This window comes from Schistocerca cancellata, chromosome 5, assembly GCF_023864275.1.
Source record: "Schistocerca cancellata isolate TAMUIC-IGC-003103 chromosome 5, iqSchCanc2.1, whole genome shotgun sequence".
Lineage (NCBI taxonomy): Eukaryota > Metazoa > Arthropoda > Insecta > Orthoptera > Acrididae > Schistocerca > Schistocerca cancellata.
In genome coordinates, this window is record NC_064630.1 from 723,423,961 (window position 1) to 723,496,049 (window position 72,089).

At 41.1% G+C, this 72,089-nt stretch overlaps 1 protein-coding gene across 2 annotated transcripts; it reads left to right on the forward strand.

The window, feature by feature from the left end:
* The first annotated feature begins 1,456 nt into the window (after positions 1–1,456).
* Positions 1,457–50,082, forward strand: LOC126187568 (arginine/serine-rich protein PNISR). Of its 2 annotated transcripts, XM_049928727.1 has the most exons (3): positions 1,457–1,584; positions 37,350–37,433; positions 46,701–50,082. In XM_049928727.1, exons 2-3 carry the CDS (start codon positions 37,419–37,421, stop codon positions 49,116–49,118), a joined length of 2,433 nt encoding a protein of 810 aa, XP_049784684.1. In that variant the 5' UTR covers positions 1,457–1,584; positions 37,350–37,418; the 3' UTR covers positions 49,119–50,082. The 2 variants fall into 2 exon arrangements, with proteins under 2 accessions (XP_049784684.1, XP_049784685.1); XM_049928728.1 differs by lacking the exon at positions 37,350–37,433 and having other exon boundaries at positions 1,475–1,584.
* The last annotated feature ends 22,007 nt before the right edge of the window (positions 50,083–72,089 follow it).

Here is a 72,089-nt window from a genome sequence, read left to right on the forward strand (position 1 = left end):
GCTTCGACAGGCAAACCCCTTCAATTGCCTACACCTCCCTTGGAAACAAACATTCTGCAACTGCTACCATGCACGATTTTACGAGTGGTCCCACCGAAAACAGCTTGTCACTCGTCGCAATCATGTGAGCGACCCTGTAGCTTGCTCGCATTGCAGATTCAGTAGTGTTTTCTCCGCTCTAATTCACCTGAAAGTTATAAACGCTTTACAGAACACGAACTATGTTGCATGTTTTGATACCCTTCGTATTACGAAACCGTTTTTAAACTTACGTCTCCCGATATGTCGTTCTTAAGCCTGGCTACCAATTATCAGTGTGCAGCACCTTCTGCCTGATCGTAGTGCGCTGCGTGAAGACGTGTATAATGTCGTTGTATATTGTACCTCTTCGCAGAATTAATTACTTTATGACATACAAGACACTGCAGACGATCATCCCCCTCAATGAATAGAAAGGTATCCTCCAATAGAGGTACAGGGATCCCGCGGCTACTCATAGCTGTCATTGAACACGGATTATTGCTTCAGTTGCGACTGCATGCGGCCAGGGGGCAGTGAGTTCGCTTTCCCCCTCCACGCGGGCTCCGAGCTGCCGCAGTGAGCGCTCCGGAGCGCTCCGGCTCCCTGGAGCTCGGTTGGAACAGCCTGGTCTATTCTCTCTCCCTAGTTGCCCACTGCAATAGCGCGGCGCTCACTAACACTCGTGCGCACACTGCATATCAATGCCTTCAGGAAAGCCAAATGCCTTCAGAAAGCCAAAGTATATATCTGAAAGGTGCACAGCCACAATACCTCTCGTGATGTATGTGTAAATAAAAGCAGTGCACAGCCACAATACCTCTCGTGATGTATGTGTAAATAAAAGCAGTGCACAGCCACAATACCTCTCGTGATGTATGTGTAAATAAAAGCACATACGAACATAAAAATAAATTCTGCTGTGACGCCATCAGTATCTTAGGTGCGAAGATTTTAAACACGAAAATAACATTTTAATTTCAATATAAACGAAATAACCTATTCTAGCAAATGTCAAATGATTCCCAGAACAAGCATGCCGAACATAGTGTACTATGATGAAAATTGATATAATGCGTTTCATTATCTTTCTAGCTACGTTGTAATAATTTCCTGTCTGTTTGAATTTATCAGTGTACATTTTTAAAATTATCTTTATTATTTATTCTTTATTTATTTTAGCTTTTAGGCAACACTGACCCTGAGGTCAATAACAGCTTTTAAAGACTCTCTTTTACATGTGCCTGTTGTATATTACTTGTTCGTAGAAATTGGTGTTTTAATATTTTTGTAAATGTTACAGGCCTAATTTAAGAAAAAAGGTTATTTACCCAATATGTATAACAATAGGTAAATGGAAGAGTCTGAGTAGAAAATATGTTAGTGAACTTCTGGCTGTCGAAATGAAGTACTTTGCATCGATCTACCTGAAGAGATCCTGTGGAGTTCTGTGACATTAGAACACAGACAAAAACAGTACTGTGTGCCTTCAAACAGTGTGTGAAGAATGAGCAACGAGGGATCGGAAAACATTTTTTCAAGTGGTAGTTTCGACTCTTCCGAATGGTGTGTAATATTATGATAAATAAGATCCATCATCTGTGCCACTGGAAGTTATAGATCTCAAATGGAAGCTTTTGCGATCGTGCATGAAGTAGTGTGGAAATTTACCGCATCCCGAACATAACCTATAAACATCAGTATTAAACCAGTGATTAAGTTGCTGTGTTACAGATTCGGGTATTTTTGAATGCTGCTGTTAAAACAGCTTTCAAATTTTTATTTGAACAAAAATGTGACAAAATTAAATAGTGGTATTTAGATGGTAAAGTTCAGTTCGAGTCTCAGGGTTGAACTTAAGCTTTTTCTTCTTTCGGTGCTTGGAAACACCACTTACTAGAAGAGGACGTATGGTATGTTTACTAATAACATTTATTTATTCACATCTGACTTCATACCCGAGAGGAACGCAGAGACTTGAATTTTTGGGTTAGTTTTCCGTGGAAGTTTCATATGCATTGCAGAATTTGTTTACCGCCACCGCCCATACAGAGATATTTTCAGGAGTGGGAAGCGTTAATTATTTAAGGAGACTAATTTGTTACGCTGTGTAAATGGTTCACATGAGTTCTGCGACTGTGTGTTGCAGCAGACGTGATAAATAATGATTTTATATCATGCGAAAGGCAATTCAGTGAAGTACTTGAGTCCTCAGAGTCTTCTTTCGTTTAACAGTTTTCGTAACTGACTCGAAATAGAAATTACACATCGACTGTTAATGACGTCGTTGAAAGTGTAACATACACTGTTCAGCGTGAACATTTGTTTACGAGTATCTACCCTCATCGTGTGTTCATCAACCTGTGGGTATACATTACAGCTGTTGTTTCTGTGTGGTACAAATAGTAAAAGTCCACTGCATATATTTACAGTTTAACAACGGTCATCGTAAATAATGCCAAATGACATTGCATTTCAACACACTTTACAAAATACTGTCACAAACTCATTTCTAAAAATCATAGTCGTTAGCATTGACCTTTATCATGATAGCACAATAATAGAGGATGCTAACTATCAGTAAATTATAAGATACCATAACTGTAATGGAACATAACATGCACACTTATGTACACATATGTAGGGATAGGGATTTATTCATTTAGTGTTTGTTCTTTCTCGATAATGTTTTCTTCTTTTTGGTATTGATGATGTAGGTGACATAGATTTTTTTTTTCCATCATACACCATTGTATTCTGTAGTACAAGTAAGGATCTCTTGGCTTCCAACTCAATAATCCTCAATTCTGTTTATATTTCCATTGGCCCAATTTTATGAAATGGTAAGTTATTTGTGTTCATTGGTTTATGTTTTTACTTTCCATACAATGCTGTGTGTGTTATCAGACTACAGGTAGATTCAGTGTTCCATGTGTTAAGATATTGTGCAAACATTGATAGGGCAGTAACACTGGTAACAAATGTGTTGCACAGTATTTTAGGAATGAATCAGTGCAGTGTGGTCAAGCAATATTTTTTGTGATTGTGCTAGGGATGTACAAGGTTGCTAATGATGCTGGAGCTCTGGCATTTCTATTTGAGATTTTGAAGTTGAAATCCATTCCACACATTTTTGTTAAGTTGGGAAATAGATTTCATTCAGACCCAGTGAGGTAAGTCCTGTACACAAGCAACATTTTTCAATGCCAAGATTCATTTTCTGTCGGTGACTATACTGATAATGAACCCACCATTAAGTGGGTGTTTTGGCAGGCTGTTTAGGTTATAGTTTGCACTTTAATTTGCTGAGGCATATCTGCACATGAACTTGTACAGTTTGTTGGAGTATGCGCAGTTAATACGGTTTTATTAGTAGTAAATATTAACAACAACATTTGATGGAAGAGATGTCAAGTGTCTATCACTGACATAGCTCTGTTCCTAGGTAATGCTGCTGGAGTCTAATAGTTTAGTAGCTTCACTGCCTGCCCATCGACAAAGATAAACAAAATGGGATAGAGAAGTTATGAAATTGTCAAAGCAAATGCTAGACAGTATGATTTGAAATATTTTTTATTCATTTTGGTCATGGAAAATCTAGAACTCAACCATTCAGATTTGTTTTGTTTCTTTGATGTATGTATGCAGACTGAAGCATCAAATGAAAATTTATACCAATGCTGCGTTTTGAACCCGGGTCTCCTGCGCAGTAGGCAGATGCACTAACGGTTATACCACGCTGGCACACTGACTTTGCACAACTGCACTTACTACCCTAGGGTTTTATTAAAAATAATTTCAGCTCTCTAGTATATATTGATGTGACACATTCACTCTTGACTTGTTCACAGTACCATCAGACATGATTAACACACACTCACACTTCTGAAATTTTTTCATTTTTAATTGTGAAAATTAACTGCGAACATTTGCAACTTCTAGCAAACTTCAAAATTGTGTTTTGAGAATATGAATAGTCACAGGATGTTAACTGTCTTGAGAAATTATAGAGTTAAAAGACTGCAAACTGTCATTCATGACATAAATGCCTGAAATTCTTATACTATCAAAATATCTGCACATAAAGATTCGATAACCTGAAATTTTTTTCATTCTTTACAAACTATTTTCTGCAAAACACCTATTCTGAATATTCTAAAAATTGTGTGATATGTTCGTATGCTAGTTGGTGGTTGTATTTGTGGAAGGTTCAGAGTGGGCAATATTTTGAGGGGCAAAATTTGAAAATTTTTTATGTTATACTTGTCTAATCTCCATGTTAATCCTGGATGCTTAAGAATTGAAACTGACTGCTAATTTTGAGAAAAAGTAATGCAAAACTGGTATACTGTAGTCAAAATAATTATTTTACAGCTGTACAAGTGAATGGGGAAAAAATTATTAATTTTGTTCAAGCAATTTTATAAAAGAATTGGGACATATAGGAAACAGATTTGTATATACATTTTTCTGTTTCTGATATTATTTATAAATTTTTATTGTACTCTGTCATAATTTTACTTCTTTATGCTATTCCATGAATTAAAATTGCCAACACTATAACAACCAACACCGCACAGTTAGAAAGAGTTAATGTTTTCAAAATTTCTTTTTCACCTTTTTCCCATTGAACTCGTGTAGCCAAGCTGAATTTGCAGATGTACAAGGATGATCCAACAAGAGTAGTACTTGGGAAATGGGAACTGAACACTGATCTGTTATTGATGACCATTTGAAAGATTTAGACATACCATGAGGTGTCATACAGGAGACGGTTGTATTTTGCACATTATGAGAGACAGTAATTATTTGTCCGACCCACCATAAGCATAAGAAATGAAGTTGCTCTCAATAACATTTTCTAGAGTATTCTGAGATCTCTGCATTTCACACTCAGTAATGGGCTGCTTTTCATGGAGAACTGTTCTTGTAATGTCTGTGGCTCACAAAGATGCAATGCAGCAAAGACTAGACTGAATTCCTACCTTCATAGCAAATCACTCTACATCTACATGGTTACTCTGCAATTCACACTTAAGAGCCTGGCAGAGCGTTCATTGAACCATTTTCATACTACTTCTCTACCATTCCACTCTCAAATGGCGTGTGGGAAAAAGGAACACCTAAATCTTTCCTTTCGGCTCTGATTTCTCGTATTTGATTATGATGATCATTTCTCCCTACATAGGTGGGTGTCAACAAAATATGTTCACATTTGGAAGAGAAAGTTGGCAATTGAAATTTTGTAAATAGATCTCGCCACTAAGAAAACCACTTTTCTTTCAGTGACTGCCACTCTTGTATCGGAAGTCCCCTGATGTACTTTCATTTCGGAGTAAGGGTTTCATGTTTTGTAATAATTTTGATATGATGTGTACAAATTGAGTAGCATCAACAGCTTCCTACTGGAGATTAAATCTTGTTGCAAGATGTTTACCCCATCACATGCACTTTTTTTGCTGAAAATATTCTTTTTTAACTTATTTCCTGTACATGTTTTCCACGCTCATAGAGCTGAAAGCTCATTTTCAAAATGAGATGCTGTACCATCAGTCACATACACATGTTTAGGAAATGTATGGCCTCCAGATGCTATGTCATCAATCATCATCCTGGCAGCATAGCGTGCATGTACACTGTCATGAGGGCCATTCCGTGCCAAGTGGTCTAATATCGAGAAATGTTCCCACATGACCATCATGGATTTTGATGCAATTGTGTATGAACATTCACACATGTTCTCAATGAACACTGGTAAAGTTTCAGTTTCAGAAATTCAATACTTTTGGAGATACAGTAACTTGTTTAAGACCATAGCACAGCTTTCTATAGTGCGTCCTTGAATTTTCAGCGACTTTGAGATATCTCTGTAAGTATTTGCATGAAAGAAACAAAACTTGGCCATCTTATACAACTTTTAGAGCTCTTTAAAGTAAAATATTAAGAAAAGGATATCTGAGAAATTTTCATATAGATAATTTGAAGCAAAGTTGGGCAAAAAATAGCTGTTTGAAAAAAAAAATGCGAACTTTAGTTTTTTATATCTCCAAAAGTAATTGTGGGATGTACATGAAACTTTGCACACCATAACTCACCAACCCAAGGTCTTAGAATATAAAATGTCATTCTCCTATTGCTTTCCATTATTTCGCAGATCTAGGGTAAAGTTGACGATTTTTCAAAAAGTGCTAAAAATGGGCATTTTTAGTCAAATTTTTCAAAAAAGTGTTTTCTCCAAACACTTCTAAACTATGGTCATTAGAAAGAACATATTCTAAACTATCTAGAAAAGTGGATTTGGTTTTGCAATCCGAGCATATAAGGCCCTAAAAAGTAGCATCATCAAAGAGGCGCACTCGAAGTTTGAACACATTTTTCTGGCAAAACCTTTTATTATGCCTAATAAATGTTTATTAGTGCCTTGAATAATTGAAATAAAGATATATGGTAAATAGGCAATGAGACTGTCAGAAAAATTTGAAAACTACGAGAAGTAGCCGTTCTGCTTTTATTGTAAGTGTTTATCTGCATAAAACTCTTCCCATTTGTAGTAAATTTTCGAATCAATATTGCAGAGATTTTAATACCTAGCTGTTGTAACCTGTGAATTTTCGTCGTAAAGTTATTAGGGAAACATGTGAAATTGGTTGGTTAAACATCTAAGTGTTTTATATTTAATCACTCTTAAATGTAGCCTACTACCTTGGTAGATACGTAACCACTAGTTTCACAGAGAAAATTCACAAGATTCACTGTTTATAGAAAGTATAATGGCAACAATTACGTTAACAATCAGATTGTTTCATTATTGTGAGCCTTGTTTGAACAATCAGTATTTCAGTGGTGTGTTTGCAGCATAGTGAGTGGGTTCTCTCAACTGAGTGTGGCTTGTTAAGTGATTCGTAAGACCATCAAAGTTTGTAATCTAATTTACAAAAAATTGGTTTTGATTGTGTCTTTTATAGCATATATCTCTTATTAGATTTTTTTCATTGGTATTATACATTGTGTATATAGAGATGGATGCAGAAGGGAACAGCATACCTTCCTGCTCAATTGGGCAAGGAGATAGTGGAACAAAAGTGTCATTTCACTTTCTTTGCCAAAAAAAGCTGCTTTAAAATGGTTTGCGGATTTTAGTGATGAGGAAAAAGAGTTGTTGGTCCGACGTTCTGAAGCAAAGCTGGACAATACCTCTCAAGTTTGCCTACACCATGAAGCCCTGTTATTGACACAATATGAGAGGTTACAAAAAAAATGCTTCAATCCCTTTGGGAAGGTGAATCATAATGTTAAGGCAGGAATTCTCACTCTTGATACTGAAACAGCTAATAAGGCTTCTTCTATGTTGAAGCAGCAGCTTGTTAATAACATAAAGCCAGGTCAGAAAATTTGTCCGGCTTGCAGGACTACCTTAAATAAACACTTGGACGAAGCTTTATCAGCCTCATCATCACATTCTGATGAGGACTTTACACCAAAAGAAGAATTAAATAGTAGCTTATTGTCTATCGGTATGTCACCCCTGAAGAGAACAGTAAGCTACAGAGATAAGCCCCAATATGTGAAGAAGAAAATTCAAAAGGCTCTAAATGTGATTCAAAACAGAATTGTATATGCAATGGGAGTAAACCAACAAATTGAAGATGCTAGTGAAATTAAGGAATGTGGAAACTGTGCCGACTATGCACATTTGCTGACTGAACTGAAAGCCAAGATGCAGAATGCAATTCATAAAGAACAGAGGTAAATTTTAACCTTGGCACCTGTAAGTTGGACAGTCAAACAGCAGCTCAGTTCGGCATGTCCGAAATAATGGTGAAGAATGCTCGGAAGCTTAAGGCAGAGGAGGGCATTCTGGCACTTTCCGAAAATAGGCAAAGCAGGAAATTACCAGCAGAAGTTGCTAATAGAGTACGAAAGTTTTTTGAAGATGATGAGTATAGTAGTGTGTGCCCTGGAAAAGAAGATAGTATTTCAGTTAGACTTTTAGATAGAAAGACATTCATGCAGAAAAGATTGTTACTTTGCAATTTACGGGGAATGTATGTTATCTATAAGAATATAAATGGTCCAGAAATAGGGTTCTCAAAGTTTTGTGAACTTGGACCCAAATGGTGTGTAACAATAGGGTCAGCTGGAATGCATGCAGTTTGCATCTGTGCAATTCATCAAAATGTTAAGCTTATGCTTAACGGAGCTGGTATACGTGAAAATTATAAGGAGATTCTCAGCAAGGCAGTTTGCAGTTTGAACTCTAAACAGTACGTGCTACATCGCTGTGAAAGGTGTCCTGGGCCCGGATCTATAGCATCTGAAATTGCCAGCTATTTCCTAGGTCATGAGCCACAGGAAGTTATTGTGTTTAAGCAATGGATACATACCGATCGGGCCACACTGGACACGAAGCAAATGGTAGTGGATGAATTTATTGAAGATGTAAAAAATAAAATGTGGAGTCTGTCATGCCATCATTACATTGCCAAGCATCAAAGCTTGCATCTTAAAGGCCTTAAATGTCATCTGAAAGACGAAGACCTTGTTGTCCTAATGGATTTTGCACAAAATTATTCTTTTACCATTCAGGATGCTGTGCAAGGCTTCCACTGGGCGATAGTCAAGCAACAATTCATCCATTGTTATCTACTTTCGTCAAAATTAGAAAGTAGAATCTTTAAGTTTTTGCATTATCAGTGATTGTTTGCGGCATGACACTATTACAGTTCACGTTTTTATCAAGGAGCGCATCAAATATATAAAAGCATGGCTTGCACAGATATCCCAAATTCATTATTTCAGTGATGGGTCCAGTGCTCAATATAAAAATTTCAAGAATTTCCTAAATTTGTGCTATCATAAGACTGATTTTGGAATGACAGCCGAATGAAATTTTTTTGCTACTAGTCACGGGAAATCACCTTGTGATGGGATTGGAGGTACAACAAAGTGGTTAGCACCAAGAGCAAGCTTGCAACGGCCAGTTAATGGGCAAATTCTAACTCTCCTAGTTCTGTTTCACTTCTGCTCTTAAAACATTAATGAAATTAAAATTGTTTTCGTCAGTAAAGAGGAAATTGAAAAAAATATTATGTCACAAGAAGAGAGGTTTAAACTTGGACAAACTGTAGCAGGCACTAGAGAAAATCATCACTTTGTACCTATTGATGAAACAACAATTCAGGTCATCAGAGTTTCAAATGATTGTTCATCTTTTCTAGCTAAAATGGGTTACAGTAATGGAGGAGGCATATTAATGTCTGCTCTCCAGCCAGGACAATATGTTGCATGCATCTATGAAAATGTATGGTGGATTGGGAATATCTGTGAGACCTCCACAGAGCAAAGGGATGCATTAATAAACTTTATGCACCCACATGATCCAGCAAATTCATTTTATTGGCCACCAAGAAGTGATAAGTGCTGGGTTCCGGAACACCACATTATTCAGTTATTCCAGCTCCATCAGTAAATTCGTCTGGCCGGCAATACACCATTCGTCTTGATATTCATCAGAAAATTAATGTAGCATATCAAAAATTGAAATAGGTTAGAGGAAACAATCTAAGGAACCCAAGAGTGCCTTCTAATTTTACACAGGGCACTTAAATAATTTTACTATCAGGCTTGGGATCCTGTGGTAAAGAAACTGACCCGTGGCTGTTGTTGCTAAGCTATCGGGTGTGGCCCCTATGGCAATGGGAATGCTGGTTTTCTCAGGTGAAATAAAACTAGCAGTGGTTAAGCCACCATGGACCATAGCAACTCATTTATACACTTCTTTTCCATCAGTAAGCTGGTGTTGTTCATTAAACAGGCAACTAATAATTAGATGATTATGCAAATAAATTTTACGATTTACATTCATTCTTAATAATACTTGTGTGTGTGTGTGTGTGTGTGTGTGTGTGTGTGTGTGAGAGAGAGAGAGAGAGAGAGAGAGAGAGAGAGAGAGAGATGGTGGGGGAGGTGACAAGAAATAACATTCATCAGGACTTCTTATTTCACGCTACTTTTTAGGGCCTTATATGCTTGCATTGCAAAACCAAATCCACTTTTCTAGATAGTTTAGAATATGTTCTTTCTAATGACCATAGTTTAGAAGAGTTTGGAGAAAACACTTTTTTGAAAAATTTGACTAAAAATACCCATTTTTAGCACTTTTTGAAAAATCGTCAACTTTACCCTAGATTTGCGAAATAATGGAAAGCAATAGGAGAATGACATTTTATATTCTAAGACCTTGGGTTGGTGAGTTATGGTGTGTAAAGTTTCATGTACATCCCACAATTACTTTTGGAGATATAAAAAACTAAAGTTCGCATTTTTTTTTAAACAGCTATTATTTTGCCCAACTTTGCTTCAAATTATCTATATGAAAATTGCTCAGATATCCTTTTCTTAACATTTTACTTTAAAGAGCTCTAAAAGTTGTATAAGATGGGCAAGTTTTGTTTCTTTCATGCAAATACTTACAGAGATATCTCAAAGTTGCTGAAAATTCAAGGAGGCACTATAGAAAGCTGTGCTATGGTCTTAAACAAATGACTGTATCTCTGAAAGTATTGAATTTCTTAAACTGAAACTTTACCAGTGTTCATTGAGAACAAGTGTGAATGTTCATACAAAATTTCATCAAAATCCATGAGGGTCATGTGGGAGCCTCTAGACCACTTGGCATGGAATGACCCATGAATGAGACTGTCACTGACACTAGCAAAATAGTGTGATGTTACAAGGAAGTGAGCAACACATATGAATATTTCCGCTTGTGATATGTGCCCGTGGTAACTTTGAACTTCATTCTGCAAAGCAACAGACCAGTTCTCAGAAAAGTTGAAATGAAGAACTGGTGGGTCAGTACTGTGGGATGTCACTGATTTTACTTCTGCTGTGTGCTGTATCTGAATCCTTTGGATATGAAGATGAGATACTCCTTTCATGAGTCAATGCCTAACCTCTATAATGAACTGTGCTAGCTCCATTCTCTTCTTCACCACCTCTTCTCCCTCCCACAATCACTGTCTGTATCCTGAAGGTTTAATGCTTCAACGGTCATCCCTTCAACACCATGACACACAGCACATTCCTGCAACCAACATTTTTCTTGCAGCTCTTTACACATCTATCTCTGTGCACTTGTTCCCTATAAGTTTCAAATTAGTGCAGTAAATATGTGTCCCTACTTCCTTCACTGGCTGGCATATTATCCATTTTGGTCATAAGGGCTAGAATTTCATGAGACCAATTTTGAAATTTGGGTTCTCATTTTCCATTAGGAGATATGCTTCTCTTACTGATCTTGTTGTATAAATTTTTAATTTTTTCACCATTTTCATTAACAGAGGTAACATTAGCCTGATTAGGACTTTGCCTGCTGCAGTCTTTGTTGTCGCTTAAGAAATATTCCAGAGAAACATTAAGCATATCATCTTGTGACAGATGCCCACAGTAGGAGCCTAGGCATGCCCAAATACCTTTTTCAGTCCTCATTTTACAAGCTTTTGGAATTAAATAATGTGAGAACGTGGGTATGTATTTCCGTATCTGCCACTTGGAGTAGCTATCTGGTATCAATGTCAGCAATTGTACCTTCTCAGTATAGGTGGCTGCAGAGAGAACAGTGTTCAGATTTTGAAACCATACATCACATTGGGTGCACATCTGACTATCTTCAGGTTCTGCACCAAGTGCCTCTGCATTATACACTTCACAAAGTTTTGAAGATATTGCTTGTTTAAAACTTGTTTAAAGTTCTTCCACTTGTATTTGTATGTACCATTTTTTATTTATGCTTCTTATATAGTCTGGATGTTTAAGTGGGGATACATTAGGGTCTACAACAGAAATGCCAACATTCAATGCATCAATAACTTTACACCCAGGAGTATAAGCATCTGCACTGTAGTCTTCAGTTTCACATTCAGGTGAAGGCAATTGTTCGGGTGGGCTGTCACTAAATTCCTATTTGTGATGAGTACAGCAATTGCTGCACAATGCATGTCATGGTGACACATTTACTTGAGGACCAACATATTTCAGGAATACCTCTGACAGATTTCCAACAATTGTGAAGTGCTTTTCACTTTTCTTAAACACCAACTTCTTGTCTTTTTTTCATGGCCTTTGCACCTCACCCATTCACTGCTATATTTCCTCACTGACATTGTATCTAAGAAAATGTCCAAACCAAACACAAATCTGTATACAGAATGATTCATGTGCAGATTCTCACTCGTTATAAACAGAAGAGCACTAGAAACAGTGTTGCCTACTCGTAGATTTTACACTAGAAATTCTATGGATGCAAAATATGCAGAATGTTGGAAAATTTGTAACACTTTACACAGAAAAATATTGCTCACATTGTTTGCAGTAACTACTAAGGCATTAACAAGACAATGTATTGTGCAATATTCATAAGTTTTGTGATAGGGGTTTATAGGTCCCCCAGGGGGCCCACAGTTCTTTTGTGGGTACATGTGTGGCGCGCACAGGGCCCCGAGCTATTGCAGCCTCCTTTCCTTTCCTTTGAAGGCTGCATTACCATCCCTGTTCCTCTTCCTCCCTCTCCTTGCTCTTTTGTCCCTGCCCCTTCTTTTCCCTCTTAGTGGACTTCTTTATGTTGACTTGGCTATCCTCCTGGCTTTGTTTTGGTCTATGCTATTGTTTAGTTTGCTGTTTCCATCTCCTTTTCGTCATTTTTGGTCCCCTTGGGGCTTGACCTCCATTTCCAAAAAAATTCCGTTCAGTGGGAGCCATTTGGGGATGAACTCCCTACCTAGCTTCCATGGTGCAGGTTCCTCTCCCCCTCCCCTTTCCCTTTGCACCCTGGCCTCCCTCCTGCTAGGTCACCAGCACGGTAACCAGTCCATGTGGTGGGGCTGTTAAGTACCCACTTGGCTGAGCCCCCTGAAACCACAGGGATCACACTGCTAGTACCTGAGTTGTTAACGTCTCGTGTATTCCCAGGAGTCGATGCTCATCGTTTTGGGGCACCAGAACTCCTGGCAGTGGCTGCTGTGCCAGACGGCCCTTGCTGTGGCTGGGTGGCGCCCACAGGGCGAGCCCCTGATCGGAGTGGGTGGTACTAGGGGGGACTCTGTACAGGGCATTATTTTCCACCAAGATCTTCTTCTGCAAACTGACGAGGAGCTCCGTGCTAACCTCGAGCAGCGAGAGGTTCGTTTTATATGTCGTGTGCAGTGAGGCCCTCCAAACAATCGCATCGCTACGGGCGCCTTTATCATGGCCTTCGAGGGAGATGTCCTCCCAGAGAAGGTCAAGGTAATGGTGTATCTGTGTGATGTCAAACCTTATATTCCACCACCGATGAGATGTTTTAAATGCTTAAGGTTTGGTCAAATGTCTTCCCGCTGCACCAGTGATCCCCTCTGTGGTGACTGTGGGCGCCCCCTCTATCGGGAGTGCCTGTGCTCCCCCGCCAATGTGTGTAAATTGTAATGGACAGCATTCTCCATGCTTGCCTACGTGCCCAGTGTTTGTGCAAGAAAGGATTCAAGAGTACAAAACCTTACATCGGCTTACCTACACTGAGACTCGTCAAAAATATGACCAGCTCATCCCATGTCTATGACCTCTACTTTTGCTTCAGTTATGTCCATTCCCCCTCCAACCCCCTCCTCTTCCGAGCCCCACCCCATTCGCCCCATGCTTTCAGCCTCCTCCCCCCGCTCCCATTCCCCTTCCCCCTCAGTATTCATACCCACCTCTTCGGGTGCTGCTCCCCCTCCCCCGCCGGAGAAGTGCTCCCCTCCTTCGGCAGCTGGCGGTACTGGAGCTCCCTCCCAGGACTCCTCTTCCCGGCACCCTCCTGAAGGGCGATCTACTGCTCCACATCGGCAGCGTGACTCGCGGCCAGTGGGCGCCAAGATTGCCCAGTGTAATTCCGTGCCTGCCCTTGCTGAAGTCTGCCCTTCTCTTCCTTCCCAAGAGAAGAAGCAGAAACGCTGGAAGAAGGGAAAGGCCTCTCTGGTTCCCCCTGAGGTGTGGCCTTCCCCTCCGACAGTCAATGAACCAACAGTGTCTGACCCCACCTATATGAATATCACTCCTTATCGGTGACAGATAGCGACTCAGTGGTGTGACTGACTCCAGTCCCATCACTTCCACTTCAGCTTGAGAATCCTCCAGTGGAATTGTAATGGATATTTGCGTCACCTTCCAGAGTTGCAGCCCCTTCTTTCCTTCTACTCTGCCACTTGTATTGCACTCCAGGAGGCCCATTTTGTCAATTGTTACTCACCGACCCTTCGTGGGTTCCACACTTCCTGTCGGAACTGAATTGGCCCTTGGCCCCTTGCGGGCTTCTGGTGATGTTTGCACCTTGGTCCGCAAGGATATTGTTAGTAAATGGGTTCCCCTCCATACCACTCTGGAAGCCATTGCTGTCAGGGTCCATCTGGCCACTCCAATCGCAATTTGTAATCTTTACCTCCCACCTAACAGGCCGCCCACATCCCATGCCCTCACCACCCTTCTTCAACAACTCCCTTCTCCCTTCCTGTTATTAGGGAACTACAATGCCCCTCTTTGGGGTAGTCGTACGACTATTTCCCTGGGCAGGACAGTTGAAGCTGTTCTGGCAGGGATTGACCTCTGTTTACTAAACACAGGCGCTCCCACACACTTAAGTGTGGCGCACGGCACTTTCTCAACCATTGATCTCTCCATCTGCAGTCTCGGCCTTCTTCTCTCCATTGAGTTGGGTGTCCATGATGACTTATGTGACAGCGACCATTTCACGATTGTTTTGACTTTCCTTCAGTGTCTCTTGCTCCGTCACCCTCCCAGGTGGGCCCTATCTTAAGGCGGATTGGGGTGTCTTCTCCTCTGCTCCCCCCCCTTCCCCCTCCCTGTATTGCCACACGACAGTGTTGATGAATCTACTCAGACCTTGACTGTCTCCATCCTTTCAGCAGCTGTTTCAGCAATCCCGTCTTCTTCAGGTTTCCTCCGCCAGAAGATGGTCCCTTGGTGGACTCTGGAAATTGCTGCAGCCATAAAAGACTGCTGCCATGCACTTCAACACTTCAAGCGGCACCCTTCTACTGCTCTTCTTCTGGTCTTCAAATGATTTCACTCCCAGGCCCGCTACCTAATCAAATTTCAGAAACGGATTTGCTGGGAACAATTTGTAGTTCTCTTAGGACCCCACACCCCCTCTTCACAAGTCTGGGCGAAACTCCGGAAAATTTTTGGCCACTGTCCTCCCACCAGGCTTGCGGAAATATCTGTACATGGTGTTGTCGTTACCAATCCAGACTTTGTAGCAGAAAATTTCGCTCAACACTTTGCTCAAGCTTCGGCGTCAGCTCAGTATCCGCCCATGTTACCTCTCCTGAAAGAGCGTTCAGAATGACTGCCTTTGTCTTTTGTTACTCGCTGCTCAGAACCGTATAATACCCCATTTAGCGAGTGGGAATTTGCCAGCGCCCTCGCCCTTTGTCCTGACACAGCTCCTGAACCAGATCGGATACATAACCAAATGCTCCAACACTTATCGGTGGCTGGCCACTGTCGTATATTGACACTCTTCAACCGTCTGTGGGATGAGGGAGTATTTCCTACCCAGTGGCAGGAAAGTATTGTTGTTCTGATGTTGAAGCCAGGAAAGCCACCTCTTCAGTTGGATAGCTACTGTCCAGTTAGCCTTACTAACACCCTCTGCAAGCTCCTTGAGCACATGGTGAGTCAGCGGCTGTTTTGGATCCTTGAATCCTGCAACCTTTTGTCATCGACTCAAAGTGGCTGTGGCCGCTCTACGGTAGATAACTTGGTGCACCTAGAGTCTGCTATCTGGTCGGCCTTTGCCCATCGACAACACCTCCTTGCAGTCTTCTTTGATCTGCATAAAGCCTATGACACCGCCCTTCAGGAATGGGGCCTTCATGGCGCTCTGCGAATGTTTACCCGTAATTTTCTTTCTTATCACTCTTTTTGGGTCCTGGTTGGCTCCTCTTACAGCTGTCCCCATCGACAAGAAAATGGGGTTCCACAGGGTTTCGTGCTGAGCGTCCCTCTTTCTCATAGCCATTAATGGTCTAGTGACAGTGTCCCCCTCTTTGTATGCTGACGATTTTTGTATCTACCTCTCCTCCTCCGTAATGGGCGCTGCAGAATGCCGTCTACAGGGAGTAATCTGTTGGGCCCACTCATGGGCTCTTTCCCATGGCTTTCAGTTTTCGGCAGCCAAGACTTGTCATGCATTTCTGCCATCGCCGTACAGTCCATCCCAATCCGGAACTGTTCCCCGATGGCCAGCCCCTCACAGTGGTGGACACCCATCGCTTCTTGGGTCTGGTCTTCGATGCCCGGTTGACATGGCTCCCTCACCATCGCCACCTGAAGGAGACATACTGGTCCCATCTCAATGTTCTTAGGTGTCTGTGCAATACCACATGTGGTGCAGATCACTCTGTTCTCCTGTGATAGTATCAAGTATTGGTCCAGTCTCGTTTAGACTATGGAAGTTCTGTCTATGGTTCTGCGTCTTCTTCAACACTGTAGATCCTAGACCCCATCCACAACTGTGGGGTCCGACGTGCGACTGGTGCCTTCTGGACTAACCTTGTACTTAGCCTTCTTGCAGAGGCGGGGATTCCGCCACTGCGAGTTTTGCGCCAGCAACAGCTGATATCTTACGCACTCCACATTCGCTGCACCCCAAAGCATCCTAATTATGGTCTCCTTTATCCAGACACGGAGATCACCCTGCCACAACGGTGGCCACGATGTGGGCTTGCGATGGCTGTCCACATTCAGTCGCGCTTTTCTGAGCTCCAGCACTTGTCTTTACCACCTCTTTTCTCCATTCATGCATGTACCCCTCCATGGTGCGCCCCTCGGCTGCAACTCTGTTTTGATCTCTCAATCGATTCAAAGGATTCTGTCCTTCCGATGGCTCTTTGCCACCAGTTCTCCTGTCTCCTCAGTTCCTTTCAGGGTTCAGAAGTGATCTTACTGATGGCTCCATGGTCGCCGGCCGCACCTATGTGTGACGCACGGAACTTCGCTCTTTGCCAGATGGCTGTAGTGTTTTTACTGCAGAATTGGTAGCCATCTTGCGTGCACTGGACCATATCTCCTCCTGCTCAGGACTATCCTTCACTATCTGTAGTGACTCACTGAGCGGTTTGCACACTATCGGCCAGTGCTTCCCTCGCCACCTGTTGGTCATCGCTATCCGGGACTCCCTTTCTCTCTTCGTTCAAAGTGGATGCTCGGTGGTTTTCATTTGGACCCCAGGCCATGTTGGGATTCCTGGCAATGAACTTGCGATCGACTGGCTAAATTAACTGCTACCAGGTCATCTCTCGCTATTGGCATTCCATAAATAGACCTCCACTCGGCATTACGTTGTCAGGTTTTGGGCCTTTAGGATGCAGAATGGAGCACTCTTTCTTCTCCGAACAAGCTCAGGGCAATAAAGGATGTTACAACTCCATGGCGGTCCTTCTTACGGGCCTCTCATAAGGCCTCTGCCGGCTCTGCATCGGCCATAATTTTTTGACTCGTGGTTATCTCCTCCACCATGAGGACCCCCCTCTCTGTCATTGTGGATCTTTAGCTTTAGGGAGCTTTAAAGCAAAACATATGCCAGGTAGGACTTTACCATTTACAAAAACAAAGGTAAAATGAAAATATTTTATTTCTTAACATGTATGATATACAGGTCTAACATAAATTTCCACAGAGAAATATATGATCATGAATTGACATGTCCTGTATGATTTGAGAGGAAATTGACCCCTAGAACAACTCCCTCCTTTATCCAAATTCCCGCTCGCACCTCAACCCACTTGGTATTCCCCCTAAATCACTCAAATTTTCATTTGTTGCTTCATTCTCCATGTATACATCATAGGTGTTTGAGATTTGAAAATGTCACTGGATTTATTTATTTATTTATTTGATTTGATTTGATTTATTTGTTCATCCATAGACCTCTTAGTACAGTAGTATTAGACATGTCATAAAGTCTTCAGTAATTTCCCTGTCTAGGCAAATCATTAATGATTTCTTCAGCAGGACTGATATATTAATCTATAAGTAAATTTAGATAAACTAGTGTATGTTGCAATACCCTATAGCTTCCATTAAAGTGCGAAGATTTTGTATAAGAAATTCCATCTTTGCTACCAAGCCATAACAATTTACCAGGTTGTTTTTTTTAAAATCAGTTGCCATTGCCGAAGCTCACCAAGATTTCAAATATGTAAGTGATAATTAGCACTACCTAGACATAAAATTTTTGGTGATTTTTCATTTTAATCAAAAGTGAATTTTGAAGTAGCAAATTCAGCAGTTTTAATTAATACATTTTAGACACATTTTACTTCGGTACGATTAGGGCTAATTTTATTATTTACTGATATTGTCATATGGTAATTTTAACTACTTTCTTGTATAAACTATCCACTGAAAATATTTTATTTGCAGATCAACGTCATTTCTTGTACAAAGTGTTGTAATGCAGATTATATTTTTCTGCACTTGATTCTGAGTCTAAATGGTCTAGGAGTTATCACATTAAAGGATCCTCACGCTTTTAATACATACAACATTTTGTATACATGTTTTCTCAAGGTAAGAGGGGATGGGAGAGAATGTGTTAAACATTGCCTCCCTCTCTTACCTTCTCCTCACCCCCCCCCCCCCCCCCCCCCCCCATTAGGTAACTGTCCGATTCCACCCATCTGTTTAGACACAGGACGTTGTCAGTATGGCGGAAATGTCTACTTCCGGAGTATACAGTTTGGCAATGAACCGTGGACCTTGCCGTTGGTGGGGAGGCTTGCGTGCCTCAGCGATTCAGATAGCCGTGCCGTAGGTGCAACCACAACGGAGGGGTATCTGTTGAGAGGCCAGACAAACGTGTGGTTCCTGAAGAGGGGCAGCCTTTTCAGTAGTTGCAGGGGCAACAGTCTGGGTGATTGCCTGATCTCGCCTTGTAACACCAGCCAAAACGGCCTTGCTGTGCTGGTACTGCGAACAGCTGAAAGCAAGGGGAAACTACAGCCATACTTTTTCCTGAAGTCATGCAGCTTTACTGTATGGTTAAATGATGACGGCATCCTCTTGGGTAAAATATTCCGGAGGTAAAATAGTCTCCCATTCAGATCTCCGGGCGAGTACATGTCTACTTCCGGTGTATACAGTATGGCAATGAACCGTAGACCTTGCCGTTGGTGGGGAGGCTTGCGTGCCTCAGTGATTCAGATAGCCGTGCCGTAGGTGCAACCACAACGGAGGGGTATCTGTTGAGAGGCCAGACAAATGTGTGGTTCCTGAAGAGGGGCAGCCTTTTCAGTAGTTGCAGGGGCAACAGTCTGGGTGATTGCCTGATCTCGCCTTGTAACACTAGCCAAAACGGCCTTGCTGTGCTGGTACTGCGAACAGCTGAAAGCAAGGGGAAACTACAGCCATAATTTTTCCTGAAGGCATGCAGCTTTACTGTATGGTTAAATGATGACGGCATCCTCTTGGGTAAAATATTCCGGAGGTAAAATAGTCTCCCATTCAGATCTCCGGGCGAGTACTACTCAGGAGGACATGGTTAAAACTGGTATTCTATGGATCGGAGCATGGAATGTCAGATCCCTTTATCGGGCAGGAACATTAGAAAATTTAAAAAGGGAAATGGATAGGTTAAAGTTAGATATAGTGGGAATTAGTGAAGTTTGGTGGCAGGAGGAACAAGACTTGTGGTCAGGTGAATACAGGATTATAAATACAAAAGCAAATAGGGGTCATGCAGGGGTAGGTTTAATAATGAAAAGGAAAATAGGAATACGGGTAAGCTACTACAAGCAGCATAGTGAACGCATTATTGTGGCCAAGATAGATACGAAGCCCACGCCTACCACAGTAGTACAAGTTTATATGCCAACTAGCTATGCAGACGACGAAGAGATTGATGAAATGTATGATGAGATAAAAGAAATTATTCAGATGGTGAAGGGAGACGAAAATTTAATAGTCGTGGGTAACTGGAATTTGAGAGTAGGAAAAGGGAGAGAAGGAAACATAGTGGGTGAATATGGATTGGGGGAGAGAAATGAAGGAGGAAGCCGTCTGGTAGAATTTTACACCGAGCATAACTTAATCATAGCTAACACTTGGTTCAAAAATCATAAAAGGAGGTTGTATACCTGGAAGAATCCTGGAGATACTAGAAGGTATCAGATAGATTATATAATGGTAAGACAGGGATTTATGAACCAGGTTTTAAATTGTAAGACATTTCCAGGGGAAGATGTGGAGTCTGACCACAATCTATTGGTTATGAACTGTAGATTAAAACTGAAGAAACTGCAAAAAGGTGGGAATTTAAGGAGATGGGACCTGGATAAACTGACTAAACCAGAGGTTGTACAGAGTTTCAGGGAGAGCATAAGGGAACAATTGACAGGAATGGGGGAAAGAAATACAGTAGAAGAAGAATGGGTAGCTCAGAGGGATGAAGCAGTGAAGGCAGCAGAGGATCAAGTAGGTAAAAAGATGAGGGCTAGTAGAAATCCTTGGGTAACAGAAGAAATATTGATTTTAATTGATGAAAGGAGAAAATATAAAAATGCAGTAAATGAAGCAGGCAAAAGGGAATACAAATATCTCAAAAATGAGATCGACAGGAAGTGCAGAATGGCTAAGCAGGGGTGGCTAGAGGACAAATGTAAGGATGTAGAGGCTTATCTCACTATGGGTAAGATAGATACTGCCTATAGGAAAATTAAAGAGACCTTTGGAGAAAAGAGAGCCACTTGTATGAATATCAAGAGCTCAGATGGAAACCCAGTTCTAAGCAAAGAAGGGAAAGCAGAAAGGTGGAAGGAGTATATAGACGGTCTATACAAGGCGATGTACTTGAGGACAATATTATGGAAATGGAAGAGGATGTAGATGAAGATGAAATGCGAGATACAATACTGCGTGAAGAGTTTGACAGAGCACTGGAAGACCTGAGTCGAAACAAGGCCCCCGGAGTAGACAACATTCCATTGGAACTACTGACGGCCTTGGGTGAGCCAGTCCTGACAAAACTCTACCATCTGGTGAGCAAGTTGTATGAGACAGGCTAAATACCCTCAGACTTCAAGAAGAATATAATAATGCCAATCCCAAAGAAAGCAGGTGTTGACAGCTGTGAAAATTACCGAACTATTAGTTTAATAAGCCACAGCTGCAAAATAATAACGTGAGTTCTATACAGACGAATGGAAATTGTGGTAGAAGCCGACCTTGGGGAAGATCAGTTTGAATTCTGTAGAAATGTTGGAACACGTGAGGCAATACTCACCCTACGACTCATGTTAGAAGCTAGATTAAGGAAGGGCGAACCTACGTTTCTAGCATTTGTAGACTTAAAGAAAGCTTTTGACAATGTTGACTGGAATACTCCCTTTCAAATTCTGAAGGTGGCAGGGGAAAAATACAGGGAGTGAAAGGCTGTTTACAATTTGTACTGAAACCAGATGTCAGTTATAAGAGTCGAGGGGCATGAAAGGGAAGCAGTGGTTGGGAAGGGAGTGAGACAGTGTTGTAGCCTATCCCCGATGTTATTCAGTCTGTATATTGAGCAAGCAGTAAAGGAAACAAAAGAAAAATTCGGAGTTAGTATTAAAATCCATGGAGAAGAAATAAAAACTTTAAGGTTCGCCGATGACATTGTAATTCTGTCAGAGACAGCAAAGGACCTGGAAGAGCAGCTGAACGGAATGGACAATGTCTTGAAGGAGGATATAAGATGAACATCAACAAAAGCAAAACCAGGATAATGGAATGTAGTCGAATTAAATCGGGTGATGCTGTGGGAATTAGATTAGGAAATGATATGCTTAAAGTAGTAAATGAGTTTTCCTATTTCAGGAGCAAAATAACTGATGATGGTCGAAGTAGAGAGGATATAAAATGTAGACTGGCAATGGCGTGTAAAGCATTTTTGAATAAGAGAAATTTGTTAACATTGAGTATTGATTTAAGTGTCAGGAAGTCGTTTCTGAAAGTATTTGTATGGAGTGTAGCCATATATGAAAGTGGACGTGGATGATAAATAGTTTAGAAAAGAAGAGAATAGAAGCTTTCGAAATGTGGTGCTACAGAAGAATGCTGAAGATTAGATGGGTAGATCACATAACTAATGAGGAAGTATTGAATAGAATAGAAGAGAAGAGAAATTTGTGGCACAACTTGACCAGAAGAAGGGATCAGTTGGTAGGGCAGATTCTGAGGCATCAAGGGATCACCAATTTAGTATTGGAGGGTAGCGTGGAGGGCAAAAGTCGTAGAGGGAGACCAAGAGATGAATACACTAAACAGATTCAGAGGGATGTACTTTGCAGTGGGTATTGGGAGATGATGAAGCTTGCAGAGGATAGAGTAGCATGGAGAGTTGCATCAAACCAGTCTCTGGGCTGAAGACAACAACAACAACAATGATGTCACTACAAACACATTGCAACAAACATCAACAAAATAGTCATATGAAGGTTTCACTCCAGCATTAGAATTAAGCTAATGGGGACAACTGTGGGAAGTAGGGCGCATAGGATGGTGTCAAGCTAAAAGTACATCAGTACAAAACTCTGCACCATCGCACATATATTATCCACAAAATTTAAGGAAAAACTCAGTTTATGAGATAGCACTACAGCCACTAAACTGACAGAAATTGTACACTTCACTTAGCCTAAATAGCTCAAGCGCTTGATACCCGCAAGTAGATCACAAATTTAAAAAAAACACGACCACAAAATTCACCTACATAACTCACAAAAAACCACCGATGCCAAAATTCCAACAACTCGAAAACCTAAATACCCTCATATTCAGTTAATTGTTAAAAATAATAATAATAAAAAAACAAAACAGACAAAATATGAAAATTTTTATAGAATGAAACCCAAACAAACATTACCTACCAGCAAAAGCCTCCAATAAAATCGCCTAGATCCCCCCCCCCCCCCCCCCATACTCACACATATATACAAAAGCAACCCAGCTCCCACAACTTCCCACCAATACACCAACCGCAACCCACATGATACCACTAAAATTTACAAAACCCACAAAAAAAGTAACGATCAAAAACCAAAACCAACCACTCCTTAAAAAATTCAACAACATAACCGGTCCTCTCCACACGAAACAAAGTAACATCTAAACACATCCTTCCCTCACTTGTAACTGGTTGGTTCCATCAACCTCACAAACAGTACCTACAACCTTATCTTCCACACCCACTGAAACCCAACACTCTCACACCCTCGGCATATACACCCTCCCCACAGCTCTTAATAGAAAGGGAAAAAAAAAAAAAAAAAAAAAAAAAATTCTCAGGGATGCTCTTCCATCAGCAATACTCATCTAAATGGGATTGAAGGTTGGAAGAGCACCTCTTCCCCCTTCCTGTTTCATTGCCCCCCCCCCCTTCCCCCACAAACCCCTCTATGTTATTAGTGCAAGCCTGAGAGTCATAATCTTTAAACTGAATACCATTGTTAACCACTAAGTTTTCATAACTTCTCTTCCACAAACCCCTCTACGACAAAAATGCATCTGACGTAGCAATACTACCTTCCTCCAACTTCAGGTACTGCCCATAAGCATGGCACCTAACATTATCTGCAGATAATCTAAAAACCTGCAGAACCTTTATAGTCGACAACATATCATCTCTAAAGCAACGTGTGGTGAAAAGATAGTCAGTTGTATCCATCCTTTAATATATACACAAATCACTAAAAACAAAACACACTTTTCCAAATTCACATTACCTAGACCCAAGTAAACCCATGTTATCACACGGACAATGAAGACACACACACACACACACACACACACACACACACACACACACACATACACACACACACACCATTGATAGGCAGTACTGGGATGTCAGTAAAGTACGTTGAATATCCCTCTACCATGTTTTATATTGTCAAACTAAGGGGACATGATGCAGGATAGTGGTAGATAATGTGTAAAATAACTACTAAATAAGTCAACTCTTAATGTTGAGAAGTTACAACCAGAAACTAAATTACTCTCAATTTTAGTGGAGAAACAAATATTTGATATTGATCGTATCTCAACAGTGTCAGTAATATTTGTGTTACAGTTAATTGTGTGACACTCATAATGAGAGGATGTAGCCTGCAAAATTCAATTTAGGATTAGTCTTTGTCTGTTAGTATGACTTTTCTGCTCAATAGATGTGTCCAATACAGAAAATATGTAATTTGTAATGGATTTGTGCTATCCACAACTTTTGGAGAACAGACAGAAACGTTACAGAAAATTGTAACTTACGAGGTACGACAATAAAGTAATGAGACTGATTTTCTTTGCAAGATGTGGCAACCCTGCGGGCTTGAGAACTTGATGCAATATGCTTTATTAACTAACAAGTAAATAAATACAGTGTGTGCAAAATACAACACAGTTACAGACTGTGTTGTCAAAATGTATGTACAGAGCATATGTTAAAATATAGACACGTGTCTTCAATGGATATCCAGGCTTGCTTGCATATGTTGAGCAGACGACAGCTATGATTACAGAACCAAATTTAGCAAACGTGTAGCTTACAAAAATGTGATACGAACTTTCTCACATCCAAAACAAAAAGTAGATTGACTACATGAAATATGGTGGCTAATAGGTAGTGTAGTATGACACTACAGAGGGTAGCAAATAACATGTCTGAGCCCCTGTGTATCTCTTATCTTTTCCTTTTTGCCCCTCAGACACCTCACACACTACTTAACAGGGATGAGACATTCTGTCCACTAGCAGTTCCTGTGAGACAACAATAAAAATTGTATTTGTGTGTCATTGGTTGCTAAAAATGCTCTGTATGACTTGAATACTGACACGATGAAAACATAATTTCACTGTGGCCTGTTTGGAATTACTGATTCAAACCTAAGGGCTGTGTAATGCAACCCTTTTCCCCTCCCTCTTATCCTCTACATCATCATTTATTCCTGTTAATTGAGTTTTATTACAACAATAATACGCTCTTCTGGAGATTCGATCTGCCTGACATAGAAAACAGTTTTCTTTCCATCATCACCAAAACCAGTTTTACCAGAGCCTGTTATTGACAGTGGATTTAAGGAATGATTTATTCAATAATGAACTTCAACATCTGTATTACGTTTTACCTGTTTTTTTAAAGGTTGTTCATATGTATCTTTTCCAGAGAATTACATTTTCTGTGTCTAATTAGACACTGCAATAGATATATTTTCCTGAGCCTCTTGAACATTTCCAATCTGTTTCTGGAACTTAACAATTGCAGTAAAACTGATAGGGGAAAAAAGATACATCAAATCTTAAGCTTTAGGAGTTTTAAAGCATCTTCTTTGTAAGGAAGAAGAGGCAAACAGAAAAATATAAGAGAGATGTGTGTAATTAAAAGAAGGGAGGAAAAAAAAATACTGTGACGATAGATGTAGGGTTCAGCTTAGGAGTATTAAGTAATAGAGGACATAGAAGTTGGTATTTAAATTATGGGGAGGGGAGTGGTCCTAATAATGGATTGCCATTAACTCTCTGTTCAAATCTAAGGTCTAAAATAATACACTGAGGTGACAAAAGTCATGAGATAGTGATATTCACATATACATATGGCAATAGCATTAAGTAAACGAGGTATAAAAGGGCAGTGCGTGGTGCAGCTGTAATTTGTACTTAACCAATTCACATGAAAAGGTTTCGAGTGTGATTTTGTCCGAACGACAGCAATTAATTGAGTTTGAATGTGAAATAGTACTTGGAGCTAGAGGCATGGGACATTCTATTTCGGAAATTGTTAGGGAATTCAAGATCTATAGTGTCAAGAGAGGGCCGAGAATACCAAATTTCAGGCATTACCTCTCACCAAGGGCAACGCAGTGTCTAATAGCCTGAGAGCAGCAGTGTTTGCCTATAATTGTCAGTGCTAACAGACAAGCAACACTTTGTGAAATAACTGCAAAAATGAAGAAAAAGGGGGGGGGGGCAGATGTACAACAACGAACATATCCATTAGGATGGTGGCAACATTTGTCAGTAATGGATTATGGCAGCAGATGACCAATGTGAGTGCCTTTACTAACACTATATCGGTTGGACCTAGACAACTGGAAAACCATGGCCTGGTCAGATGTGTCCTGATTCCCTTTGGTACGAGCTGATGGTAGGGTTTCGAGTGTGGCGCAGATCCCATGAAGCCTTGGTCCCAAGTTGTCCTCAAGGCACTGTGCAAACTGGTGGTGGCTCCTCAATGGTTTAGGCTGTGTTTACATGGAGTGGACTCCCCCTGCGGGTCCGGGGTAAGAATAGGCCCGAGGTATTCCTGCCTGTCGTACGAGGCGACTAAAAGGAGTTTCAACCGTTTCGGCCTTCCATGTGATGGTCCCCCTTGGGGTTTGACCTCCATTTTTCTAAATTTCTACAGAAGTACGAGCCTTTTGGGGAAGGACACCTTACGTGGTGTACCACTGGTCCTAAGTGCACTCAGATCTTGGCACTCAGCATTGCACCGGCGTTGTAACCATACCCACTATTACTCAAATTGGGCCTAAACGCCTTTTGGGTTGTCCCAGTTACGCCCATAGTGCGTCTCCATCTGCACCAGCGATCATGATGGACTTTCCATGGCACCAGAAATCCAGCACGGTAGCCAGCCCGTTGTGGTGGGGTCGTCATGTACCCTCTAGGTTGTAGCCCCCTGACAACACAGGGATCGTACTGCCGATACCTGAGCTGCACCCTCCCCACGTCGGCCAAGGAGTAGATGCCCGTCTCCTTGGGGCATCAGGACTCCCGGCAATGGTCATCCTGCCAGGTGGCCCTTGCTGCGGCTGGGTGGCGCCCGTGGGGAGAGCCCCTGGTCGGAGTGGGTGGTATCGGGGCGGACGTTTCGCAGATGAAATGTCACCACGTATCGGGTCGCTCTGCGGCCGAGTCTTTCAAAAGAAAAGGTACCGTTTCTAGTTCTGGTTCTCCTGCCCCTTCCCCCTTGGCCACTCCATGGGAGGAGGGACAGGCCCGCCGGCTTGGAGCGAAGTACTTCCCCCGCTATTTGGTCTGTTCTCGAACCGATGGGGGGACACTCGCCACCTCCAAGCCCCTGTTCTTTGTTCAGCACATTGAGGACATCTTCGGGGAAATCGAGGCTCTCAGCAAGATGCGTTCAGGGTCCGTTCTTATCAAGACCACGTCCGCCACACAGTCGGCGGCGCTCCAGGCGTGCGACCGCCTAGGGGACATCCCAGTCTCCATTGTCCCACATCTGGCACTCAATAGGACGCAGGGGGTTATTTTTCATCGTGACCTCCTGCTACAATCTGATGAGGAGCTCAGGGCCAACCTGGAGCGCCGAGGCGTGCATTTCGTCCGGCGAGTCCAGCGCGGCCCCAAAGACCGTCGCATCGACACTGGGGCCTTTATCCTCGCCTTCGAGGGGGACGTTCTCCCGGAGAAGGTAAAGGTAATGTGCTACCGGTGTGACGTGCGACCCTACGTTCCGCCTCCTATGCGCTGTTTTAGGTGTTTGCGCTTTGGGCACATGTCGTCACGGTGTGAGGCTGAGCCCCTCTGTGGCGATTGTGGACGTCCTCTTCGTGAGGAACATACATGCACCCCACCACCTCGGTGCGTTAATTGTCCTGGCGTCCACTCGCCTAGATCCTCAGACTGCCCCGCATATCAGAAGGAGAAGAAGATACAAGAAATCAAAACTTTGGATCGGCTGTCTTATTCTGAGGCCAGGAAGAAGTACGACCGCCTCCATCCCGTGCCATTGACCACTTCGTTTGCCTCAGTTGTGTCCACTCCTTCCGCGGTCTCCTCACCCCTCTCCTGTCCCCCCTCCGCCTCCTCCGCCCATCAGGGGGCTCTGCCTCCGCCTCCCAAATCCCTCCCTTCCAAATCCTCCTCCCCCGTGGCCCCCACCCCCTCTGCCCCAGGGGCCACCCTTCCTCCTCCTTCTCCCCACACGCCACCTGAGAAGCGATCCTCTTCTCAGGCGTCCATCGGGGAAACGTTCCGGACCCCGGCTTCCGAGGTCCGGCGTTCCAAAACGGACCCCGCGCGTGAGGACCTTCTTCGGGTCCAGCCCACCATCCCTGTGCCTCCTCGGCCTTCCAAGAAGGCCTCCAAGAAGAAGTCTCTATCCCCCTCTCCACCCCGGCGCGTTTCGACTGACGCTCCATCCGTGAATCGCCGCTCCCGGCCGTCCTCAGTTTCGCCGGGACGCTCTGCTGCCAGGCGCTCAGCTGGCCTTTCGTCGGCAACTGATGCTGCCCCTCCTACACAACCAGGGACAGCGGCCGCAGCTGGCGACCAGTCGATGGAACCGGATCCGCCTCCCGTCGGTTGTAGCGTTGTTCCCTCGCAACCTGGCCCTCCGCGGCCGTCGAGGTGACCAGCTCTTCCCCCGTCTCGTTCCCCCAACTTTTTGACTAGCGATGGCATTGTTTCATTGGAACATAAGAGGTATTCGATCTCATCGGGAGGAATTACAACTGCTCCTCCGCCTGCACTGTCCGCTCGTCCTTGGACTCCAGGAAACCAAGTTGCGCCCGACTGACCGTATTGCCTTTACCCACTATACCTCGGAGCGGTATGACCTTACCCCTGTGGACGGTGTCCCAGCTCATGGTGGGGTCATGTTGCTCATTCGGGACGACGTCTATTACCATCCCATCCCATTGAACACCCCACTCCAAGCAATAGCTGTCCGCATTACTCTTTCTGCTTTTACTTTTTCAGTTTGTACCATCTACACTCCACCGTCGTCTGCTGTTAGTCGGGCTGACATGATGCACCTGATCGTTCAGCTTCCCCCGCCGTTTTTATTGTTTGGCGACTTCAATGCCCATCATCCCCTTTGGGGCTCTCCTGCATCCTGTCCAAGAGGCTCACTCTTGGCAGATGTCTTAAACCATCTCAATCTTGTCTGCCTCAATACCGGCGCCCCGACTTTCCTCTCAGACTCCACTCATACCTACTCCCACTTGGACCTCTCGATATGTTCTACCACTCTTGCCTGTCGGTTCGAGTGGTATGTCCTTTCTGACACCTATTCGAGCGACCACTTCCCCTGTGTCGTTCGTCTCCTGCACCACACCCCATCCCCACGTCCTTCAAGCTGGAACATACTGAAAGCTGACTGGGGACTTTACTCATCCCTGGCGACCTTTCCGGACCACGATTTTCCCAGTTGTGACAGTCAGGTCGAATACCTCACGGCTGTTATCATCCATGCTGCCGAACGTTCCATTCCTCGTACTACTTCTTCACGTCGCGTTTCCGTCCCCTGGTGGAACGAAGCTTGTAGGGACGCTATCCGTGCTCCGACGTGCTTTATGCACCTTTCGCCGCCATCCTACGTTGGCGAATTGTATTGAATACAAACGACTCCGAGCGCAATGCCGTAGAGTCATCAAAGACAGCAAAAAAGCTTGTTGGGCCTCTTTCACCGGCTCCTTTAACAGTTTTACTCCCTCTTCCGTTGTTTGGGGTAGCCTGCGCCGGCTGTCGGGCATTAAGGCCCACTCCTCGGTACCTGGCCTGACCTCAGGTAATGCGGTCCTTGTTGATCCGGCGGCTGTCTCCAATGCCTTTGGCCGCTTTTTCGAGGAGGTTTCAAGCTCCGCCCATTACCATCCTGCCTTCCTTCCCAGGAAAGAGGCAGAAGAGGCTCGGCGACCTTCCTTCCACTCGCTGAATCTGGAAACCTATAATGCCCCCTTTACTATGCGGGAACTCGAACGTGCGCTTGCACTGTCCCGGTCCTCTGCTCCGGGGCCGGATGACATTCACGTTCAGATGCTGGCACACCTTTCTCCGGCGGGCAAAAGCTTCCTTCTCCGTACCTACAATCGCGTCTGGACCGAAGGTCAAGTCCCCATGCGTTGGCGTGACGCCGTTGTTGTTCCTATACCCAAACCCGGGAAGGATAGACACCTTCCTTCTAGTTACCGCCCCATTTCTCTTACAAGCTGTGTCTGTAAGGTGATGGAGCGTATGGTTAATGCTCGGTTAGTCTGGATTCTTGAATCTCGACGGCTACTTACTAATGTCCAATGCGGCTTTCGTCGCCGCCGCTCCGCTGTTGACCACCTCGTGACCTTGTCGACATTCATCATGAACAACTTTTTGCGAAGGCGCCAAACGGTAGCCGTGTTCTTCGACTTGGAGAAGGCTTATGACACCTGTTGGAGAGGAGGTATCCTCCGCACTATGCACAGGTGGGGCCTACGCGGTCGCCTGCCCCTTTTTATTGATTCCTTTTTAACGGATCGAAAGTTTAGGGTACGTGTGGGCTCCGTATTGTCCGACGTCTTCCTCCAGGAGAACGGAGTGCCTCAGGGCTCCGTCTTGAGCGTAGCCCTTTTTGCCATCGCGATCAATCCAATTATGGATTGCATTCCACCTCATGTCTCAGGCTCTCTCTTTGTCGATGACTTCGCGATCTACTGCAGTGCCCAGAGAACATGCCTCCTGGAGCGCTGCCTTCAGCGTTGTCTAGACAGCCTCAACTCATGGAGTGTGGCAAATGGCTTCCGGTTCTCTGAAGAAAAGACGGTTTGTATCAACTTTTGGCGAAATAAAGCGTTCCTTCCGCCATCCTTACATCTCGGTCCCGTTGTTCTCCCATTCGTGGACACAACTAAGTTTCTAGGGCTCACGTTGGACAGGAAACTGTGTTGGTCTCCACACGTCTCTTATTTGGCGGCCCGTTGTACACGTTCCCTTAATGTCCTCAGAGTTCTTAGCGGTTCATCTTGGGGAGCGGATCGCACTGTCCTGCTTCGCTTGTATCGGTCCATAGTCCGATCGAAGCTGGATTATGGGAGCTTCGTCTACTCGTCCGCTCGGCCGTCCCTCTTACGCCGGCTCAACTCCATCCACCATCGGGGGTTACGTCTTGCGACCGGAGCCTTCTACACTAGTCCTGTCGAGAGTCTTTATGCTGAAGCTGCCGAGTTACCGTTGACCTACCGGCGCGACGTACTTCTGTGTCGGTATGCCTGCCGGCTGTCGTCTATGCCCGACCACCCCTCTTACAAGTCCTTCTTCGCCGATTCTCTCGACCGTCAGTACGGGTTGTATGTGTCTGCCCTGCTGCCCCCCCGGAGTCCGCTTCCGTCGCCTGCTTCGACAATTGGATTTTGCCCTCCCTACCACCTTCAGAGAGGGTGAGAGCCCGACACCACCTTGGCTCCAGGCTCCGGTTCATATTTATCTCGACCTCAGCTCACTCCCGAAGGATGGTACTCCGGCTGCAATGTATTGCTCACGGTTTGCCGAACTTCGTGCTCGACTTGCCGGTCACACCTTTATTTACACCGATGGCTCCAAAACTGACGATGGTGTCGGCTGTGCCTTTGTCGTCGGGGCCGCCACATTTAAATACCGGCTCCTCGACCAATGTTCCAGCTTTACGGCCGAGCTTTTTGCTCTCCATCAGGCCGTTCAGTATGCCCGCCGACACCACCATTCATCATATGTACTCTGCTCTGACTCACTCAGTGCTCTTCAGAGCATTGGAGCTCCCTATCCGGTCCATCCCTTGATTCAACGGATACAGCAGTCCCTCCATTCTTTCGCTGATAACGGTGGTTCTGTCAGCTTTCTGTGGGTTCCCGGACATGTGGGAGTGCCTGGGAATGAGGCTGCGGATGCTGCAGCCAAGGCTGCAGTCCTCCTGCCTCGGCCAGCCTCCCATTGTGTCCCGTCATCCGACGTTCGTGGGGATGTCTGTAAGAGGCTTGTGTCGTTGTGGTGGGATGCTTGGTCATCCCTCCAAGGAAACAAGCTCCGGGCAGTAAAACCGCCACCAACTGCTTGGACAACATCCTCCCGACCATCTCGGCGCGAGGAGGTCCTTCTGACCAGGTTACGGATTGGGCATTGCCGGTTTAGCCACCGCTACCTGCTCTCCGGTGACCCAGCCCCGCAGTGCCCATGTGGTCAGGCATTAACAGTGCGCCATGTTTTATTGTCGTGTCCCCGTTTTAGTCAATTTCGTGTTGTCTTGTCCCTGCCATCTACTTTACCGGATGTTTTAGCTGATGACGCTCGAGCAGCTGCTCGTATTCTGCGTTTTATAACTTTAACTGGCTTGTCCAAAGACATTTAATCTTTTTACTTATTTTGTCTGCATCTTTGTCGGGTCCTTCTGGTGTCCCCTCCATCCCCTTGAGTTTTACGAGATTCCATGTGCTGTAACAACAGTGACTGGGCGCTAATGACCTCAGCAGTTGAGCGCCCTTAAACCCAAACAAAAAAAAAAAAAAAAATGGAGTGGACTGGGTCATTTGTTCCAACTGAACTGATAACTGATTGGAAATGGTTATGCTTGGCTGCTTGGAAACCAAAACCAGTCAGACTTCATGTTTCCAGACAACAATGTGTCATGTTACTGGGCCACAGTTGTTCATGATTGGTTTGAGAACATTGTGGACAGTTCGAGCAAATAATTTGGCCAGTCAGATTGTCCGACATTAATCCAACCAAACATTTATGGGACATGATCAAGAGATCAATTTGTGGACAAAATCTTGCGCCAGCAACACTTTCACAGTTATGAATGGCTATAGAGGCAGTTTTATTTTTACAGAGGACTTCAAATGACTTCTTGAGGCTATGCCATGTCGAATTGCTGCACTACCTGAGGCCAAAGGAGGTCCGACATGATATTAGAATGTATCCCATGACTTCTATTACCTCATTGTAGTATAGTATAGTAATTTATCCACCCAAGGATAAACTTATAACGCAGTAGGATTTACCAGCTTAATACAAGGTAAAATACAAACATATAAATATACACGTGTTCAACAAGAGAGGATATCACAGGTGTGAGTGGATGGAATCATGAAAACAGTGCAGTTGTAGAGAGACATTAAAAAGAGGAAAATAACTGTTCGGTAATTAAAAAGAGAGAGCAAAAACAGAGTGAGAAAGACAGTAAAATGGTGGGAGGGAAAGAATGGTCTGAAATAGAGCTGCAGAGATTAAACAAATCAGAATTTGTTGAAAGTTTCGACCACATGGTGCACATTGTGGAATGTGGTTGCATTGGTGCTAAGAGAAGGGCTTCAAACAAGAAGAGTTGGAAATCATAAGTTATATTCTAGAGCTTTGTCAGCATCAGGGTTACAAAATGTTATATAGTTAACCTTAAGACAATAAGAGTGGTCATATTTACTTGAGGCAGCTATTTACTGTCACAAGAATATATTTTGTTAATATTGTCTTTTAACTTTTCTTGCAGTGTATGGAACACTACTGAATAACATTAACACTTTAAAAAACTTTAACCTGATGTAAAACTGAAATGAATGTAAAGTACTATTTTTTGGAATCGTGCAGAAATTTATATATCTTCCGTTATTTCTCGATTCTTTTCTCTCCTAAATTATTTCTTAATTTTGACCAAACAAGCCCATAGGTGGAGGAGATTCTCTCAATGAATGCAGTTCTGGCAGGACAAGGAAAAAAGCACTATAGTCTGATTAAAATTTGCTTGATAGTTGACACTTCATGCATTGGAGGTGTGGTTTTTACCAGTCAAAGCACTCAACATCACACCCGAACCATTTTCTGTTGCATAACTACCAGAACAGTTGGCCACTTCACTTCCACTTCCACACACACACACACACACACGCACACACGACTACAGTCTCTGGCTGCCGAGGCCAGACTGCGAGCAGCAGCGCATAATGGAAGAAGCAATCTGGATGGTGGGGGTAAGGAGGAGGTTGGATCGGTGAGGGGAAGAAATAGAAGGGTAGGGGTGGGGGACGATAAAGTGCTGCTTGTGGGAGCATGTACGGACAAGGTGGGGCAAAGGTAGGGCAGCTAGGTATAGTTGGGAGGTTAGACGGGGGGGGGGGGGGGGGGGCAGCTGGAAAGGAGAGAAGTAAAAAGACTGTGGATGTGTTGGTGGAGTAGAGGGCCGTGTAGTGCTGTAGTGGGAACAAGGAGTGGGATAGGTGTGTGTAGGACAATGACTAACGAAGGTTGAGGCCAGGAGGTTTACGGGAAAGTAAGATGTATTGGAGGGACAGTTCCCATGTTTTCAGTTCAGAAAATATGGAGTCGGTAGGAATGATCCTGCTGGCACAGGCTGTGAAGCAGTCATAAAAGTGAAGAACATTCTGTTGGACAGTGTGCTCAGCAACTGGGTGGGACAACTGTTTCTTGGCCAAAGTTTGTTGTTGGCCATTCATGTGGACAGACAGCTTTTTGGTTGTCAGACCCACATAGAACACAGCACAGTGGTGGCAGCTCAGGTTGGAGATCATGTGACTAGTTTCACAGGTAGCCCTGCATTTGATGGGATAGGCGATGCTTGTGACTGGACTGGAGTAGGTGGCGGTGGTGGGAGGATGTATGGGACAGGTCTTGTATCTAATTCTGTTGTAGGGATGAGCTGTGAGGCAAGGGGTTTGGGGATAGGGTTCTGTAGATTTGGTGTGAGGCAGAATACCACTGTTGAAGGGGAGGGAAATACAGTGAGAAGGACGTTTCTCATTTCAGGGAATGATGAGAGGTTGTCGAAACCCTGGCAGAGAATATGATTGAGTTGCTCCAGTCCTGAGTGTCACTGAGTCATGAGGGGAATGCTCCTCTGCAGCCAGATGGTGGGACTTCGGGAGGTGGGGGATGACTGGAGAGATGGGACGTGGGAGATCAATTACTGTTAAAGGTTGGGAGGGTAATTACCATCTGTGGAGGCTTTAGTGAGACCCTTGGTATATTTTGAGAGGGAGTGCTCATCACTAAAGATGTGATGGCCTTGGTTGGTTATACTGTATGGAAGGGACTTCTTGGCATGGAAAGGGTGGCAGCTTTTGAAGTGGAGGTATATGTTTGATGTGGTACTGATGGAGCCATCTTTGAGGTGGAGGTCACCATCAAGGAAGGTGGCTTGTTGGTTTGAGGAGGACCAGGTGAAGCGAATGGGGAAGAAGGTATTGAGGTTCTGGAGAAATGTTGGTGGGGTGTCCTTACCCTCGATTCAGATCACAAAGATGTCATCAGTGAATCTGAACCGTATGAGGGATTTGGGATTGTGGTTTTTTAGAAAGGATTCCTCTAGATGACCCATGAATAAGTTGGCAGAGGATGGTACCATGCGGCCCTCCTGGCCTCAACCTTGGTTAATGACTGTCCTACACCCACCTATCCCCTCCCTGATCGCAGAGCAGCACTACACAGCCATCTACTCCACCAACACATCCAGTCTTTGTACTTCTCTCCATTTACACTGCCCCTGTCCTCCCGACTGCACGTGGCTGCACTACGTTCTCTCTACCTGATCCCTGCATGCTCCCAGAAGCAGCACTTTACCATCCTCCACCCCTACTGTGCTATTTGTCCCCACCCCAGCCTCCCTCTTACCCCCCAACTTTTTCCCCCACCAATCAGATTGCTTCTCCCATCATCACATCATGCGCTGCTGCTCACAGGATGGCCTCCACAGCCAGAGACTGTGATTTTTGTGTGTGTGTGTGTGTGTGTGTGTGTGTGTGTGTGTGTGTGTGTGTGTGTGTGTGTGTGTGTCTCTAACTTGGATGAAGGCCTTTTTGATCAAAAGCGTACTTGTTTGACAATCTTTTTGTTGTGCCTATCTGCAATTCAACATCTGTGCTATAAGATGAGTAGCAGTCTATCCTTTCCATAATATTCTCTTCTGGATTTTCCAGTGTTGAGTTTTATCCATTATTTTTCCCCAGATTTTTCTGAATCCTGGTCAACAGTAAACCATTGGTTTTGGAAAATTGGTGGACATTCATTCTTAAGAGCATACAGATGCTCATACCAATACAGACTGCAACTTAGATAAAAAGCATTATTTATTTCTTTAGGTTGCTCACCAACTGGATAATGGTACCACAAGATTACGCGGCACTAAGAGAAATGTCACAGTCGTGTAATAAGCAGCCTTGAAATAATTTTCAGGTCCATCTGTTAATAAGAACAACTTCTCTTCTGTGAATTGTAATTACAACTTTCATCTTCGTGTCTTCAATTTATTATGCATTCTGATAAAAAGTTAAAAATAGTAGAATTCAGTTAGCAAATATTTGCTTACTGAAGATAAATTAGAATGGAAAAATATTTTGGAATCTACCCTGAATGCTAAGAGGTAGAATAAGTATTAGTTTCAATGATCGATTATGTCTGCTGCCCTATTTTTATGTGAAGTTACTTTGCATGTACCACAGTTGCTATTGCACACACAAAACTGGTCTTTTAATGAAACACGTGACCTCAGCGTTCACACTTTCTTCTGGAACTGTCACAAAAGATCTATAATTTCTGGTTGTTAACAATGTTTTATGGTAGATAAATTAAATAGAATTCTCCCAACAGTATTCACGTCATGGCATGTGTATGAAACACATTACTATGACAATTACAGCTTTTGTGCATGCAAATATTTTAATAAAATGTATCTACCTAAAAAGTAGGGCTTGTTTCAGTGGTCCAAAATTTGTTCTGCCACGTAATAGAAGTCAGTCTCCCCCCCACCCCCCACACACACACTTATAGTGCAAGCTGCATGTATACATAAATCTTTACAAATATTGTGCACTGTTTAGTACAGTAAACATGTTGCAAGTAGACAAACAGCTCATTTAGCTCTGTCAGGATTAGACATAAAAGAAAATACTGTACAGATTATATATTCTGCTTCTCTGTCAGGATTGTGGCTATTGTTCCATCATGCGTTGTTGAACCTAATATATCTCTCGAGCCTTTGTGGACATGGACATGTTCAGATGATTACTTAGTTTTAGGTAACTGCAACTGTGTAATATTTGACATTGACACTATGGAACACACTGCATTTCAGGCTGTAAATATCTGTTTCCTTTCTTTATTTTTGTTTTCTTTATTAAGATCTTTGTTATTTTTTCATAACTGTGGAATCACTACATAAGCTCACAAAATCTTAAACACCACTTATTGTTTCCTTAAATCAGATTCTTATGTTCAGTTCTTTTACACATGAAAGTACTTCATTTGAAAATGCTTGCTTTATAAGATATTTGTCAAGTTTATCAGCTTCTGTTTTGTTGTTCCTCCTGATGCTTCAAAAAACTATTGATATTATGGTTACTGCTTGCAGGTTACAGTAAGTTGAGTTGCTGGACCAGAATGCATTGTGCTCTTACTGTTTGACATTGATGTAACTATCTAAATGGTATTTTAATGCATTCATGATGTGTTCTAAAATATGGTCAGATTTGAACTAATGTTAAGATCCTGGTAAATCTTAATACATTATTTTTCAGACATCAGCTCTTACATGGAGACGGTAACCCGTTAGACTCTAAAAACTGATATATTCGACAAGTATTCGCATGAATTTGATGAAGGTGAGAATTAAACTTACAGTTATTACTACATAATTTGAATGCCATTCAAATTAAGGGTCTGTTCATATATAATGGCATTGTTCCTCTTTCACAGTACATTTGCTTGATATGTGTAAATTAATTAGTTAAATTATTTTTGATAAGGATAATATATATGTGCATTAATTATTGATTATTGTTTGATAATTGTGATTTTCATATGGTTAGTTGTTAGTAGTCCTTGCACACTTTAACCCCAAAGAAAGATCCTATACATTATATATGATGCCAGAAAAATAAATAAGGTTAATCTTTTTATGTTGTACAGCAGTTGATATTTATGCTGATGCCATGTGTAAAGGCTTTACATATTTTGTTTGATGTTGATTAACCAGAAGCTGGAACCGGTTCATGTGGTTTTTAGAGCTACTGATGGAGTACGTATCTTGCTGAGAATGAATACCACCTGTGTATTATTACCATGTTTGGCTGCCCTTTTTTTCTTTTCAAACATTATCCTCCATTGGAGTAAGGATGAAGTCCAAATGTGTGTGATCTAGGCTGTACGATGGATGAGAGACCACGGACCAGCTGTTTGGCAGTTGTTTGTTTGTTCTTAAGGAACTGTTGCATAATCATAGTGAATGTGGATCACTTTCAGATTTCTGGACCTTTTTCTCTAGGCTTTGAAATGTCCACCAGTTTTGCTCTTTGTTGATGGTACAGCTGCATTCCAAAAAATCTTGGGAGATGGTGGCGTTGTCATCCTTAAAATAAAATCACCACGACTCTCTCTGCTGATAATTGGACAAAAGAAATGTCCTTATCTTCTTCAAGCATTTATAACATATCTGAGTAGGCATGCTCTTTTATTTTCCTCTAAACAGGCTGTACTAGTGAGGTGACAGCAGGAAAAAATTAGTAGTAATTCACACATCTGTAAAAAGACCAATATGCGAAGCATACAAATACTACCACTGTTGTTCTGTAGCAGAAGATCTTACCAACAACTTGAGAAAATTGTGGTCCTCCATAAAATCACTGAGCAGGTTGGTGGCTTCCACCCAGTCATTCATTAACCAGCCTGGTGTGGCAGTAGAAGACACCAAAAGGAAAATCGCAGTTTTAAATTTAAGAAATCATTCATGCAGGAGGACTGCACAAACGTACTGTTGTTTGAGTGTCATACAGTCTTCCTTATGGAGGACATAGTAAACCGCATCTCTGAGATAGAAAAGTGACCAGGGAGGGGGAGAGTTGTTGCCAGGTCCACATAGGAACAAGGTTTTACAGAGTATACCCTTTGGCACTGGACCATTACCTATCGTGGATTTATCGTGAATCTCCTCTCAATGCAAAGTCCCAAGTGACTGGAAAAAAGTGCAGGTAACTCCTTTATATAAAACTGGTAAAAGAACGGGCCTGGAAAATTACAGACCAATGTCCTTTACATTGGGTTGCCACAGAATTCTTGAACGTATTCTCAGTTTTAATGAAATAAATTTCCTCGAGACTGAAAAGGTTATGTCCACAAATCAGCATGGATCTAGAAAACATCGCTCATGCAAAACTCAGATTGCCCTTTTATCACATGGTATCCTGCGAACAATGGAGGAACGACAGCAGCCAGATTCTAGTTTCTTAGATTTGTGGAAAGCTTTTGATATGATGACCCATTGCACACTGTTAGTGGAGGTATGAACATATGAAATAGGTTCCCAGATATGTGACAGGCTTGAAGAGATCTTACGTGAGAGAACCCAGTATGTTATCCTCGAGAGCGAGTATTCATCTGAGATGGGGGTAAAGTCAGGAGTGCCCCAGGGAAGTGTGACAGGATGACTCTTGTTCTACATATATGTAAATGATCTGACTGACAGAGGAGCAGCAATCTAGCAGTTTGCTGATGATGCTGTGGTGTTTGGGATGTTGTTGTTGTTGTGTGTCTGTAACGGGATACAAGATGACATTGACAAAATTTCTAGTTGGTGTGATGAATGGCATCCTGCTCTGAATGTAGAAAAATGTTAAGATAATGCAGATGAGTAGGAAAAACAATCCCGTAATGATCAAGTACAGGATTTGTTGTTTACTGCTTAACATAGTCATGTCAGTTAAATATGTAGATGTAACATTCCAAAGCAATGTGAAATGGAATGAGCACGTAAGGACGGTAGTAGGAAAGGCAAATGGTCAACTTTGGTTTATTGGGAGAATTTTAGGAAAGTGTGGTTCGTATGTAAAGGAGACTGTAGATAGAGCACTTGGGCGATCAATTCTTGAATGCTGCTGGAGTTTTTGGGATCCCCAGCAGGAAGGGAAGACTTCAAAAAAATTCAGAGGTGTGTTGCCAGATTTGTTAACAGTAGTTTCAGTCAACATAAGTATTATGAAGGTGCTTTGTGAACTCAAATGGGCATCAATCGAGAGAAGACACATTGTTTTTGTAGAACACGATTGAGAAAATTTAGCAAACCATCATTTGAAGCTGAGTGCAGAATAGCTCTAGTGTTGTCAGTGTAAATTTTGCATGATGACCACAAAGATAAATTAGGGCTCATACTGAGCCGTATAGTGTGTCGTTTTTCCCATGCTTTATTTGCAAATGAAACAGGAAAGGAAATGGCTAGTAATGACCCACGGTTCCCTCTGCCATGAACTGTGTAATGGCTTGCAGAGTACAAATGTAGTTGTACATTTATTAATATATCTAAAAACAAAGATGATGGGACTTGCCAAACAAAAGCGCTGGCAGGTCGATAGACACACAAACAAACACAAACATACACACAAAATTCTAGCTTTCGCAATCAACGGCTGCTTCGGCAGGAAAGAGGGAAGGAGAGGGAAAGACGAAAGGATGTGAGTTTTAAGGGAGAGGGTAAGGAGTCATTCCAATCCTGGGAGCGGAAAGACTTACCTTAGGGGGAAAAAGGATGGGTATGCACTCTCTCTCGCGCGCGCTCACACACACACACACACACACATATCCATCCACACATATACAGACACAAGCAGACATATTAAAAGGCAAAGAGTTTGGGCAGTTTTTGCCTTTTAATATGTCTGCTTGTGTCTGTATATGTGTGGATGGATATGTGTGTGTGTGTGTGTGTGTGTGTGTGTGTGTGTGTGTGTGTGTGTGTGCGCGCGCGCGCGCATCCTTTTTCCCCCTAAGGTAAGTCTTTCCGCTCCCGGGATTGGAATGACTCCTTACCCTCTCCCTTAAAACCCACATCCTTTCGTCTTTCCCTCTCCTTCCCTCTTTCCTGACGAAGCAGCCGTTGGTTGCGAAAGCTAGAATTTTGTGTGTATGTTTGTGTTTGTTTGTGTGTCTATCGACCTGCCAGCGCTTTTGTTTGGTAAGTCTCATCATCTTTGTTTTTAGATATATTTTTCCTACGTGGAATGTTTCCCTCTATTATATTCTGTACATTTATTAACTTTGATAACTGTTGTTACTGTGATATCATTGTCACTGATCCTTGTCTCCATACTGACACTGTCGATAAAGTCAGGCCTGTTTGCAGTTAAAAGGTCTAAAATATTTCCATTGCATGTGAGCTGTTGAATAGCTGTTTTCTGCGAATTTGTCACACAACATAAATAATATATGATGGCTGACATATTTTTAGTGTCATGGTACTGTGTACCAACTCCAGAAATACCAGAATTATGTAGGTCCTATTATATTCTGTCAGTTTGACACTATGAAACTTGCAGACAATAAACTGAAATGAAAAAATGCAAATCATTCACCTGTAGCCAATTGCTGTACGGTGACAGAAACAAGTTACAATAGATAGATGTTCCTTCTCTTTTTCTGTATCTGTGTCTGTTCTACAAACCATGGTGTACTGTATAGCAGAATGTGCTTCTCATTGTACCATTTGTTTGAGATTCCTCTGGTTCCATTTGCATGTGGAGTGCAGGAAGAACAATTTTGTGCACACTGTAATTAGTCGAATCTTGTCTCTGTGGGAGTGATAGGTATGGGGCTGAAGTGTATTCCTAGATTCTCACTGGAAAATAGCTCTTAAAACTTTTGTATGTAAGCTTTCATGGGATATTTGGCATCTGTCTTAAAAGTGTCTGCCAGTTCAGGTTTTTCAGCATTATCTTGACATACTTTTGTGCAGATGTTTGATGCAAAGACTTTGAAACACCTTGTAGTATCTAAGGAATGACGGGAAACCAAAAATGAAGATACTAATATGTCTTTATTATGTTAATTACTGTAAAATAAAAAAATACACAAAATACCTGATCATTCTTGTGGTTGACATTGAAAGTAACTGCCGTAAGTACATAACATATGTATCACTTTTATTTTAAGAGGTTTTAGTATAATATCTGAGAAATAAAAATTTTGTTGTCAATTACACTCCTTCAACAAACTATAAAGGAAATTTTATCAAGTGACATATATTAAATTTGTACATTTTTGCATTACATTGATTATACTTTTAGAGCCCTATTTTAATAACATCCTTAAGTCTTCACATATAGGATCACAGATATCAGGAACAATTTTAGATATTATAGCAGCTGTAGAAATATGAAAAAAGTACTTATGTCTGGTGTAAACATATACAGTTCTAAAAATCAGGGTGTAAGCAATAGCCTTTTTTTCTGATATCGTTTTTTGCTATTTAGTGTTACATTTTACAATTTTCCCTCAATTACAGTGAAGTGCACTACTGCCATTTGTGTACCACTTGTGTAAATATCTGGGTATCCATGTTTTCCATTTCCGAATCTGCTTTGCATGCTTCTTTACAAACAGAGCACTTGCATTCCATCGGAAAATTTGTATTGTGACTGTAACTAGCATTGTCTCAAATGAAAACTGTGTGCTGATGACTTTAGTGCAAAAAATGGGAGGGAGGGTTGTGATAGAACCAACCATAGCATCACAGTATTCAGGTGTACTTCTATATACAGTCCCTCATGTTCTCTTCCATTCCCTCCAGTATAAATCCATGTTGACAGGTAAAAGTGAATTGTAATGAACACTAGCAAATAGTTCTATGAACACTCATTTGTTAGTGTTTTCTTCTCATTTTGTCTGATGTAAATGAGGCATGATTATCAGCAGTGGTGTTTATTGTTTCTTTTTGGAATTGAAAAGTAGTTTTATTAGTGAATGCCAGCTATTACCAGCTAAAGTTGGCGGTTTTCATTGTTTCCAAAATAACAACACTTGAAGTACACATGGAGCTTAAGCCATTCAAAGGCAGCTGATGCTTAGCTACCCAGTTATGACCTTCCTTTTGTTCCCCAGACAAGGAAACTAGCTTTCAAGCTATTGATGGCATCTCCCATTTTGTGTTTACCATTTCTGTTTTTCTTATTATACAGAAGTCTTCATTTACACTAAGTCCCCTTTTCTTACTAGTACATTTTTTATTGATGAAGAATGCAAGTTTAAAAACTGAGCTACAGTTCTTCATATTTTTATTGTCGACTGTCTTAGATATGGCTAGTTGGTAAAACTTGAAATATTTCGCTGAAGCTCCTGCTTGTGATTTTCAGATAATTATATAAAAGGTATTGTAATGATATTCCATCAGAGGTGCTTTTTTTGTATATCTGTTTTTTGCTACCCATTTTGAGCAGGGCTCATTTTCAAGCAGTCCACTATAAAATCATAAATGCTGTTTTATTTTTGAGCAGTACACAATAAAATTGTGAATGCTGCTTGAAAAATAACATTTATGATCTTATTGTGTACCACTTGAAAATTAGCTATACTCAAACTGGTAGCAAAAAATTAAAAGAAAAAGGATACCATATACAAATATGGAGCTCTGGTGGAATATTATTGAAATGCATTTGATACAACTTGCAGCTGCCAAACAACGTACACAAGATATGTTCAAATTATTATGTTTGTTGGTGGTGGAAGAGCAAAGTCAGATCATAAATTTTCTTTGTGAAACATGAGTGGTCATGTAGGAGTGTTGGTCTTGAGCTGTGACACCATTACTTGACATATGTACACTCATTTCAGCACACTTAAAGCCCTACAAGGGTTCTCAACTGACAGTCCACATAATCACCTGAAGTTGACAAACAGACACTTTATCAACATTGGGCACAGTTTTAGAAATACAATTGAAGACATCATAGAGCTTGAGCAAGTAAAGTAGAAGTAAAACTTTATACAGAAAATGCAGAGCAATGACATGGTCCTGTGCCTTTCTTGTGCAGCGTGTAGTTGGATTTTTTGTATTGTTTGTATGCTTTCACTCATAGAACTGCCTATGAATTTTAGATCCCCTTTGAGTCACTTTAAGATATCATTTATTACTCCATGATTTCCCAATACTGTAACTTCATTATCAGCTGCCTTTCGGTGGAAGTTACATATCCTTTCTGTGAAACAGTGAGTTGCTTAGTCCACAGTTAAATATTTTATACCTTTGGCTGGAAATTAAACGTAACATTTCTTACTTACAGTTCTGTGTGTTACGTCATTAAATTCCATAAACTATTTTGATGTGTATCACAATTCACTGACAACATGTCAGACATTTTATCACTATTATACTTGTAATTCATGTAAGTGTTTAACAAGAAGTCACAGATCATACTTCATGCATCTAACATACATTATTCACAACTTGTGTAATGACTGCTTTGGATATACCTGAAGAAATTTTTGTACTTTTTGAAAAATCAGACAGGGTGGATGCTGGAACTAATTGCTTACATGTTGAGCTGAAGCATTTCATAAAAATAGCTGGAATAGTTGTGACTTTGAAAGTCTATTTTGTTCAAGTATGTGGTAAATTAATTTCATGTTTTGGAGGATATTTTCAGTTGTTGTAACAAACCTAAATTTCTCTCTTTGTTTTCAGTATGTAGGATGGTGAGATGGTTTAAGTCTCTCATTGTAAGTTTGTTGTACTTTTCAACAATAATGTGAAATATTTCAGCTAAACACCCAAGCAAAGCAATCAGTCCCAGCAATCAGCTCCTTGGTTTTCTTCAAAAAGTAAAAACATTTCTTCATCTATAACCAACACAGTTACGATGAGAATTGTGACTGATGTATTTTAGATATATGAAATAAGACCTTTGAGTTGTTGTTATATGCTTACATTCCTTAAAAGTGTAACAGTGGTAAAATGTATGTCATGTTGTTAGCGAATTGCGATATAGATGAAAATAGTGTTCAAAATTGAACAATATAGCACACAGAATTGAAAATAATATACACATTTGACATCAAACTATAAATGTAAATTTCTTTGTGTGTTGTATTTTGTCTGTTACTGCATACAAAGAACCTTACTGTGAGCTAACCAGTTCATTGTTTTGTGGATCAAACATGTAACTTCCACTAAAATGCATTTGACGATGTCACAGTATCCAAAATGTTATGTGTAATAAATAATATATTGTGACTGAAGGAAGATTTCTTTATTTGGTCAAATGCTCATAGAAATGACAGTCACAGTATAAGTGCCAACTATGAACAAATTGTAAAGAATTACTAATTTCAAAAAATTCTGTTGTACCAGTAAAGGAAATTGGTACCACTACCCTCCTTTTTTTTATCATGACCACAACCATTTATGACATCAGATCTTCGTGTCTTTTCTAGTAGTCATTGCTTGTACAATCTGACCTTCAACACCCCATATGCTAATAAGAAATTTCACTTCAGTTTATAGTATTCTGTTCATGGCTACTTTCTGCATCACAACTGCTAAAGTTGTGTGTGACACAGCTGTTCAGTACAGTCTTTAAAAGTAGGGCAACTTGTTTTCCATCTTCACATTAAAATTGTAACTTATCTGTGACAGTTTAAATGTTTTTAATGTTCTTAGATAACATTGTGCTGAAGTGTTTTGATGTTATTGTATCATTTCAGCAGATTCCCAATATTTTTGTTTTTGCTTTTAAGGTTTTGTGACTTATGGTGAGTTTCTTAGACATATTAACAGACCTTTGTAGGGCATTTTCAGAAGAATGGTATGTATAGCTGTAGTTTTATACCTTGAGGAGTGTGTCTTTCTCACTTAAGTCATTGAAATGTGAGATGGGCACTATTCTTGTCTGACTCCTGAATTATTTTTCATCATTATACAATATTACAATAGTTATATTGATTGTGCTATACCAAATCTTATGACACTTGAGACACTTAAGTACTCTCTTTTTTAATCCTTTTCCAGTTTAAAAAGATTTTTTTTTTCCAAATACTGTAGCAACAATAGTAAAAATGTGTGGGTTGTTGTTTAAATTCATGTATTTTGATATAACCTTGGTAGACAGTGTACCTTTTTGGAGCCACATTTGCTATGTTAAAGTATAGCCTCATCTATTTGTCGGCGTTATTTATTTGTAAGCTAGAGGAGGAAAGTCATCAGCTTGTGCTCTTAAGATCATAAGAACTTACTAGAGCCTGTGCTATTCCTTTGGGAATTTTCAACACATATCTGTGAAATAAAAAAAAGAAAATTAACAACAGTGCATGCTTTACTTAATTCTTTCATACATTATGGTATGCTGTCCAGCCTTTTCTTCTGTTATTTGAACACAAGATTTCACTGTTCATTAGATTTTTAGTATGTCATACAAACTCTGTTTTTCTACAATACTTTAGTCACTCTAGCATCCCCTCTTCCTTCTCCGTGTGAATGTTTCAGGACATTATGATCACATTCTTGATGTATCTGTGCCTCTGTTAAGATATTAGTCACAGCTTTACATCACTTGTTACACATGTCAGTTGAAGACATCTCTCTCTCTCTCTCTCTCTCTCTCTCTCTCTCTCTCTCTCTCTCTCTCACACACACACACACACACACACACACTCTTTGAAATTTTGCAACTGATGAACTATTTTATTTTAAATCAAATAATGACCAAATGCTGTGTCAAGACTTCTATATAGAGAGAACTATTTTGCCTTCCTTGTTAGCAAATTGACTTTTTGGTTGACTTAATTATACCCTGCATTGAAAAGAATGCTAATCCATATTTACAGGAAAGTACAATCTTTGGTTTCTAAACTTTTGTGAATGAAAGCTTACAACATTTTTTGTGGTTTTAACATCTCTTAAGATTATCTCATCCCCCCCCCCCCCCCCCCCCTCCTCCCAGTGTTATCTGTACTAACTAATTTTTTTGTTCCAAGTGTGACCAGTGTTCTAAATTTTGATTCTACTTAACTGTTTATCTTAAAATATGATGTATTTTATGAAACTACAGCAGATGTAAGTGTTGCCATTTTTCTGTAATCCTCAAATTCACTTCAGATATTTTTTATTTTAGGAGTCAGTTCATATCAAGAAGGAAGAAGCCATGTGGTCAGGAGATCCACAATACTCCAATTGGGCTCTCAACCCTTCTACATACCAGAATGTCGCCCATGAAGAAGTGGACTGGGCAGCTTTGGCACAGCAGTGGATCCAGATGAAAGGGACCCACCCGGGTCCCGAACAGCCGGTCTCAACTGCAGCACCTCCGCCGCCGCCCCCTCCACCCCCTCCTCCTCCCCCACCCACATACAACAGAAATACTGCCCCTAAAAAGGAGGAAAGAGACTTTGATGATGGAGAAGTTCCAATGGATATGGATGACAAGGATGATAGTGAGCCAAGTGGTCCAAGTTCACAGGAAAATTCCTGGGGTGAGTGGCCAAACTGGCAGCAGTGGGGATGGTCTTGGCCATCTGGCGGAATGGTGCCTCCTAACAGTGCGAGTAATGCGAACAACCAAAGTACAGTCTCCACAGTGAAAGGCCCTCCTGCCCCCGACACAGTTCCTGCACCACCATTCGAATTTCCTTCAGGTGCTCAGACATACGGGAACCAAAGTAGTGTTTATGACTATAATCATTTACCTGGTACAGAACATTACACTCCTACTGTTTCAAGTGGTTACTGGCCAGGTGGCCCCCCAGCTGAAGGTGCCGGTTTACCTCCAGGGGGACCCATTGGTCAATCTCCATTTATCCGAAATAATCGTCAAGATTGGAAGAGACCTGGTCGTTCACATGACCGTGCTCGTTCTCCTGATAAGTCTGAGGAGGATGATAGTGCAATGCCTGTGCTGGATGCTGCAAAACGGCGACAATTACCAGCTTGGATAAGGGAAGGATTGGAAAAAATGGAAAGGGAGAAACAGAGAAAACTGGACCGCGAGAAGTTGAGGGAAGTATATTTGAAGAAGAAACGTGAAGAGGAAGATCAAGCGAGGGCTGAAATGCACGCGGAAAGTGATTTACCATCACTACCCAAAAAGAGCAAGTTTGATAGTGATTCCGAGGAATCCGTTCATGAAGTAACGGCAGCTCCTTCACCAACTGCAAGAAGGAAATCGAGGTTTAGGAATGCTGACAGTCCGAGCCAATCACCTAATGCACATTCAGATAGTCAGCCACCATCTGAACCTGAACCACCAAAGAGTCAGGAGGAAAGGTTGCAGGAAGTTATGTTGAAAGTTCGTCGACTGTTAACAGAGATATTGCTGGAAGTTACGACAGAGGAGATGGAGGCAGTAGCACAAGAGGTTATTACAAAGGCAAAAGCCAAGGCTCCTGTCCAGCAGTTGAGGAAGACGCAAGCTCTTGCGTCACTGACTGGGAGGTTAGGATTGGGAATGTATGGTGATAGTGACGAATCTGAGAGTGACAGTGAAAGTGACACTGCAACTCAAGTTAATGGAGCAGATTCAGAAGAAGAATTGAAAGCTAGAATTAAAAAACGAAAACAAGAATTTCTCAAAACAGAACAAGAAATTGAAGCTTCATTGCAAAGGGAAGAAGAGCAGAAGAAAGAATCTGAACGACAGTCGGTGGTGGATGGAAGTGAAGACAGTGATGCAGAAGACAAGGCCCCAGAAGCACAGGACGCCAAGAGTAAATTGGAAGAAGAGAAAGAAACTGCACAGATGCTAAAAACTACTACCGTACAGCATGCTGAACAAGAGAAATCGGGCAATTTTGTAGATTCTTCTGCCAACCCAACATTGGTAAAGAAGCCTAGCAAACAAGACTCTGTGTCAGATGAAAACACTATTAAGGAGAGACATCAGGCAAAACAGTCTGAGAGAAAAGAATCAAGTTCAGATGATGACGATTCTAATTCCGACAGCGGTTCTGAGACAAGTTCTGAAACGGGCAGTTCATCATCTCAGTCTAGTTCATCAAGAAGTCGGCGCAGTTCAAAGAAATACAAAAACTGTAGTAACAAAGGAGACAGTTCACAAAGGAAAGATAGAATTGGTGGTAGTAGTCACAAAAGGCATAGCCGTAGTCACAGTTGGGATATTGAGCCAAGGAGGACTGAAAAGAAACATAGTAAAGACAGGAGAAAGGACAATCACAGTAAAGAAAAGAAAGGTCGAGATAGGCAGGATCAGCACAGAAAAAGTAGGAGCAGGTCACGGGAAAGTCGTAGGGGTGATGAAAATGACAGAAAGTCAAAGTATGACAGGAGACACAGTAGTTCAAGTAGGAGTAGGGAAATTGAAAGGAGGTATAGTAGTGGTAGTAGCAAAACTCATAGTTACAGAAGTCACCGTAGCAGCCATTCTCCAAGCAACAGGAGGGAAAAGAAGAGAAAAGGAAAGAGATCACATAGGTATTCTTCAGACTCTAGTTCTTCATCACAGTCTAAAAAACATAGGACACACAGGAAAGAAGGTCGCAGGAGATATTCTCGTTCACGCTCGAAATCGTTGTCTTGAACAATGTGTAAATAAACATAAGTGTGCGCGCGTTTTTTACTGAGGTCTTCTTTGAATTCCTGAGTCTTTTGAAAGTATTTGACAGAATCCAGTTCGTGTGTGTGGGTTCATTGCTAGAAACTTATGTGAATATATATATTTAGCGAAGTAAAAATAGTTTAAACTTCAGTGAACTATGTTTATTACAAAAAGAAGTAACTGTATACTTTTATTCGTTCACAGAAATTCTATTTATAGTCCTCTCTATAAATATGGTCAAAGCAGTTAGGTTTTTTTTCTGTGTTTCATAAGGTTTTAAAATCATTTCAACATATTGAATTTGACATGCAGTTTAAACACAAGGAGTTGAGATGATTTTTCAGTCTTATTATGAACATTTGTTGGAGTTAGTGGAAAGACATCTTTCATGTATTTAAATAGCATAATTTCAGATGCATTATTCATGGTTTGAAAAATTAAGTAGCTGGAATGAGAAGAAAGTCACCTTGCACTCTACAGCAGAGGTTAGTGACATTTCCAGTTACCCCTTTTCCCAAAATACATTCACAAAAAAAAAAAACACACACACACACACACACACACACACACACACACACAAACAAACAAACACTAACACTCTTACTCTAATAAATGTGCATTGTCTTGGTTAGTCTGTCAAAAGTACGGTAGACAACCTCCAGATGAGGCTGTGATAGTTATTTTATCATGAAATTCATTCATCAGTGGCAACCATAATGTATACATATGTACATTTAAATGCATTATATAGTGCTTCACCTGTTAAAAGGGTGACATTCTCTTCTCCTTCCTGTAGCTTGATTCCTCCTTAACTGAACTGCTTGAATTATGTAATGCAATTGTTTTTATGTAATTTATTTAATAGCATAAAATGTATAATGTCCAAACAGTTCACATATTTTATGGTAAATGAATCCAATAAAAATGTCAAAATCTTTGTAGTTTACTTGCACCACTGATAATACTTTCTTTCTAATGTTTTTATGTTACCCTTCAGAAAATTTTAAGATCATGTTCTGCATTTGCAAATTAAAACACAATGATAAAAAAAATAAATTTAATTTTGTTAATTGGTGGTCTCCTTAAAAAAGTCGTGTAATTTTCTGAATTTATACAAGGTAAGGTGCTTTGTTTTGTAAAATTTACACATTACTATAGAATATTTTCTACATTTACTTCACTGCTGTACACTAGACTAAATTGAGTAGACCAATGACCTCAGCAGTTTGGTCCTGTAGGAACTTACCACTACTGCTAAATTGAGTATGGGAAATGAAATTCATTGACTTCAATATGAGAATTTTGTGTCATTCTGGCAGAAGAATTAATATCTGAAGTATGCAAAGGTTGTGTAATTTGTTTCTGGAAATTGGTACAAAATCAGGAACATTTGTAATGTGAAGGTTGCACCAGAAGTAATGAAAAGTGGTCTGTATTGATACACTCATACATTTTTCAAATTGCACGTGTAGTTGTAGTGACATTGTCCTCATCACTGTGTTGTTACCCAACACAGCTACCATCAAAACCAATACATTTAGGTACTTAATTTCCATATGCAACTCTTGAATCCTCTTTGCAAAAGGTTATGTGATATCTCTTTCACAGTTTATTGTACCTCATTTGTGTCAACAGAGTGTAGTCCGTGAAGACAATCCTTCATTGAATGAAACAAATAGAAGTTGGAAGGCCATCAAGAACTGCTACGGTACCTACTTCACAGCCCCCCCCCCCCCCCCCCACACACACACACATAAATGCTTTTCTTTATAGTAAAACTTGTGATTCTAGAGAAGAAGATCCTGATAGTATACTAAGCATACATCTAAGGTAACATACTAAGAAAAAGCAACTTTGATTTCTTTCCCAAAGGAGCAGTCAACTAGTTGATGAACAACAGTTTGGCCTCCTACTCCTCAATGAACAGTATACGTGCCACTAGGCAGAAGTCCACAACACCATACAGTGCGTTAGGAACAAAATATTCATTTCATTTCATTTTAGTTTAGTCATTCAGCTGGTGTAAATGAGAAATTTTGTGATGAGTACAATGAATGCCTCCACAGACTAACTATTAAACATCACTAACCAATGCATAAGCAAAAAGTGACTCCAGAAGAACATTTCATATTTTCAGTTGTGAGGAAAGTCTAAAATGAGTCCACCTTGTTCTCTGACACCTGAAAAGAAACTGTTTTTGAAAGTGATCACTTAAATGACCTCTCAGACTGACTGGTATCAAAATGAAGGCTTGCACCTTGCTATTTTTGTTGAATACAATACTTGTGCATGTGGCACTTGGTGATATCATGGACTTCGAAATTTTTCACGATGTCCAAAAAACTGCAGTGTTGTAGTGAACTTAATAAACCTATTCTTTGTGTTGTGGAAAAAGATACTAGTATTTATGCAAACTGGTATGGTTTTGAGTGGTGGGCTCAATGTGGTTTCCAAGTCGTGCAGTGACCGTAAACTATAAAATTAACAAATATGCAGCAGCCAGTCGCAAAATCATATTTTATTTATTCACTTTGCAAATAGATTTCAACTGATTAACAGCCATCATAGGTGCTTTCAACCAATATGTGCCCTGAGTAGTAATACTATCTTAAACAGAGGTCAAACATAACTTGACTTCATGTTTGACCTGTGCTTAAGACAGTATTACTACTCAGGGCACATATTGCTTGAAAGCACTGACGATGGCTGTTAATCAGTTGAAATCGATTTGCAAAAGTGAATAAATAAAACATGATTTTGCGACTGGTTGCTGCATATTTGGTAATTTTATGGTATGGTTTTCATTAGTAACCATGATTATAATGTTCATTATGTTTATGTTCATTTTGTAACTAACTAACTATATTTCGAATATAATAGAGGGAAACATTCCATGTGGGAAAAATATATCTAAAAACAAAGATGTGACTCACCAAATGAAAGTGCTGGCAGGTTGATAGACACACAAACATACACACAAAATTCAAGCTTTCGCAACCAACGGTTGCTTCATCAGGAAAGAGGGAAAGACGAAAGGATCCTCCCACCACCACCACCTACTCCAGTCCTGTAACCCGGAAGGTGTACACGATCAAAGGCGGAGCCACGTGTGAAAGCACCCACGTGATTTACCAACTGACCTGCCTACACTGTGAAGCTTTCTATGTGGGAATGACCAGCAACAAACTGTCCATTCGCATGAATGGACACAGGCAGACAGTGTTTGTTGGTAATGAGGATCACCCTGTGGCTAAACATGCCTTGGGGCACGGCCAGCACATCTTGGCACAGTGTTACACCGTCTGGGTTATCTGGATACTTCCCACTAACACCAACCTGTCAGAACTCCGGAGATGGGAACTTGCCCTTCAATATATCCTCTCTTCTTGTTACCCGCCAGGCCTCAACCTCCGCTAATTTCAAGTTGCCGCCGCTCATACCTCACCTGTCATTCAACAACATCTTTGTCTTTGTACTTCCGCCTCGACTGACATCTCTGCCCAAACTCTTTGCCTTTACAAATGTCTGCTTGTGTCTGTGTATGCGAGTATACCTGTCCTTTTTTCCCCCTAAGGTAAGTCTTTCCGCTCCCATGATTGGAATGACTCCTTACCCTCTCCCTTAAAACCCACATCCTTTCGTCTTTCCCTCTCCTTCCCTCTTTCCTGATGAAGCAACCGTTGGTTGCGAAAGCTTGAATTTTGTGTGTATGTTTGTGTTTGTTTGTGTGTCTATCAACCTGCCAGCGCTTTCGTTTGGTAAGTCACATCATCTTTGTTTTTAGAATAATTATAGTTCCAGATACGTAGTTCAGAATAAACATAAGAGAAAAGGAATGACACCTCAAGGGAACTGCTCCACAACTTTATTCAGTGGTAAACAATAAACTGTGTTTGCTCCTGAATGAAATCCACAAGAGGATTTGTTCTTTCGTTCCTTTTTCTAAGTAAGCAGTTTTTTGATATTAAGTTGATTGCACGAGACATGATAAGAGTGGAAACTGTCATCATTTGAAATAAATTATGTCAAGAGAGCACCTCTAACAAGATTTGCATGTGTGGTTAAGAATGTGTAACACTAATTACATGTTATCCAGATGCTTCAGTAGATTCTCAAGGATTTTGTCATTTACCTTCACAAACTTAGAGTGTGGCCAGTCTCATCTGTAATGATAGCCTCCTGTTGGAATTCAGTGAACTTCACAAGGAAAAAAGGCTGTCATAGGTTGTATAATGGAGAGGAGATGATTTTTACCCATTTTACTTTTGTCAGAGAATCATTGACACACAGTACAGATTAAAGGCTCTTAAAGGATGATAAATTTTAACTTATTTCTACAAGTGAATGTCATTACAGATAGAAGTGTGACCATTTCTATCAAATGTCATGTTTCATTCAGGTGACTGATGCATCAAAATAATGCTCTGAACTAATATTCTTAGAGTTGTTATAATTTTCAAGAAAAATGTTTCAACTGTGGTAGTCAGCAATTATAGGGCAGACCACAAAAGTTTTTGTCTCTCCAAATTTGTCCCTGTGATAGGCTTTCCCGAAGAAAAACAATTTATTTTCTTCAAGGATCTCAAAATTACCTTTTGACTGTTTTATCAGAGAAAAAAAATGTTTCATTGCCTTCAGTCTTAAATTTTGATACCTGACACCATACTTCTGAACTGGAACACACTGAAACAGTACAGTAACAGTAATACATACATTCCTAGTTTTAGTTCAGAGGTACACTGTGGACAAAAGGGCCTGTATGACTACGACTTTCATTTTTAGCGCTGAAAGTTATAAAGGCGTAATGATATCCTAAATATTTACCAAATTGGATGTCAGTTTGGAATGGAGACATTTGAAGACACACCTTGCAAGGATTCTATAATATTGACAACATGAATGACAAATGTAATGTAAGACAAGTGCAATGTAATTCAGCAGACCATCGTGTTCTTTGAAAGTTCTTTCACATTGGTATATTTTAAACAGAAATGCTATACTAATAAGCAACCATATTTTTAATTAATACCATTAAAATGTTATGTTGAAGAAAACTGTAGCTGTGTCATAATATTGAAATTTATGGCTCGGTTACAGGCACTAACTACAACTCTTACTGAAGAATGTCATCAGTCAGGCTAAAACTAGAGATTACACATTAGTAAATAGGAGGCTCCATGTGTAAAATGAAGACCTGTATTCTGTTGTAAAAGAAGTATACATGCAGAAGTTCAGAATAGTACAAAAATTCAGTTATAAAATGAATCTGTTATTCATTTACTAGTATTATATAAAATATTTAATAACCTCTTTCTGCTAGTAGTTGGAAAGTTAAATAAAATTACATTAATACAGGCATGATTATGTAGTAGACTATCAAATCGTTAATCAACAGGGTAGTGACTTTGTTTAATTAAAATATTTCCTTGAGATTTCCAGCTTGAAATCCCAAATTTCCCTCATCTGATTTTTGTTTTATGTGAGAGAGTTTTTACTTTGCTTTTTTGACATATAAACAGATGCATGGGGTTCAAGTGTTTAAACAACACAGATTACAGTAGTAATAATGATTATACATTGTAATACGTATAAAAAGTATTCTGCCATCAATTGATGTGCCAATGCTACATAGTCAGTTCTTATAGGGAAGCTTAAAATTACACAAAATGTATTAATTGTTACACTCTGTCAAATTGTTGTAAAGAACATTCAAACTATTCAAAAGATAACTTTTCAGCTGTTTCTCTTTTAATTTAGTCATATCCCCCAATGACTGATTTAACATGATGAAGTAGTTTATTATACACTTTTATGCTTGAATAATGTACTCCTTTCTGTACCATGAAGAGATTTTAATATCTTTGTGAAGATCACGTTTACTTCTTGTATCATGATATTCAGTGTTTTGTTTTGTAAATTAAATGATTATTGTTCATAAAGCACGTTAGTGAAAAAAAATGTACTGAGGTGGCATGGTGAGGATCCTGAGTTGTTTGAATAAGTTTCTGCTAGAGCATCTGGGGTGCACTATAGCCATAATTCTGTGGACTCTTTTCTGTGCAATAAAGACTTTGTTTGCTGTTGACTGGTTACCCCAAAATATGATGCCATATGTCATAAGTGAATGAAAATTCTCTAGGTATGCAGATTTAATTGTTTCCAAGTCACAAACAGCTGAAATTGAGCAAATGGCAAATGCTGCTGAATTCAGTCTTTTACATAGGCTGTTGATATGAAGTGACCAGTTTACATAGTTGTTTATGTGTTATCCCAGGAAACTTTAAGACTCAAATCTCAACAGTCCTTTGTCACCACACTTTATTTCAATATTTTCCTTTTTTTTTTTTTCGTGCACAAAAATTCAGTCTTGTCAGACCATTTGAGGTGAACCAATCTAGAACTGCTTTGAATACGGTAGTCACAGGGTTCTCAAGATTGCAGTTTGGTATTTTGTCAATCGTAATGGTTGTATCATCTGCAAACAGGGTGAAGTGTGCTTTTTGTGTCATACAGCATGGCAGATCATTGATAAAGATGAGGAAAAGTATGGGACCAAGAACTGAGCCCTGTGGCACTCCACATTTTACTGTGTCGCAGGCAGATGCCATTGCAGATCTATTCAATACTACCTTCTGCCTTTTGTGTTCTAAATGTGACCTGAGCCACATCCTTACAAGGCAAAATTGTTGAGACAGAAATCCTCTAACAGCTTCCACAAGGAACAGGGGAAATGTGAGTCCCAAGTAATTGCTCAGAGATAGGTGTGAAATTTAATAATTGCTTTTAGTAAAAATATAAAAATGTTCATTGAATGAATGGTAATGCAAAATTAAATTATAACATGCTGTTTATTTGGTAAGCATAAAAAATTAAATTATTAGTGGATGAGAATGGAACTATATATTGCCAGAACTGAATTGGTGTATAGGGATGTTAAGTATTTCAGAACATGTGTAGAACCTCTCCCCTTAATTAACATGATGTGCACATAAATACGAAATGCTGATGGGCCTTAACTCAACAGAATTAAACACAATGAAATATTGCCAATTATGGTAAAGCATGCAGTCATGTAATCAAATGAGATAAAAGTTTAAGTGCTTGCCTAATAGTCTTCCAAAGTTAACAGTCCAAATTGCAGGCAGGATTTTCAGTCACGAAAACCAGAAATAAATTCAGATTAACTGAATTTCCAATTCAGAACCACTCTGTCACCTTCTGACCAATTTAGACCTTAAGCTATGCTACAGATCAGTGTATCACTACATCTAACAAGGAAACATCGCCAATCTGACCTTATATTTTAAGAAGGAAAAAAGCCCACTGCCATCTCCGTGGTATGCCTCGTCCTCACTACACAAAAAAATCACTGTCGTCACTGTTCCTCTGTCAATTTAACGCTTTTTCTGCTCTTTTTCACATTGGAAGGTCCAGATGTCGGATCTTTAGCCGCCATTATGAACAATATACGTTCAATAACTGACCACACACAACAAAAGTTTACACGCTTTGATGCTAGCTTAGACGTTGCAACTAGACTGTAATCCGACAGTGAGCGCAGATGCTTATAAGCGTCAGCCGCACTGGCTCGTGGCTTGTTGTGACACTTACAAGCATCAGCCACAGCGAAAGTGTTAAGCGGCTGCAGTGGGGTGGTTGAAGCGACAAACAAGCAATGCACACAAAATGTTAAAAGCTCTACTTTCAGAAGGTCATAGCTGTGTACTATCAGAATTATGGCCCAAATTTTCATGCAAGATCAATCACTGGAGCTAATATCTCACAAGTACGCTCTTTGCACCTCAAAATGTGAAGTTAAATTGTTGACATATCCTTCTAAGATTTTATATTTACATTCATTGGCTTCGCCATCTCACAACCAAATTGGCACCTTCCAAGTTAACCAGAGCTTCGGTAATGCTACAGATCAGTCTGTCATCACAACCTACATCCCAAAAACTAATACAGACTCAAAAAGAAATATTACTGGTGTTCTGTTCTCACTTTGTTTGTATACATACGGTGTTACATACTACATCACCATTATGTTACAGGACAAAGCCAACATCAAGTATTGATAGGTTCAGTTGACCTGTGAATTCAGCAAAGTCTGAAACACACAAAAATACAGCGTGTCCAGGATACAAAAATAATATAAAATGTAATAATTTGAGAAGTACTTAATTGAGATATTTATTGCAGTACATTTCTACAAGTAAGGTAACTTTTTTATTTTTATTTTTTTTATTTATGCACCTAATACACTTAGAGATTTGCACCATTAGTTGTTTGATGGACATCTTATCTGTTTTCCACTTCTGTCCAAAAGTTTTGCAGCATCGCAGACATATTTCTGATAGCTACACTAACATGGTAGTGCTGATCTGGTAGATCATTGATAAACTCGCACAGAAAAAATCAAGTTTTATAATGTCTGAACTTGCAGGAGCATAGGTTATTACAGATCTATTTCCATAATATGTGTTGATTAATGTATTTATTTTTTCTGGCATGGTTAATAGATTCATGCTAATTAAAATGACTTTTACATCAGAACTAGACATTGTAGAAACATGCAGCTTCACGTAAGCTCTGCTGCAACTACCTGGCCAATCGCCATTTAGATCTTGTCTTGTACAGTAGTTTTGGATAATTTTTGTATCATAAACATAGCCCAGGTTCAGCAATCTGGTCTTATGGTTGACTTAGAAGGTGCAATAACATTGAAAAATAAATTTTAAAAATTGCAGGATATCTTGATCTCCAACACTTGTTCTAAGACAAGTGACACATGCTAATTTAAAATATGTAAACTGTTCATCTCTGTCACTCACCACTTTTTAGATATACTCCACCCATTTATATTTCACTAGAATGATTGTTGTTACATGGTGCACTAATGAACATGGCATTAGCTAAGAAAGTAGTGAGATTGAGTCACTCAGCACATATACTACACAATAATATCTTGTTCAAGCTGTAATACACACACAAAATCCATACACAGTGAAAATATTTCCTTCATACCTCCTTGACTTTCTGTTACTGCCAAGTTTTGTCCATGGCCACAAATTAGAACACCGTCTTTCCTTCTCATCCTGCCTGGTAAGTCTCCCCTGACCTGCAGTTCTGGGTGACTTCTCTGAAATCTACCCCTTTTCCTTGAACACTCCAGTCCTTTTCCTTCATTGCTCTTCCTTCCCCATTCCAGTCCTTTTCCTTCCCCTTCAGTACTTCTGCCATAAGAAGGAGCCACTGGCTCCGAAACTTTGCATAATTATAGCCTTCTTTTATGTGCGTGTCGTGCCGCTGCTTGGTGAGTAGATTTTTTAATCTATCCAGTTGCATTGTCAAAAATCGATTTTTTCCCCTTAATCTAGGGCAGGTTTGGCTTGAACTTCTTGGCTGTAAACTTGCGTTTGTGCTGACATGTTGAAATGTCTAGCAATAGTCAACACTCCACTGACCCTGATACTGTGACTCCATTACTAAGATGTCCCAGTGAAAACATTCATTATGTTCATTAATTGCTATACCTAGGTTTTCAGGGAAGAAGTCAAGTTGTTTGTTGAGGAGATGAATTTTGAAGGGCATGGTGGCCTCCAATTGCTTGTACACAATGATGCCCATCTTCACAACATTTACACAGTCAGCAGATTTATAATTTCCAAGGAAATTGGCTACAATTGATTCAAATTCCACCCATGCATTTCTTTCAGTATCCTTCACTAAGTCTTGGATGTGGGTGTCAGATATTACCTTTCTTGTTTGTGGATATATGACTGCATCTTCTTTCACTTTTGCATAACTCAACTCTGGAAACTTGTTGCACATGTACTGAGAAGCATCTGAGTCATCGGTTAGTGCCTTATTGAAATTCTTCATATGTCCCGGCTTGATGTGAAGTGGTGGCATGATAACTTCGTCATAGTCAACCAGTGGTACATGAAGGACATTTTTATTTGTTGGCTGCATTCTGTTTCCAATTGGCCAACTTCTCTTTATCCTGTGGTGCTTTCTATCTCTACTGTCCCACTTGCTGATAAAACAGCAGTAATTTGTGTATACTGCCTGCATTCCCATGAGAATGGCGATAACTCTTAAATCACCCAGATAAACCATTTATACTAGTGATAATGAAGAAGTAGTGACATGGCTTCATATGTCTGTTTCAGGTGGGTAGAATATTTAACTAGTACTGATGCATGCTTATTTCCATTGTGTAATAATACTGCATTACTCAATCACCAATTGCCAAGCTTCAATGTTGTGTTCCACCCCCAGGCTTGATATGAGATAATGCCACTCCCTCCAAAGTAGTTCACAAATTCTTTGTGTCTGTAGTGAAAATGTGAAGTTGTACCTGATGCAAGCAAATTAAATATTTTAAGGTATGAACTAAGCAGTTCAGCTTGACCTTTTGTTAGTATTAAACAAGCAATGGGATAATGTTGAATTGGTTTAGAAACTAGGGAACATCTGCATACTTTACAGATCCCAAATGGAAATAAAACTCTATGCTGTAAACAGATTGCGTAAATTTACGCAACCTCTGGATGCCATAATATCAATTTAAACTGAAAATAAAAAAGAAAAAATGAAAGATTAGTAATGCAATATCACAAATGTTTTGAATTATTACCTCGAATATAATTTTCACTGGTGATGAAGATATTGTGTAGCATTACATGAAAAATTACTAAAAACGCGGAGGTAAAGACATTGATGGCAGGTGCTCCATGAAAATCAATTTTTGTCAGTATTTTCAAAGCCTGATGTGACAGAGCAAAATCAGCATAAAAAACTACATTAGAAAAAGTAAAAATCATGCTAGATACCCATAGCTGTTTCTCAGTATAATTCATCTCTTCAACACAAAGAGTTTGTGGTACTTTGTTTTATTGTTTGTTGGTGGGAGCATGGTGATAATTTTTACAGTCGATATTCTGCAGTTTGCTTACAGCAACTAGCAAAGGAGGTTGTGTGGTGACCAGATGCTATACCATTTCAACGGCTGGGCTCTTCAAGGAACTTCACGAATACACGTGTAATAGCATGCCACCCATATACAAATTCCCACAGCCTTCAGCTCACTGTATTTAGCCCTGTCTACAGCTTAATTGCTCTCTCCCGTCAAAAGCACATGTACCACTGACTGACAATCATCCTAATGGGGATAAACTTACAGCAGCTGCAACTGACATAACAGAATCAGTAGCAAATGGTCCTGCTGGCGGAACAAGAACAACAGCTTCAGATTTTGCTACAGGGCTTCAAACCAGCATTTTTTCCACTGCCCATGTTGGTTGGTATATCATTTTATATGCATTTGAAAAAGTGGGTAATTTACCAAAAATGCTTGTTTTGTAAATAAAACCGCCTTTTCCTGTTGCCACTTAATTTATTTCTCCCAGACACGTTTTGCCTTTTACTTGTTCTAAGGCATCATCAGTGGGCTCCGGTATGATATAGTTTTGTTATTTTTAAATTATCAAGCAGTTCATGTCGCATTTTTTTATGTAAAAAAGTAATTACTTATGATTTGCTATGATCCGCATTTCCTCTCATCTGATCTGGAGATTGCACTACCACTTTGTTACTGACAGATAAGCACAATTTTGAGTTCTGACCTTTTTCACACTGTTCACGATGTTTATCCTTCTTTTTATGTAGTGTATTATTGTTCTTTTGCCACTCAATATAACTATTTCTTTGGACACTGGGCTTTTAAGAATGTAAATATTGCAACTCCATTACGTGTTTCCTCCTCTTTGGTGTGTTTACCTACTTCTTGCCAACATAAGGAAGTATACGCAATGTGGTCAAAAGTATCCAGACCCCCCCAAAAAAATATGTTTTTCATATTAGGTTCATCGTGCTGCCACCTACTGCCAGGTATTCCATATCAGCAACCTCAGTAGTCATTAGACATCGTGAGAGAGCAGAATGGGGCACTCTGCAGAACTCACGGACTTCGAACGTGGTCAGGTGATCGGGTGTCACTTGTGTTATACGTCTGTACATGAGATTTTCACACTCCTAAAAATCCCAAAGTCCACTGTGTCTGATGTCATATTGAAGTAGAAACGTGAAGGGACACGTACAGCACAAAAGCACCTCGTCTGTTGACTGACAGAGACCACCGACAGTTGAAGAGGGTCATAATGTGTGATAGGCAGACATCTATCCAGACCATCACACAGGGATTCCAAAGTGCATCAGGATCCACTGCAAGTACTATGACAGTTAGGCGGGAGGTGAGAAAACTTGGATTTCATTGTCGAGTGGCTGCTCACAAGCCACACATCATGCCAGTAAATGCCAAGCAACACCTCACTTGGTGTAAGGAGCATAAACATTGGATGATTGAACAGTGGAAAAACGTGAGTGTAAAGATGTTGGGTGGTATTATTATTATACTGGATGGCGGTATTATATTAGTCCTCTTTGGAGTGTAAGGGTTAGAAGGTATTTTTTATTGTTGATTCTAATTATTTTCATGTCTTCTTCTCTAGTGGTTGGTTTATGGTCATGTTCTCTTAGGTGTTCTGCAAGTGTGGAGTGGTTTGTCCCATATTTCCAGGTTCTCGTGTGTTCTTTTTATCTGACATCAGATATAGAAGAAGCCATGAAACTAATTAGTATCAATAAAAAAAACACCTCCTAACCTTGCAAGAAAATTACCACATACAGAAAACCAAAGCAGAAAGGAAAACCCTGTTGAATGATCAGGTACAAATGCCAAGCAATTCATTGTTTACACTAATAGATAAAATAATAGAATAATACCATCCAACACCTTTACACTCACTTATCTATTAACCCCTCTACAGAACATTGAAACAAAAAGCCAAATCAGCTGTCACCAAAGCTTTCAACCCGTCATTAACAGCTAGCACATTCATATTCAACACCACACAATTCAAACCACCATCCTCTTCCCCCCCCCCCCCCCACTCCCCCCCCCCCCCCCTCAAAAAAAAAAACTCTTCAGCTCACTCTCTCCCTCTCATAAACACACACAATATAAACATCATGAATAGAAGTTGGTTTTGAACATATACTTCTTTACATTGGCTACAAGTGGGTAAACACACCAAAGAGGAGGAAATGCATAATGGAGTTGCAGTATTTACATTGTTAAAAGAACAGTGTTTGGATAAATAGTTATATTGAGTGGCAAAAGAACAGTAGTACAGCACAAAAAAAGTAGGATAGACATCATGAACAGTGCGAAAAGGTCAGAACTCAAATTTCTGCTTATATGTCAGTAATAAAGTGGTAGTGCGACCTCCAGACCAAATGAGAGGAAATGCAGATCACAGCAAATCATACATAATTACTTTTTTACATAAAAAATTACGATGTGCACTGTTTGATAACCTAAAAATAACAAAACTGCATCGTTACAGATCCCACAGATGAGGCCTTACAACAAGAAAAAGGCAAAATGTGTATGGGAAAAATAAATTAAGTGGCTACAGGAAAAGGTGGTTTTACACTACTGGCCATTAAAGCTGCTACACCATGAAGATGACATGCTACAGACGTGAAATTTAACTGACAGGAAGAAGATGCTGTGATATGCAAATGATTAGCTTTTCAGAGCATTCACACAAGATTGGCGCCGGTGGCGACACCTACAACGTGCTGACATGAGGAAAGTTTCCAACCGACTTCTCATACACAAACAGCAGTTGACTGGTGTGGCGTAGTGAAACGTTGTTGTGAGGCCTCATTTAAGGAGGAGAAATGCATACCATCACATTTCCGACTTTGATAAAGGTCGGATTGTACCCTATCACAATTGTGGTTTATCGTATCGCGACATTGCTGCTCGCGTTGGTCGAGATCCAATAACTGTTAGCGGAATATGGAATCTGTGGGTTTACTAGGGTAATACGGAACGCCGTGCTGGATCCCAATGGCCTCGTATCACTAGCAGTCAAGATGACAGGCATCTTGTCCGTATGGCTGTAACAGATCGTGCAGCCACGTCTCGATCTCTGAGTCACTAGATGGGGACATTTGAAAGACAAAAACCATCTGCACGAACAGTTCGATGATATTTGCAGCAGCATGGACTATCAGCTCGGAGACCATGGCTGCGGTTACCCTTGATGCTGCATCACAGACAGGAGCGCCTGCGATGGTGTACTCAACTATGAACCTGGGTGCACGAATGGCAAAACATCATTCTTTTGGATGAATCCAGGTTCTGTTTACAGCATCATGATGGTTGCATCCGTGTTTGGCGACATTGCGGTGAACGCACATTGGAAGCGTGCATTCATCATCGTCATATTGGCGTATCACCCAGCATGATGGTATGGGGTGCCATTGGTTACACGTCTCGGTCACCTCTTGTTCACATTGATGGCACTTTGAACAGTGGATGTTACATTTCAGATGTGTTACGACCCATGGCTCTACACTTCATTTGATACCTGCGAAACCCTACATTTCAGCAGGATAATGCACGACCGCATGTTGCAGGTCCTGTATGGGCCTTCCTGGATACAGAAAATGTTCGACTGCTGCCCTGGCCAGCACATTCTCCAGATCTCTCACCAATTGAAAAAGTCTGGTCAATGGTGGTCTAGCAACTGGTTCGTCACAATACGCCGGTCACTACTCTTGAAGCTGCATGGGCAGCTTTACCTGTATATGTCATCCAAGCTCTGTTTGACTCAATGCCCAGGTGTATCAAGGCCGTTATTACGGCTAGAGGTGGTTGTTCTGGGTACTGATTTCTCAGGATATATGCACCCAAATGGCATGAAAATGTAATCACATGTCAGTGCTAGTATAAAATATATGTCCAATGAATACCCGTTTATCATCTGCATTTTTTCTTGGTGTAGCAATTTTAATGGCCAGTAGTGTATTTACAAAACAAGTATTTCTGTGCTTGCTGCAGAGGATGGTCACACAAACAAATGTGTTGTGACTGTAAATGCATTTCTTAGCCCATAATATTTCTCCCTCTGATGAACTACACAATTTCATTCATCTTATAATCTGAAAATGTTTGATTTTGTTTGTAAGTAGAATCAGATAAGTGATTCCAATAAGTTAAATTGTGTATGTATCTACAGTAGCTTGTCTGAGCATTTCTTTAAACAGTCATGCATTGGCTTCTCACTTGGAATTTTTGATGTGTAGGAAGCTTGTAGATCTCAAAAGCCTGTGGCATTGTTGCAAATTTCAGTTTGAAAAATGTAAACAGTGTGTGTTTGGACACACAGTTGTTAATTCATCATAATGTAGTCTGCTTCACTCCAGATAAGAAGTTATGAGTTTAAACACTGAAATTATCGAACTTTTCATTGGACATTGTTTTGCTTTTCACACAAGTGTGTGAAATCTTCCTTAAAAATAATTTTGTACTGCACTTTAATTTGCAAAGTTGAAAGAGACACCATAAGAACATAAAGATGGATGTCTGATCAATCAGCATTGTTCAATATGTTGAAACATCACAAATGGGATACAAAGACCAAAACAGTGGTACAAGAAATAGTTTTCATTCTATCAACTATTACCATTAAAAATATGGCTCCTGGATCTTCTGCCATATCATGTTTTGTGTTATCCTAAAATATTCTCTTGAGGAAACACCTCAGCATCGTCAAATGTTGGCTGTTGTTTCAGTAGTGTGGTGGCAGTTAAATACAAGCAGACATCTGCAAAAATGCTACATATTAATATGTTTATTTACACTATGTACACGTAAGTCATCTGGTCTCTTCAACCCCCACAACCAACCATGTCCACAGCTCATGGTGTTGCGGTAGTGTTCTTGCTTCCCCAGCGCAGGATCCCGGGTTTGTTTCCCAGTGGGGTCAGGGATTTTCGCCTGCCCTGGGATGACTGGGTGTTGTGTCATCTTCATCATCCTCATTCATCTTCATTATGGTCGAAGGAAGCCAATGACAAACCACATCCATTAGGACCTCGCCTAGTACGGCGGTGCGGGTCTCCCGCATCGTTCGTCTATGCTCTGTCAAGAAGCATGGGACTTCATTCCCATTTTCCATGTACACATAACAATTCAGTTATACATAACTTTGTATGCTGTAGGTTCTTCTGTGGTGCTGTCTTATATCCAGAGTCATATTCTTGATAATAACGAGTAGTCTGGAATGCTGATACAGTTATATGAGTCACTGACTATTAGCCCGTTTTCCACTGTTTGACTATTAGTAATATGTAGCAGTGTCATGCTACTTTGATGTAATATTCCTCACTGCAGTCTTCCACACTAATGTTCATGTCTATAGACACACTTGATCTGGGGCCAAGCTCTGAATTCCGGCTGCTTAAAATTATGCGCCAGCCAATCAGAGCTGTAGGCAGTGAGGTCATGTCATTTCCATGTCCTCTGGTGACATGGCATGCTGTCATTCCACCCTCCCCTTCCCCCAAAAAAGAAGAAAGAAATTGCGCACCATCGTGGTAACGCAATGTGGGTATGGGAAATGGCTGGTGGGGGAGAGGGGGGGGGGGGGGGAGGTCTGTGCCGTGGTCCTGCAGAGCACACGAAGAACATTTGCCAAGAAAACAGAGGTAGAACTTCCACCCAATGGTTCAGGTGGGTGCAGCAATTGGCAGCTTCTGCAGGCTTAATGTTCGTGATGTCTGCCACAGCAAATGGCGAGAGGTGTATCGTCTGGGCAGCGGATGCAGTGGCAGCAGCGGCTGTCATTGGAAGACCCATGCACCCATATGTCAGACTGCAGAAAGGACTGCTAGGAGTCAGAGGCAGCAGGCTAGATTGCAGGCAGTTTTCTATGGCAGGATCACTATAATCCTGGAAATGAAGTCGATTTTGGTGCTGTCTGCGGGTGCCAGATATGCTGTGAATGGTATAATGAGTACAGACAGATACCTGATTTCCCCCTAAGAGGCTTGTTGAAGACTTTATAGAAAACTTTGTCCTCTTTGCGGAACTTTGTTGTAAAGTTCACATTGGGAACAGGGTGGAGAGGGTGAAAAAGATGCAACAGAGTGTGGTGGCAATGATCATGTAAGAGTTCTGTTGGTGAAGCATCATGAGCAGATGTAATGTGACCAGTGCTCAGAAATAACATCAAAACACCTTCCCTTGAATGTGGAACACTAATTATGGCAATTATATGAAAAGGATAGATTGCTACTCACCATGTGGTGGAGATGTTTGGTCACAGATAGACACAAGAAAAAGACTGTTAGACAAGTAAGCTTTTGGTCAAAAGGCCTTCTTCTGAATTAGACAACACACACACACACACACACACACACACACACACACACAGATATGGAAATGGAAATGCAGCTCATACACATGAGCACTGTCTCTGGCTGCCGAGGCCAGACTGTGAGCAGCTACGCACAATGGGAGAAGCAATCTGGGTGGTGGGTGTAAGGAGGAGGCCAGGGCGAACCCCTCCACATCCTCCACTCCTTCTCTTCTCATATTCCAGTTCGCATATACTTAACTCACCTAATCTAGCCACATCTGCTGTCCTCCTTCTTTATACATATTCGCCAAGAGACCTGCAACCCAAAACACAATCTTTTTATTTATATTTTCTTTTATCATTGTGTTTTCACATCAATTTCAGTTGACTTTTGCCTCTCACTATCAGCCTGCTTCCTCAGACTTCATCTTGTTTCCTCATACTTCATCTGTTCCGTCCTTTTCGTTATTTTTCCAATGTATTTTCATGTATGTTAGCAAATTTTTTCACACATATTTCTGTGTTATTTGCGTATTTTTACATGTTTTTATCCTCCAACATGGATCCATGCACCTTCCATCTTCACTAATACAGAAGTGTTTTGTTATCTCTAGCCAGAACCCAGTCCCACATACTGTCCCTGTGTTGTTGCTTGGCTCATGGAATCCCTCAAAATGGCGTTACCATCAAAAATACCCGTCTGCAACTGCAACTCCTCCTTTCACAATAACCTCCATTTGTTCAGAGTCCACCAGTCCTTAACCCTCACCAATAAAGTCCTGCAAAACCATGTCAGTCAGACCCAAATCTCGTAAAATTCTCCTGCTTTGCAATCCCAAATTCCTGGATCCCATCACACATTGAAACTCTTGCCCTCCAGAAACTAGAGCAGCATTTTCAATGCCACCTCAAAAATCTCTCCAACCTGTTCACCTCCTACTCCTGCCTTGGACTACCAACATCCACCACCTTTACAACAATCTCAAAACCTCTACTACATCCCCTCATAGCTGAAAAACTCTACCTTCCAGACCTGCTACATTTACCCCACCATCAACTCCCCCCCCCCCCCCCCCCCACACACACACACACAGAATTCAGAACCTAAACAGACCCAAAACAGTCATGAACGTTTCTTCCAAAACCTTTAGCCCCACAGAGGTATCAGTCTCAGTCCTTTCTGAAGGGCTCACCTTTTGCCTCACTCCCAAATTGAGTCATGCAGGACTTGTTAAAGACGTTCTCTCTTTCTCCCAGTCCATACAGTGGAAACACTTTTTTTGCCACCAACCCTACTAATCAGACTCAAGCAAAGACCAATGTTGAACCCTGCCTGACTATGTTCACTCCTCCATCCAACCCTGATCCACCCCCAGATTGCCCCCTGTTTACTTTCTAGAATTGGATTAACCTTAAACTTTGCCTCACCATCATTCCCCAAATCCCTCAATGTGCAAGATAACCTTACATCCGCAGAAACAACCACAACCCACTACCTAAAAACTGATCCCAGCTTTATAGGCCTACCTACTGACAAAGGATCCACCATTGTTGTTTTGGACTGCAAGGATTCCCGGCAGAAGGGCTGTGCCAGCTGTCAGGTTCATCCAGTACAAGCCCTGCCATAGTTACCCCATTCCAGAAATCCAGCAGGATTTCCAGTCTCTTCTCGAATCTTTATGTCCATTCCTGAATCACTCCCCAGAGTCTATCTCTCTCCTCACCCCTGCCACTCCCCTCACTCGTACCTTCTACATGCTTCCTGAAATCCACAAATCCAAACACCCAGGATGCCTTATTGTGGCCGGTTACTGTGCCCCACTAAGAGAATCTCTGCTCTCATAGACTTGACAACTTCAGCCTATTACCCCCAACCTACACTCCTATATAAAAGAAACAACCATTTCCTCCACCGAGTCACCACAGTTCCTGTTCCTTTACCACATGGTGCCCTGCTCGTCACTATTGATCCACTAACATCCCTCCCCATGGCCTTTGTGCTATTGAATACTACCTTTCCCTATAACAATGAATTTCAAATCTTCATCCTCCTTCCTGGTCACCATGATCAACTATATCCTCGACCACAATTACTGCTCCTTTGACAGCATTTCCTGCAAAGAAGTATGGGGTACGGTAGTGGGTACCTACATGGCACCATCCTATACCAACTTATTCATGGACATCTGGAGGAATCCTTTCTAACCACCCAGAAACCCAAACCCCTCACCTGGTTCAGTTTCATTGATATCTTCGTGATCTGGATTGAGGGTGAGGACTCCCTATTCACATTTCTCCAGAATCTCAACACCTTCATCCTCCCAAACCAGACAAGCCACCTTCCATGATTTGACCTCCACCTCAAAGATGTCTACATCAGTATCTCCATCCATATCACCAACAATATCTCCACTTTGATAGCTGCCTCTCATTCCCTACCAAGAAGTCCCTTCCATATAGCTTAGCCAACTGTGTCCTTTGCATCTGCAGTTACGAGCTATTACCAGTATGTTCAAAAATTTTCTCGAATATTCTGCTAAGCAGGCTTACACCACTTGCAAATGAAATTGTGGGGGATTACCAAGCTCGCTTTCGGAGGAACAGATCAACTATAGACCAAATATTCACCTTGCATCAAATTTTGGAAAAGAAATGGGAATACAATAAACCAGTCCATAATCTTTTCATAGATTTTGCAAAAGCATATGATTTAGTATTGCAATCAAAATTGTACAGAATTCTTTTGGAACTTGAAATACCAAAGAAGTATGTTAGACTTATATAAGCGAGTTTGAAAAACACAAAAGGTAGAGTACGCGTGGGGAAATTGGAGTCAGAAGAATTTGTAATAAAGAACAAACTTAAGCAGGGAGTGCCCTTCTCCACTACTTTTTAATTTAGTCCTAGAATATATTGTACGAATGGCAGCAGATAATTCAGAGGGCGTGGAGTTAAATGGAAATATTAAAATATTAGGATATGCAGATGATCTAAACATCATTAGCGATAGGGAAGAATCTGTAACAGCAAATGTGAATGCGTTACTCAAGGCTAGTGAAGATGTAGGTGTAAGGGTAAGTGAAGACAAAACTAAATACCTGGTTACTACTAGAATGCCAACAGCAGTAGATCAGGAAATGTTACGAGTTGGAGACATGCACTTTGAAAAAATGAACACATCACATTTAAGTATCTAGGCGTGGACATCACTTTGAGAAATGAGATTGAATCCGAACTGAAGAAGAGATTACGGGTGGGAAATGTGTGCTACTTCTCACTGTATAGATTACTTTCATCACGGATATTGTCTAGGAATTTAAAGATTAGAATATACAAAACTATATATCAGTTATCCTACCTCCATGAACCATGGACCTCGCCGTTGGTGGGGAGGCTTGCGTGCCTCAGCGATACAGATGGCCATACCGTAGGTGCAACCACAACGGAGGGGTATCTGTTGAGAGGCCAAACAAACTTATGGTTCCTGAAGAGGGGCAGCAGCCTTTTCAGTAGTTGCAGGGGCAACAGCCTGGATGATTGACTGATCTGGTCTTGCAACACTAACCAAAACAGCCTTGCTGTTCTGGTACTACGAACGGCTGAAAGCAGGGGGAAACTACAGCCGTAATTTTTCCCGAGGGCATGCAGCTTTACTGTATGGTTAAATGATGATGGCGTCCTCTTGGGTAAAATATTCCGGAGGTAAAATAGTCCCCCATTCAGATCTCCGGGTGGGGACTACTCAAGAGGACATTGTTATCAGAAGAAAGAAAACGCGTTCTATGGATCGGAGCGTGGAATGTCAGAGCCCTTAATCAGGCAGGTAGGTTAGAAAATTTAAAAAGGGAAATGGATAGGTAGAAGTTAGATATAGTGGGAATTAGTGAAGTTCAGTGGCAAGAGGAACAAGACTTTTGGTCAGGTAAATACAGGGTTATAAATACAAAATCAAATAGTGGTCTTGCAGGAGTAGATTTAATAATGAATAAAAAAATAGGAGTGCGGGTAAGCCACTACCAACAGCATAGTGAACGCATTGTTGTGGCCAAGATAGACACAAAGCCCATGCCTACTACAGTAGTACCAGTTTATATGCCAACTAGCTCTGCAGATGATGAAGAAATTGCTGAAATGTATGATGAGATAAAAGAAATTATTCAGGTAGTGAAGGGAGACGAAAATTTAATAGTCATGGGTGACTGGAATTCGAGAGTAGGAAAAGGGAGAGAAGGAAACATAGTGGGTGAATATGGATTGGGGGAGAAAAATGAAAGAGGAAGCCGTCTGGTAGAATTTTACACAGAGAATAACTTAACACTTGGTTCAAGAATTATAAAAGAAGGTTGTATACATGGAAGAACCCTGGAGATACTAGAAGGTATCAGATAGATTATATAATGGTAAGACAGAGATTTAGGAACCAGGTTTTAAATTGTAAGACATTTCCAGGGGCAGATGTGGTCTCTGACCACAATCTGTTGGTTATGAACTGTAGATTAAAACTGAAGAAACTGCAAAAAGGTGGGAATTTAAGGAGATGGGACCTGGATAAACTGACTAAACCAGAGGTTGTACAGAGTTTCAGGGAGAGCATAAGGGAACAATTGACAGGAATGGAGGAAAGAAATACAGTAGAAGAAGAATGGGTAGCTCAGAGGAATGAAGCAGTGAAGGCAGCAGAGGATCAAGTAGGTAAAAAGACGAGGGCTAGTAGAAATCTTGGGTAACAGAAGAAATATTGAATTTAATTGATGAAAGGAGAAAATATAAAAACGCAGTAAATGAAGCAGACAAAAGGGAATACAAACGTCTCAAAAATGAGATCGACAGGAAGTGCAAAATGGCTAAGCAGGGATGGCTAGAGGACAAATGTAAGGATGTAGAGGCTTATCTCACTAGGGGTAAGATAGATACTGCCTACAGGAAAATTAAAGAGACCTTTGGAGAAAGGAGAGCCACTTGTACGAATATCAAGAGCTCAGATGGAAACCCAGTTCTAAGCAAAGAAGGGAAAGCAGAAAGGTGGAAGGAGTATATAGAGGGTCTATACAAGGGTGATGTACTTGACACAATATTATGGAAATGGAAGAGGATGTAGATGAAGATGAAATGGGAGATACAATACTGTGTGAAGAGTTTGACAGAGCACTGAAGACCTGAGTTGAAACAAGGCCCCGGGAGTAGACAACATTCCATTGGAACTACTGACGGCCTTGGGTGAGCCAGTCCTGACAAAACTCTACCATCTGGTGAGCAAGTTGTATGAGACAGGCAAAATACCCTCAGACTTCAAGAAGAATATAATAATTCCAATCCCAAAGAAAGCAGGTGTTGACAGATGTGAAAATTATCGAACTATCAGTTTAATAAGTCACAGCTGCAAAATACTAACACAAATTCTTTACAGACGAATGGAAAAACTAGTAGAAGCCGACCTCGGCGAAGATCAGTTTGGATTCCGCAGAAATGTTGGAACACATGAGGCAGTACTGACTCTACGACTTATCTTAGAAAATAAATTAAGGAAAGGCAAACCTACATTTCTAGCATTTGTGGACTTAGAGAAAGCTTTTGACAATGTTGACTGGAATACTCTCTTTCAAATTCTAAAGGTGGCAGGGGTAAAATGCAGGGAGCGAAAGGCTATTTACAATTTGTACAGAAACCAGATGGCAGTTATAAGAGTCGAGGGGCATGAAAGGGAAGCAGCGGTTGGGAAGGGAGTGAGACA